The sequence below is a fragment of the Adiantum capillus-veneris genome, chromosome 6 (genome assembly GCF_014529385.1).
Source record: "Adiantum capillus-veneris isolate H3 chromosome 6, ASM1452938v2, whole genome shotgun sequence".
Lineage (NCBI taxonomy): Eukaryota > Viridiplantae > Streptophyta > Polypodiopsida > Polypodiales > Pteridaceae > Adiantum > Adiantum capillus-veneris.
Genome location: NC_140936.1, coordinates 77598976 through 77671064, shown reverse-complemented (window position 1 = coordinate 77671064; position 72089 = coordinate 77598976). Strand labels below are relative to the sequence as shown.

The window sequence follows — 72089 nt, the reverse complement described above, 5'->3', positions numbered from 1 at the left end:
CTGGCTCTGGAAACTGACTCTTACTGGTAAGGGAAGAAGCGTGGATGGCTCAAGTTAAACTAAGAATTACCTCCTAATCTTCAGGTTAACAAGATTTTTTTTCTGATACTTTGCTTAAGAAAAACCAGGTAGGTAGACGGCTTTTTCTTGCTCTGATGATTGTTCTTAAAAAATTCATAGGGAGAAAAGTATATGGAATGGGGTTTTGCTTCGACTAAAGATGTGTTTTTGCTATGTAAAGTACTAGGAGACTGTCTCCGAAACATGGCTCTTCTTGGCATGAAGAATGCGTTAAAATAAACCAGTATCTACTGAGTAATGTTTGATGGAAATGAAATTGTCTAACTGGTCTTTTTGTATGTCCTATATAATTTTTATTTTTATTTTGGAAAAAAGCAGATTGCTAGGTGTATGTCTTATCCTTTGACTGCATAAAAATGAGGATAAAGGACATGAAGGGTATATAATGTTGACTCGGGTAATATTGTTACTCAAATGGGTAATGTACTCATGAATGGTGTACTGCAGATCTGAAAATAACATGTCTTACACTAAAAGAATGAGATATTTGTAAATGGTTGGATAAGTTTGGTGACTTTGCTGAGGTAATTTTGGAAAAAGGACTTACCCGGAATTGAATCCGTTGCTAAAATTTGGTGCCTATTTTTTAAAAACTACTTGAGAGGATTCAGAGGTCATTCGAAACTGTTTTTTCTGGAAATAGTGGCCAGACATTTTACTTTACAGTAGGGTATGATAGGTTTCGCATACCCGATTATAAGATTAAATGAGGTTTTTTTTTTTAAACTCAACTTTTTTTACCGGTAGCCTAGTGTACTGAAGCGGCTAAAAAGGTTATTCTGTGTACTGGCTTCGGGTATGGTGCCCTTGATGCTGACTTCACACACCGGACTAAGGTTAAATAAGATGCAAGTTTTTTAACTGGTTTTTTTTCAGCATTGTCATATACTATGAAGAATAGAGGTAGGTTCTGATTAACCTATCACTTAGTTCAAAGAGGTGACAGATTTTTGATGGCAGAAGTTCGGTCGAACCTTGGCTTCTCAATTCCTTTTTAACTTCTTCTGCTGGCTTCTTTTTCTCATTTAAAGTATATAGGCACTTGGCCTTACCTAACATCTTACTAGTAAGTTTGATCTCGATATCACAAGGTAAAACTTATAGTGACCTTAAGTGGATCCTGGCTGGTTAAATCTGATGTTTTTTATAGCAAAAGTTTTTTTTGGATTTAACTAAAATGATACTCTGAATTTACAGATTACTTCAGTGTTACTACCCTAACTTCTGATAGTGGATAGGAAGGAATGCATGATATGGTGTTGAGCATGTCATACAGTTCCCTCTATCTGGGCATAACCTGAGATTGGTAAAAAAAAAAAAAATCCGGACCGAGTCTAAGTTGGCTCACTATGACTAAGTGGTCCAACATATTGCAGTATACATTTGTAGCAAACCGCACACATCTCGTGTGAGGCGATACAAACATCCTTATGAGCACACAAAGTCATCTGGCCCCGCACTTGAACCCATGACCCAGGTCACGGAGGTCGAGTACTCAACCAACCAGGCTAGCTTCTTTAAACGAACTTAGAGAAGTAATCTTAAGCACACCCACATAGAATCCATCTAGAAAAAAGATTTACTAAATAAGAAATGAAGAAATCAACATATAAGCACAGCAAAAGATATTGCAATTGTAGCCGTTCTCTTGTAAAACACACTAAGCTATACAAAAATTCTCCACAATAAGTATACTTTGTTGGGGATTATGTAGTGTTTTTCTTGAAAACTATCAAAATCCTTGATGATGCCCCTCTCCCCCCCATCCCCTATTTTCTCTCTCTCTCTCTCTCTCTCTCTCTCTCTCTCACACACACACACACACACACACACACACACACACACACACACACACACACACACACACACACACACACACACACACACACACACACACACACAAGAATGTATCACTACCGTCACTTTTATATAGCCCTCATTGACCACTTCTCGTTTTGTAGTACCTTCCAAATTCAAGCGTCATATGATACTCGATAGGGCCCTACTAGTTGCTAAGATTTCCCTTGAGTGCCTATCCCTTGATGATGCCCCTCTCCCCCCCATCCCCTATTTTCTCTCTCTCTCTCTCTCTCTCTCTCTCTCTCTCTCTCTCTCTCACACACACACACACACACACACACACACACACACACGCACACACACACAAGAATGTATCACTACCGTCACTTTTATATAGCCCTCATTGACCACTTCTCGTTTTGTAGTACCTTCCAAATTCAAGCGTCATATGATACTTGATAGGGCCCTACTAGTTGCTAAGATTTCCCTCGAGCGCCTATCCCTGTATCTCTTGATTCCCAAAGCTCCTTCCCCTTTTTGAGCTTCCCCTCTCCCCCTCCTCTCTACCTCCCCTGTCTGCCCTCCTCCCATCTTCTGTTGTAGCCTCCCCAATCCTTCCTCCTCTCTACTTCCCCAATCTTCCTCCTCAGTCCTTCCATTAACTCTCCCGTTTTGATACCTACAAGAGAGAGAGAGAGAGAGAGAGAGAGAGAGAGAGAGAGAGAGAGAGAGAGAGAGAGAGAGAGAGAGAGAGAGAGAGAGAGAGAGAGAGAGGTACCCTCTTCAAGGGCCTCCAACCCTTTACTCCTGCCTTGCTCCTTTTCCCTTGTTGCAACCAGAGCCACATATGATGGAGAAACCAAGTTCGTCCACTTTCTCATCAAATGAAGAAATAACTCACCATGTGCCAGACCAAAGTCAGGTTAAAAATCAAGAGGAGGAGTTTTTCGATGTTGATAAAAACTCAAAAAAATCTAACGACCCTGTTGCATCATCACAAATCAAGAGGAGGAGTTTTTCGATGTTGATAAAAACTCAAAAAAATCTAACGACCCTGTTGCATCATCACAAATCAAGAGGAGGAGTTTTTCGATGTTGATAAAAACTCAAAAAAATTTAACGACCCTGTTGCATCATCACACAAAAAGCCACTACCAAAGTGGGCTCAACAGTTTTTTGACGCTCGAAACCCTCAAGCTCACAATTCTCATGAAGAGGAGGGGGGTTTGCGATGGTCAAAGAGAATAGAGGAGCAAAGGAGAGCCTCCGAATACATCGTCAACAAGGCTCTCATGACAAAATTTGTGGGCTCTGTGAAGGAGCCAGCCTCTGTCGAGGAGGCCATGGTTGATCCAAAGTGGAAGGAAGTGATGCAGTTTGAGTACGACAACATCACAAAGAATGACACTTGGGAGGTAAAGCCAAAGAAGAAAGTCATCGGCACAAAATGGGTGTACAAGGTCAAGCATAAAGCTGATGGCTCTTTGCAAAAGTACAAAGCCAGGTTAGTAGCACAAGGATTCTCTCAAGTCGAAGGGTTTGATGTTAGTGACACCTTTGCTCCCACAACTTGAATGACAACTATTTGTCTTGTGCTTGATCTTGCTGCTATTTATTTATGTGTTGTTTACCAAATAGATGTTGTGTCTACATTTTTGAATTGGTTTCTCAAGGAGGAGGTGTATCTTGAGCAACCACCAAGGTTTGAGATGCTGTCGTGCTGTGACACATACATAGTGGGAACGCATGCTACAAGATCTATCTTGCATCTTTTTAGATACATGATTATATCTCCTATAATGTACATATGCATATCTAAGTATAATAATAAGATTTCTATCTCATCCTATTATTTACTTCAAGGGTAACATATTCTTACTTTACCGTCAAAAAGTACTATGGAAAAAGCGTCAATAGCTCCGCCTCTTTAACCTGAGGCAAAAAACATTGATTCTTTATTTCTACTATCTCATTATCATTGCACACCCTAGCTAGATCCTATATCTAGGGTAGCTTCCAATATATATATATATATTCTATGTATTTTTTATATATTTCATATATTTATTTTTAATATCTACTAGGAAGGAATCATATCCTAGTGGGACACTAGGTGTCATGATTTTCAAAGATACACCTATTTTAATGCATTATTGCAAGTATGATTACAAAAATTTATCAATTAGCAGTGTCATGCTTTCATATTGCATGAGGTGTCCATTGGAATCAAATGAAAGTCTAGGCTTAGGAATCCTTGTAAGCTATCCTTGGAAGATCAACTCTAATCAAAGAAGGTCTTGGACTTGGTGTATCAGTCAAAGTTGAATTCTTCCTTCTTCTTCTCTCTCTATCAAAAATGGTGCCCAAGGATTTGTCAAGTAAGACGTGTTCTACATTGATATTTTGTTGATTTCTTGTTGTTTTTGGTTCATCTCTAATCCAACATATATATATATATCTAATCTCATCTCCTTAACCAAACCTATCTCTCTTACTCTTAGAAATTCATTCTCTCTACAAATTCTAGGTTCTCCTTGCTACATGTACATCTCTTCCCGTAGTAACCTTATTGCCTACGGGAAAGAATAGGGCTTGGGAGGGAAATTTCTCATCTCTTCACTTCTCTCATATCTACATTTTGCACATACTAGAGTTATCTTAGATGAATAATCCACATGATGAGAATTTGCTTCCACTATGTGCAGTCTATTAGAATTAACGTATGGATTAGCTGTAAAATATACTTTCAACAACGTAGAGTGTTTCTCTTTGGCCCAAAAAGACTGTTTGCGGGTCGCCGTGACGGACGTCCATAGCATAGCTCTCAAGCATCAACATAAATTTATCGATACAGGGGAAGCGACTCGGATGAGGCATGGAAACTCACTAGGATGTCAACCCCAATGAAGTGAACTCGAAGAGATGCAACTACTAACTCTACAAGCAAATCAAACGCTCTAAAGCCAAGTAATCTGCCTATGTCCTTCTACACAGCTCTACAGTCATCACGCCCGTTCACCATGCAATTCATATCGGAATCGCACGAAACTTGAAGGGAAGCTACAAGGGACTATCAGGAACATAACCTATCACTGTCATAGCATTCTGAGAAGGTACAACGATCGCGATCGTTAGTCTCAAAGTACGTAAAAACAATAAATGATTGATCCTAAAGGGTCGTTTTTAGGTCTCTAAAGCCTCTCCTAGGGTCAAAACAACATAAAATACGCATATAAACACTCAAAACAGCGATTTAAGGCCTAAACGGATGCGTTTGACACCTTCACCAAATCTTGAATGCTTACACTTGAATGAAAGAGCAGAGTAAGAGGAACACAATGCAAGAAACAAAACTGAATTTGGATTACCGTAGCCACAATGGCGATGATTACAAGTTGGAGCAAAGAAGTAGTTCTTTGTACGTACGCAGTAGTCCCTTATCTTCACAAAAATAATCTCCCCTTTCCCACTAACCTTAGTGTATTATATACCTAGGGCTTTCTAAAGTGGCCGGCGGCCAACTTCTCATGGACCTTTACATACATCACTGGAAAAATTACATCTTTGACTCATACTTGACATAGACGATTGACATTAGGCTTTTACATGGTTTGATGTATTAAACATCGGAAAAATAATGTGACCACATCAAAACTTTGGCCGGATGACCCAACGGGCGCCTTGGCTAGGTGGGCACTTATATGTTGTTATCACCTCCAAACACTCCCCCCTTCCTAGCTCGTGTCGTCCCTTGACACGACCTTGTGGAGTCTTGTCATAGGGTTGTCTTCAGATTTGTCTTCAAGGTTGGTCTTCATCTTGGGAAGCCCATTGTCATTGATGACGCTCCCCCCTTCATTGAGTGATGCATAGCTGTCAAGTTGTTGATACATGATTTGAGCTTTGATTATCGAGGCAACGTTTCTTCTTGTTGTGCATTCGCCTCTTGGTTGTCAATCTTAGTCGCCGTAAAGATGGATGTTGAAGTGTTTGATCATGTAGAAATGATCCTCCTTGTGGTGTGGACTTTATGATGCATATTCTTTCAAGGTCCACTGCAATTTGAGTTGTCTGCAATAGGTCACCAATGTTGAAGCACTGTGTGAGCTACTTTTGATTGTTGTGGTTAACTCGCTTGCTAAATTTCTCATTGCTTGATGTTGTAGGCCATTCTTTGACGTGCCTTTGTTGGATGGAGCTTTGTTGTCACCCTTGAAGATAAAAGATTCTCTTGATAAGCATATGGAGACCTGTTGTTTTTGCTCCAAGTTGTTGTTGATTGATTTGTGTAGCCCTTTCCTTATTGTTGATGTAGAAGGAATATATACAAGAAGTTTATGATGAGGTCTAGATTAGGGTCTTAAAACCTGGATGACCAAAGGGAAAAAACCCGGTGGGAAAAAAGTGCCTTTGGTATACGCTCTTATTGGAGTTGAGCATTTTGATTCGAAGTACCTGTCATGCAAGGTGAGTGCTTGGGAGAAACAAAGGAAGAGTGGCTAATGTAAGTGCCAATTATGGGACACTCTATATGCTTATGAGAAGTTTTCAAACAAAAGCATGTAGTGTAAAAGATGGAGTTGATGGGTGCTTCAAGGAACAAATGTAGCATATGTGACATCAAAGGACGTCTCAATAGCTTGCCCGTTTCCAAGAAGGGTTTTCGATGTAGAAGCGTCTCCACTCATTCCTCACTATGCGTAGTGCGTGAGTGTCTTTTGGACTCTCTTCTTTACTTAACAAAACTTAAAATACATAGACTTTGACTCTTATGCTCACCTATACCCGCATGAGTGACACAACATAAATATGCTCAACTCCTCCACCTTGAGCAGTACCTAGAATAGCTAAGACTCTTAGACCACAGAGAATATTACTTGAAGCTTTGGGACTAATGCCTTGCTCATTTAGTGGCTCAGCTGCTCGACTCTTGACGACTTGGACTTACCTGTTCATGGCCTGAAACCCAATGCCATAAGTTCTTGAGATTAAGGCCTCTATCATTGCTTTGGTCTTTGGATGCCACCATTTTGTCGAGTAGGTTGGCATATTTAGGCTCCTCTTGACTTGCTCGTTGTATGTTGATACTTCTTTGTAAAACAAGTCCTTCAACTCTGATAGGGCTTGATGTAGCCTTTGCATTAATTTCCATGAGAAGCGATTGTCAAGATGTGTGGGTTCTCTGTGATTGAGTTTCCACTAGCAATTTTGGAACCCATCTTGTTTTTGGTCCTTGTGTGACCGTCTTTGACATTTTATCTTCTTCTATAATTTGATGGACACTAGGCTTTGGTATCCAAACCTGATGATTTCCGTTGTAAAAGCCTTGCTTTTGTAGCAGAGACGAGGGATTCATTTTGAGGTTGTTTCTCTCTTGGTTGTGCTTGATCTCCATTGGCTCTTTGTTGTTGTTGATTGTCTTTGTGTGGGGTCCTTTGCTACTTGGTTGGTCTGAGTGGCTCTAGGTTGAGCAGCTACTTTGGGTAACCATATTTGGGTGTTACCTTCATAGAATCCTTGTGCTTCAAGTAGCTTGACGGGAACCGTCCGCTGCTACATCTATTTGTGTTGGGTAGCTTTGTTGAAGTTTGACTTTGGTACCCATACTTGTTGTGTTGCTTTCGTGGAAGGTCTTTGCTTCTGTATTTTTTTGTTGTTCTTTCTCCTACTTGAGTTGTTTTTATTTCGTTGATAGCTTGGCTCGCTCATTGTAGAACTTCTTGGTTGAGGTGGGTAGGTCCAGGCTGTTACTTTAGGCTTTTTAGCCCAAACATTAGTGTTTCCTTGGAAGTAGCCTTGAGCAGTGATTGACTCATTTGATGCTATCCACCCTGTCACCTTTTGTTGTTGTGGTTGAACCCGTGTTTCATGTATCCAAACTGGGTCTTTGACTTGGATGTGCTCTTTGGATACCAACACTTGGTCAATATTCTTCGTCTTCTTCTGGATGCTTTTTTGTGATGGAAACTTTGGTTCATAGACTTTTTGCTTTGGTTTCCATTGCATTGTTGATGGTGTGGCTCTTGATGTAGAGGCTTTGTGGGAAATTTGATGGAAGCTCGTTGAAGGTAAAGTCGTCTGGCGAGGTTGATATACTTCAATGTTTACCTTTGCTTTACCTTTATCCGCGATGGTTGGCGATTTCTTCTCTACATGGATTTGAGAAGCTTCATGGAGTCTTACTGTTGTTGTTGTTGAAGCTTTTGATTGTTGTCGAAAGAAGATGTTCTTCCAGCTTTCTGTCAAGACCAGACTCTCTTTGATATGATGGGAGTTGATTATGTGGAAAGTATCCTTATACTCCCCGATACTCAATTTGAGTACAGCTTCTGCCACTCCAAAGCTAGGAATCGGCATTTTTGAACTTGTGTAAACTGTTTCTTCTAGCTCATTGATTGGTGGATTTCCCATCATGATCCACGTTCCATAAGTCATTAGATTCTTTGTTGCTTCTGGATCTATTGCGGCCGAACATGTAACCTTGAGCCCTGTTTGTCCGCATAAATTGAATTTGATCATCGTAGAAGATAGTCCATCTTCTTCCTTGTCCCTATTCCTCTTTTGATCTTGCGTTTGTTGAAGATTTTCCGTTGAACTTGGAAGCTTTTCTCCTTCACCTACTTTCATTTGCACTTTTTCTGGACTCGGCTTCTTTGAAACAGCTTTTGTTGTTTCTTCAGGTATGTCAATAATGACATATTCTTGTGGTTGCTCTGCTTCCTTTGTTTTCAATTTTGCCTCATGCTCCATGACGTAGCTATCTGTTTCACCTTTTCTACCTTCACACTCACAAATCATGTTAGCTTCCTTCAACACCTTTATCGTAAATACGGGAGTTATATCATACCCTTCCTCATCACAAAATTTAGTCGGGTCACCTCATTTACACACACATCCAAGGTTGCCAATATTTGAGTCCATCCAAATGGCTCAAATAATTGCTCTGGAAAGGGTTCCGGTATGTAAGCTTCATCGTCCATTGATCTTTCTAGGATGCAATCCTCCTAATTCACTGAGCTTCCACACTTCGAAGCACCACACATCCAAAGTTCTTGTTTGGTTTGTAGCCACGCAGGCATCTCTTTCCCATTGACTATAGTAGAGTCAATTTCTTCTGTAGGAGTTCTATTCACATCTCTATAGCTATGGTTTTTTATGCTTATTTTTGTGGTGATCTTTTTATGTCTCAAGTAGATATAGTCATAGCCCCAATCTTGAACCATCTTAAGTTGACGCATGAAAGGTCTTCCTAAAATGATATCAAAATTGTTCCGTTTTCCAAAATCTACTATTGCATATATATGTTTGTATTCAATTCCACAAGAAGTCACAATAATTTGCTCTAGGATACCCAGAGGTTTTTCCTTGTATCCATCTGCAAGTTGCAGCTTCATTCTAGTTTTCCTAAGCGCTGGTCTACCCTATTTTTCCCAAATATCTTTTGTGGCTATGGCTACTCCAGCCCCACTATCAAGTATAGCCAATGTTTTAACTCCTTTGTGTTCCACAGGTAAGGTGGTGTTTCCTTCTTCTCCTTCGCAATATTCCCCCACCTTGTTTATTGGCACAGGTTTAGCATTTGCACTTTCTTGTTGAGTTTTGTTTGATTGTTCATTTGAGGGTAGATCTTGGAGAGGTATCTTTAATCCCATCTTCCCCAAATTGTTGCCTACTTCATCCCATACATGTGGTCTAATCTTAAGCAGTTCAGATAGAGTAATGGTGCACTGTATTGGAGCTGACATCAACTCTTGCATACTCTTTGTATCCATCATCTTGGATATGGCTTTCCTCTGAGATGGCACCACTCTAGTCTCTGAGTCTGCCTCATGTTCTCCTATGTATGAGGGTAAGGTCTTCAAGGACTCTGGTTTGCTTTCAATTGAAACTTCCGTCCCTGCATCTCCATTTAGAGATTGAATGTCTCCCTGATAGACTTCATGCCCTGTATTGACCTCAGTTATGGGTGCAGATTGGAAAGTCGCACTTCCATCTTTTGCACTTCTAATTGCTTCCCACAATTCATTTGGCCATGGCTCATCTATCTTTGGGATAGGTGCCATAAATTGTGATCTTGACCTTGTATCATTAGTGGTGTTGGCAACTACTTGATCATCTAGTTGAATTTCTAGGTTGTTGGTTTCTTGTGCTACAGTCTTTGCTTGCACATCCTTTTGTGATTCTAGCTCAATGTTTCTTTGAGTTAATGTTTCAACAACCTTTGCCTTAGGCATTTCAAATCCAACACTTTTTGGTTTTGTTTCTGGAGGTGGAATTGGTGCTTCAGGCTCCATCATTGCCTGTGCAGTTTTTACCAATTCCTTACACATTTTCAACCTCTCAGTCTCTACCTTAGAATGAGGATATTTCATCCTTCGTTGCTCTAGGGTTTGGTTGGGTTTCAATCTAGCCTCATATGCTTCCAGTGCAACATCTAATGGCTCTAGGACTTTGTCTACCAACACAGATCCTCCGGAAGACGCCTTCCTTGGTTTCTTATCCCTCACCACCGTTTTATTTTCCCGTTCTTGTTTTAACTGCTCCTTTGTCTCTTGTAATTCTGTTTGTAGTGCAATTTGATTTGTAATGGTTTTGCCTTTAATTCTGTCTCTTTTGGCTTTCCAAGATTTTCTCCCAGTCCTCACGGACACACTAGCTGTTTCCCCTTGTTTGGGTTGTTGATCTTTCTCCTTATTAGCTTGGTCCTCAGCATTTTCTTTTGCTTGAGCTCTAGTCACTACCCTCACATGAATTTTGGGTTCTGCCTCTGATCCACTTGGAGAAGGTACCACTCCCACAACATTCATTGTTGTTTTCCCCTGTTTGTTTGGGTGTTTTGGACAATTAGGAACAACGTGTGTAATGGCACACTCCAAACAATATCCAATTATCTCTACACGAGAACAATTCTTGGCCCAATGATTACCTCCACACTTGTAGCATGGTCCCTCTTGTTGAGTCACTGATGGCACAATTGATGGTTGTTCTTGCTTAGCCAGAATGGTATCTGGTCTACGCTCTTGATTGGCTATGAACATCAGCGTATTCGTATCCATGAAGTATTGGTTTCTGATGGGTTGTGGCACATATGCTGGTTGAGTGTAGTTGACTATCCCTCTCCCATCATTCAAAAGATGCGGTTTTTGTTGCCCTACCACACATTGTGGATTTGGCTGAGTGTTACACCATGGAGTGGGGTGATCCCCTCCGCAAGCATTGCATATCCTCAATTGAGGATGTCGTACATTTATGTTTTTCTTGTAGCCTTGGTTTATTCTTCTAATCACCCCCTCGACCACTTGGTTTATGATTGGTTCCCAAGGATTTCTCTTTGTGGCGGGTTCTCTCTTTGGAGAAGAGGCACTACTAGTCGTGTTGTCTGTATCTTCAGTCACCTCTTCATAGGCCTTGCAATTTTCAACTAGATATAGAGCTTCTCTAGTGACTTTCTCAAACGTCGTGCATCCTTTCAAATGTAGGTCCTTTTTGAGAGTTTCATTCCTCAAGCCCTCTATGAAGAGAACTGATAGCCTCTCATCTTGCGGTAGCTCTCTCCTAGGACATCTCTCAATGTATTGTTTGAAGCGAAGCAAAGCTTCCTTCACTCTTTCGTACTTTTTTTGTTTGAAAGCATAGATTTGGGACACTGTGTTGTGTTTGATTCCTCTTTTTGAAAAATCCTCTACAAACTCTTGTAAGAGTTGTGCTATGTTTGGAAAATCGTCTCTATTTAATGGTTAGAACCAAGTCAAAGCTGTTCCTTCTAATGTTAATCCAAATCCCTCATATTGAGTATGGAAATCCGCAATTTTTTCAGCTCTCAAAACTTGTTTGAAGAGTGAGACATGAGAATATGGGTCCCCTATCCCATCGTACTTTGTTTTGACACATTGATCCACTTGATATGGTCTTAATCAATGTGGTTCAGTCACCAATCCAACCAATTTGTGGTCCCTTGCACGATCGGATCCCGCTCTTTCCTCTCTTCTCAGAGAAAATCCCGGTGGAATCCTCTCTGATGTGTACTTTGGCATCATTTTTGGTTGAAAGTAAGTGGAGATCGGTGTACCCTTGTATGTGTATCGTTCTAAGTCAATTGGATTGACAAGTTTGTACTCACGTCCATACTTATCTACCATCAAAACTTGAACTCCGTGGGCATCCGTATATGTGAATGCATAGAGGTTCTTATGGGTGGTCAACTCCCTGGCATTGGGCTCTACACACCTGTAGAAGATGTATGGATCCCCGTTTGTGAATCTATATAAGCCCTCATGAGTGTAATCTGTAAGCACTCTCTTGGATTCATTGGCTTTGATGAATCTCACGTTGGGTTTGTTGATTAGAGGATGCTTCTCCTCTAAGTCTCCCGCAATTTCCACTTTTGCTCTTCCAAACTCCCGCATTTTAGTTGATTGGTTTGGCTTCCAGTGAGCTACATGATCACTTGAGAAATATCCATGAGCCATGCCTTGAGGTTTGGCTTGATATGATTGATAAGCCTCATGGTCTTGTCTCAACTCTCTTGTTATAGGTGTTGCAGTATTTCTGGCTGTTTGTGTAGGTGGCATAGCTCTGAGTTGAGTGGGAAACCCTAATGATGGATGAGTTGTCATGTTTAAGCCTCACTCAATACTCTCAAGATGGTCCTTGATAAGAACACCTTGGCTTAGTACACACAATCCCTTTTTGCCCCTGGTCAAGTCTCTTGAAAGCCAGGAATTTGTGACTTTTTTAGTCTCTGGAAATTGGTTCTAGGTACCCTAAAGGTTTGGATTTAGGAAACCTAGTAAAATTCAGCTCTAAAACCAAGCTTTCTTCCTAGCTATACCTGACTCAATTTGGAGTTGTCTATCAAAAGTTAGAGCACTTTTAGTAAACTGCACTTGAAACAACACTCAAAACAGTCTCAGGATCAAGACACAAGAACTTTGGCTTGTATCTTGGCTTCCAGAGGGTATTTTTCACTCAAACTTGAGATTTGAGATGTACTCAAGTAGGTCTACAAACTTATGAAGTCAGATACCCCCATTGTGTAGAGGTGCACCGATCGCGATCGTTGACCCCATGTCACAGATTTGTAAGATTTTTGCACAGTAGCTAGACCTTGATGTCTTGATACCAAGTGTTTTTGTATTTTTGAATTTGGAGATGTTTTGAACAATGAAAATCCAAATCCCAGGTGGTTTTGTTGTTATTGGCTTGATTGTGTAACTGGGACTTTTGACCACTTTCTTTTGCTGTTTTGACCTTGCTCCTTTTGGAAAATATGTTGCACTAGATGTCAGCTACCTACTCATAAATTTTCAGTCCAAAATGTTATTGGGGAACACCGATCGCGATCGTAGTTTGGAGCCCAAATTGGATGAAATTTTAGGAGTTGATAGACATGGGTATGATTAGTCTATTCCCAAACCCACTTTGCATTTGGATCACAAAAACTTGAATTTCCTCAAAATTTTGGTCTGAAGGATCAGTGATCAGTGTTTTCCCTATTTGACAACTGTCTTTTGGTTTTTTGACCCTGGTTCTTTTGAGAAAGTTGTTTGTCTAGTCATCAACTACCTACTCACCAAGTCTCAACTCAAAATGTCACTATGGTACACCGATCGCGATCGTAGTTTTGAGCCCAAATTGGATGAAACTTGTGGATATGGTAGACAATGATGTGTGCAGTCTACTCCCCAAATCGTTTTGAATTTGGACAAGAAAAAGTCAAGTTTTTACCAGATCTTGGTCTACTGCAGTGGTTTCCTGACTGTCTACTGTTTTTGGCTATTTTGGAGATTTTTTTTGAATTTTGAAAACTCATGGTATCTTATATAACCTAGGTGTATGTGTGGGTAAAGTCTGGTCAAAATCTGGGACTGAGGTACACCGATCGCGATCGTAGTTTGGGGCCCAAATTGGATGAAACTTCACCAGCTTGTTCACTAGGCTATTTTAAGACTACCTGCCAAATCTTTTTGAATTTGGACAAGAAAAAGTCAAGTTTCTAACATTTCTTGGTTGGAAGTGTCTGTTTTCCCAAATTTATCAGTTTGACTTGATTTTGGTGTTTGTTTTGGGAAATGAAAGCTATTTGGGATTGTCCTGTGTACAGGGCTATCCCTCTGTATGGTTTCTTCTCAGTTTTGATGTGTTTTGGTCTACTGAAAGTCAATTTCTATGCCAGTTTAGCAGTTTTCTACTCGGATCTGTATTCAGTGGTTTTGATCAGTTTTTTATGGTTTTTGACCATAGGTCCTTTAGACTTTTATGTTTGTATACACTTGGGGAGTCCACATGTAAAGTCTGGTCAAAATCTGGGACTGAGGTACACCGATCGTGATCGTAGTTATGAGCCCAAATTCAACCAAATTTGGCATGCTTATAGACACAGATGTTTTAAGGCTATCCCCCAAGTCTTTTTGCATTTGGATCACCAAAAGTCAAGATTTTGTAGTTTCTGGGTCTGTCAGGCTAGTTTTACCCAAGTGGCCTGATTTCCTTGATTTTTGATGTTTTTGGGTGTGGTTGCTTTAGACAAACTTGTTTAGAATCTTATCAGGAAGGCACATGTCAAATTTTGTACAGTTCTGACACTGAGGTACACCGATCGCGATCGTAGTACCTAAGCCAAATCTGATGAAATTTTACAGGCTCTCTTTGACAAGTATTTCCTAGTGTTTGGTGGTATCACTTTGTGATTTGAATCAATTTCAGCTCTGTTTGGTTAGATTTTCTAATTTCAGAGTCTTATGGTCCTTTTGCCAAAGTTATGGTTTTTCTGGTTTTCTGACTCTGACTTTTGCCCCAAATCTGACTAGAATGTGATTTACTTATCCTACTCCTAAGTACATAAATGAAAGAACATAAAGAAATGAATCAAACAAAACAAACAGAATAAAAAACGGATGATGGATCAGTACTCAATCAATACAAAGAAATTTGAAGAGATAAAATGCTTAAAGCAACCTCACTCACAACTCCCTATATCTCTCAAGAGTAGATCTAGCCAGTCCACCGACCCTAGACTCCACTAAGCACTAAACCCCTGTCTAGATGCTTCACTGAAATGTAAATGGAATCGAAATTATCTTTTGGAACAATAAGAAAACTCTGAATACGCACTCGGTCACTCATCACCTAAGATTCATTCCCTGGCAACGGCGCCAATGTTTGCGGGTCGCCGCGACGGACGTCCATAGCATAGCTCTCAAGCATCAACATAAATTTATCGATACAGGGGAAGCGACTCGGATGAGGCATGGAAACTCACTAGGATGTCAACCCCAATGAAGTGAACTCGAAGAGATGCAACTACTAACTCTACAAGCAAATCAAACGCACTAAAGCCAAGTAATATGCCTATGTCCTTCTACACAGCTCTACAGTCATCACTCTCGTTCACCATGCAATTGTTGGAATTAGGGTTGCAGAGACACGCACATAGCTTGGAGAAGATGAAGGAAGCTCAAGGCACACAATAGAGAGTGTGTTTCTTAGTATGCAATGCAAAGATAGATAGCCCTATAGTGATGGGCGTATATACAATGCACGGGGGAAAAAACCTCCTAAAGAGGGAAAAAATGCCCCGACGGTCCTAATGTGTTCACACACATCACTACCACATGTATATGGTAACAAATCTCCCCTGGAGTGATGCGGTGAACGAGAGCTGGCACATGAGTAAAGGGAAGTGCCATGGCCTGAGGACAGGATCAGTCCACAAAGGGGAGTAAGCCCAAAGCTTTGCGGAAATCTTCAAGCTTCTCACGAGACAATGCCTTTGTGAAAAGATCTACAAGGTTCTCCTGTGTTGGCACATAAGCCAAGCTAATCTCTCCTGCTGAGAGCCTCTCCCTGACATAGTGGTAATGCACCTCAATGTTCTTTGTGCGAGCATGAAAAACTGGGTTCCTCGCAACTGCCAATGCGCTCTGACTGTCAGTGTAGATAGTGTTGGCAGTGTCCTGTCCAACACCCAAATCAGCCATAAGGCGTCTGAGCCATACACACTTAACCGTAGCTGTGAAGACTGCCCTGTACTCAACCTCACAACTCGAAGTGGCCACAGTAGGTTGCTTCTTGCTCAACCATGATATACATGAACTGCCAAGCATGAAACAAAAACCACTTGTGGACACTCTCGTGTCAAAACAACCAGCCCAATCTGAGTCCGAAGAATCATGTAAGTCTGGCGGCAATGATCCCCCTTGGGATAAAACAAGCCAAGATGTAAAGTGCCACTAAGGTAGCGGAAAATCCTCTTGACAGTCTGCCAATGCTTGGACCCTGGGCTATGCATAAATCTGCTGACCTGTGAGACTGCAAACTGAATATCCGGCCTCTTGTTGCATACATAAATGAGGCAGCCAACAGAAGTTTGGTAAAGAGTGACATCAGCAGGATCGCCAGCATCATGTAGACTCAACTTCAAACCTGTTTCCATGGGAGTGGCAATAGGTTTGCAATCCTCAAGTCCAAACTTACATAGCAATGTCTCTATGTAACTTTTCTGACACAAGGAAATACTACCATCACACTGCTTAAACTGTATGCCCAAATAATGATGCAACAGCCCCAAATCTTTCATCTTGAAAGTAGCATTCAAATCAGCCTTAAATTCAGCAATATGTCTCTCATTTGGTCCAGTGATCAGCAAATCATCAACATAAAGAACCACGATGAGAAATACATCACCCTCACGCTTTACATACAATGTGCTTTCTGTTGGACTCTTACGAAAGCCTTGTTTGACCAAATGAGTGTCAGCTTTCTCATACCAAGCACGAGGAGATTGCTTCAACCCATACAAAGCCTTGTTACATTTGCACACTTTGTCCTCTTGTCCTTTTATGACAAAACCGCGAGGATGCGTTACATAAACTTCCTCAAATATGTCACCATTCAAGAAAGCAGTAACAATGTCTGATTGATGTAAATCCCAACCAAAATGAGCTGCCAATGCACATAGAAAACGCACAGTAGTCATACGACAAGTGGGAGCAAAAGTCTCTTCATAATCTATGCCTTTTTGCTGTGCATAACCCTTTGCAACAAGTCGAGCCTTATGGCGATCAATCTCACCATCCGGCTTGCGTTTCAACTTGTAAACCCACTTCGTACCAATGGCCTTTTGTCAGGAGGAAAATCACATAAAGTCCATGTGTCATTTTCTATAAGTGCATCATATTCTGATTGCATGGCAGCTATCCAATTTTCTGAATTCTGTGCTTCATCAAAAGTCAGAGGCTCCTCAACATCATGTAAGCTAGACACAGCCAAAGCATAACAATCTGATGCATAAGATGCATGGCGAGAGCGTGAATGAGTACGACTAGACAAAGGTGCATCCAATTTGCTGTCACGCAAAGTGTGCACCAGCCATTTTGGCATACCTCTAGCCTGCTCATTTTCAGCCCTTTCCTCATCAAGTACATCATGTACATCTCCATCAGTAATAGGCTGATCTAAAACATTTTCAGAAAACCCCATAGGTTGTACATTTGCCTCATTGGAACTTACATTCGTATTTCCACCACTGAAAAGAGGCAACAAAGTGTCATAAATGTCCTGTGAGCTTACATTACTGTCTCTAGTACATGACAGCAAGGGCTGAACAGAATCTTCCACAAACACTACATCCCGAGAAACCAGAATACATTTTGGTTGCGGATGATACAACCTGTAACCTTTGCTTTCAGCACTATAAACAACAAAAATACATTTGACAGCCTTATCATCCAATTTTCTGCGCTGCACTTGTGGCACCAAAGCATATGCCAAACAGCCAAAAACACGCATGTGCTCAATAGAAGGTTTTCTATCATGCGATGCTTCATATGGAGTGATAGACTGCAAAGCTTTTGTAGGACACCTGTTTAGTACATAAGTGGCACACATGATGGCCTCAAGCCAAAAAGAATGCGGCAAAGCTTGACTTTTGACCATACATCGTGCCATTTCCGTAAGTGACCTGTTTTTCCTGTCAACAACACCATTTTGCTGAGGCATATAAGGCACTGTACATTGGTGTTTTATCCCACGACTAGCCAGAAATACATTAAATGCATGAGACATATACTCCCCCCCCTCGATCGGAACGGAGGGTGCCCATAGTACATTTCGATACATTTTCAGCCATAGCCAGAAATTGTTTGAAGCACATAAAAACTTCGGACTTCGCTTTAAGCGGAAATACCCATCCATGCCTGGAGTAGTCATCAATGAAAGTCACGAAGTACAGGTAATATCCTAAGGACGGAGTTTGCATGGGCCCACAAACATCACTATGCACAAGCTGCAACCTGCATGTGGCCCGAACTGAACCATCCTTTGGAAATTTAGAACGCTGCATCTTACCCAAAATACAGCCTTCACAAACATGTTTGACAGGTGCTTCAAGAGGCGGCAAAGAAGCAACCATATCAGATTTGTACAAACGCAGCAAACTGGCAAAATTCAGATGACCAAAACGTGCATGCCAAAGTTTTGCATTTGAAATAACCCTTGAATCTGCAACAGCATTTGCAAAATTTTGTCCACACTTGTCATACAAAGTGAGCTTATACAGCCCACGGCACAAAATCCCAGATGCAACAATTTCATCACCGAAACTGAGATCATGAAATGTACATCTGTCATCCACAAATTTGACTACAAGTCCAAGTCTAGCAAGTGCGGATACAGACAATAGATTCTTCTTGATCCCAGGTACATAAAGTGCATCAACAAGTGTGAAGGAACTGCCATTAGCAGCAGTGAGCACAATCTTTCCAACTCCCTGAACTGGATAAGAGGCGTTGTTGGCACAAGTGACTGAATTCCCATGAGGGACAGACTCGAGAGAGGTAAACAATTCACGATGTGAGGTAATGTGCTTTGTAGCACCACTGTCGAAATACCACACATGTGAATCTGTAGCAACTGACAAGCATGCATCATGGACAGCAGGATTGTAAGTGCACTCTGCGCTAAAAGCCCATTCTGCATCAACATCAGCAACACAGTCTCCTTTCACAGAAGACTCAACAATGGCTGCATTTGTAGTGGAACCAGCATTTGCAGTGGAACCACCCTCTTTCTTCTTAGCCTCTTTGGCATTCAACTTAGGACACGACTTGATCAAGTGATCATTGGCTTTACAATAATGACAACGCATCTTCTTTTTGCCCTTATCACCAGAATTGCCAGACGAAGTACTGCAAGCAGAAGCATTAGGAACAGAATTTTTGCCACTCGCAGCAGAACCATAAGAAGTGGCTGCATTACTGTTACCACCCTTTCTTTGAGAAGCAATAAAAGCATGTTCAACTGCACGCTGCCTAGTCCTGTTTTTTCTAGAAAGTGACTCTTGCAACAGCAATGTGCATAATTCATCAAACTTGACAACTTCAGGATTTCCTTGGGTCATCAGTCTCCAAGTACTAGCAAAAGTCTGGTAGGAATCTGGTAAGGCATCAAGAACAGTCTGCACAAGGGAACTGTCTGAAATGACTTCACCTGCAGAAATAAGCTGCTCATTGATATCCTTGACACTAGCAAGGAAAGTGTCCATATCATCTTCCTCATGCATAATCTTCGACTCCAGCTCTTTACGCAGCAAAGAAATTTTACCCTCATTGCGGCTTGCATAAAGACCTGCTAGAATATCCCAAGCTTGTTTTGCAGATTTTGCTGAACGGATGTGAGGAACAATGGTGCGCTTTACAGACAACGCAATCAATGCATGAGCCTGTGCATCCTTAACATCCCAACGAGCTTGTTCTGCCGTAGGCAAAACAACTCTAACAGCTGCAATCCTTGCAGCAAGACCTGCAACATCCTCAACATCGCCTACATCCTCAGAACCAGGACGTACATCAATGCCCTGCACAATGTTCCAGACACCCTTTGACACAAGAACATGTTGCATCATATAAGCCCACATAGGGTAGTTGTCCCCATCCAACCTATCCTCAGCAGCAAACATCTTGAACACATCTGTGTTGTTGTTGTCAGCCATGGTAAATGTTGCACCTGATGTGAAAACTGCTTGAAAATAGGAGAAACGGAGCGAGAACAACCTGTGCTATATAGCACAAACCGTAGAAGACTATAAGGCACCTGTTATGCAGAAAACGGCACTGACAGAAATTCTGCACAAAATGACGAAATAGCCTGTGCAGTACTGCCTGTAGTGGAAACAGAGGCCGAAATGAGCCCAAATCAAAATTCTGAGCAGACCTAGCTCTACGAGCTTTCCCAAAATTTTTGTCGACCTGCGAACGCTCGCCAAAGCTCACTGAAATTGGAGAAAGTGAGCAGGCATGTGCTGGAGCAGCTGGCGACTAAGCCCGGGAGGACGTGACCTGCTCTGATACCAATTGTTGGAATTAGGGTTGCAGAGACACGCACATAGCTTGGAGAAGACGAAGGAAGCTCAAGGCACACAATAGAGAGTGTGTTTCTTAGTATGCAATGGAAAGATAGATAGCCCTAGAGTGATGGGCGTACATACAATGCACGGGGGAAAAAACCTCCTAAAGTGGGAAAAAATGCCTCGGCGGTCCTAATGTGTGCACACACATCACTACCACATGTATATGGTAACAGAAATTCGTATCGGAATCGCACGAAACTTGAAGGGAAGCTACAGGGGACTATCAGGAACATAACCTATCACTGTCATAGCATTCTGAGAAGGTACAACGATCACGATCGTTCGTCCCAAAGTACGCAAAAATAGTAAACGATTGATCCTAAAGTGTCGTTTTTAGGTCCCTAAAGCCTCTCCTAGGGTCAAAACAACATAAAATACGCATATAAACACTCAAAACGGTGATTTAAGGCCTAAACAGATGCGTTTGAAACCTTCACCGAAGCTTGAATGCTTACACTTGAATGAAAGAGCAGAGTAAGAGGAACACAATGCAAGAAACAAAACTGAATTTGGATTACCGTAGCCACAATGGCAATGATTACAAGTTGGAGCAAAGAAGTAGCTCTCTGTACGTACATAGTAGTCCCTTATCTTCACAAAAATAATCTCCCCTTTCCCACTAACCTTAGTGTATTATATACCTAGGGCTTTCTAAAGTGGCCGGCGGCCAACTTCTCATGGACTTTTACATACATCACTGGAAAAATTAGATCTTTGACTCATACTTGACATAGACGATTGACATTAGGCTTTTACAGGGTTTGATGTATTAAACATCGGAAAAATAATGTGACCACATCAGAACTTTGGCCGGATGACCCAACGGGCGCCTTGGCTAGATGGGCACTTGTATGTTGTTATCACCTCCAAACAAAGACTCAATGAAATACTTCTTTCACCGGATCCCATCATACTACCTCTTATAGACTATAACTTTTCTTTTGATGTAAGTGTAGTTATCTTGCTATGAACCAAGAGGTTTTGTACACACAATTAATCCCAGTCACTAAACAAAACATATATATTATGGTGAGCACAAAACTACAATTCCAAAGAACAATTCGTAGCCTGTTTGGTCAGCAAAGATTGAACGCCATTATCTCATCTATTAACCCTTTCATATTACCCATGATACGATATGACCATAGCCTTGATGTTTTCATCTTTGTGTTGTTTTGATATTCTCTTTTGTGTTCTTTTTTTGCGTGTGCGAGTACAAGAGAGAAAGATTGAAGCTTCCTTGATTGCACTTCCTTCCAAACCCTATACTTCATGGCATCTATGGTTTAACTCCATATAGTTTTTGGAGTTCTCTCACAAACTCTCACAACCAAAAGCCCAGTGCTTTCCTGGCAAGACCGTAAATTTCTCGACAACACCTTATTCAAAACAAAAGGTTTTCAGATTGAAGAAGGCTTTATATGGCCTAAAACAGTCAGTTTTTGGATTTTGTTTCTTACTTGGTTCTGGAGTGTTTTCTTGGATCAGCAAGAAGCAGCCAACCGTCACTCTTTCTTCAACAAAGGCAGAGTATAAAGGTGCTTGTTTTGAAGCTTGTGAAGCAGTTTGCCTAAGGCGAGTCCTCATGGACTTAGGTGTTTCTCTTGATTCAACAACAACACTACAATGCGACAACCAGAGTTGCATGGCGATTGCCAAGAACCCCGTTTTCCATGCATGCACAAAGCATATTGAGGTTCAGGTATCATTATGTTCGAGAGCTAATTGAGGATGAAATTGTGGAGCTAGAGTATTGTCCTATTGAAGATAATTGTGCAGCTATCTTCACCAAAGCTATAGGAAAAGACTAGCTACTTTGACATCTTCATCAACTTGGAGTTGGCACACGGTCAACATAGAGTATCTTCAGGTGTTCATTGAGGGGGGGTGTTGGTATACTTAGAGTGCCCACCTTTCTCAGTTTTTCCACCACAATATATGTTGCACAATTTGCATAATTTTTAAGGGCCCCATATGAGGAGAAGCCAATGGTGCACATATATTTGGTGGATTCCAACTTTGCACGCTGATGAGATCTCTATTTGTGATCGTGGATGGTATGGAGAAAATTCAGGGCCAACTTTGAAAATATTCTTTTGGTCGGTATATTCCTTTTCATCGGAATATCTTGGCCGGACGACTGCTAGAAGACAATCGAAAAATGGTTGTCCGGTGGCCGATTGTCCATGGTCTTTGGCCAGTGGCCATGTTTCCTTGGCTGGTGGCCGAGTTCTAGGAGGACTTGTCTACTCAAAAGCGGCTGCACATGGGAGAGTCCTACTTGGACTTGGCTATCTAAGGGCGTGGGCATTTAGAGGCTCCCTTACATCTATATAAGGAGGCCTTCTCATGAGTAATTCAGTAGAATGATGTGCACACTTGACGCACACAACACATCCTTGTTGAAGGATCGTTGAGTCCCTTGTATTCCTACTTGCTCTAGTTGTCTAAATTGCCATCTAAGCTCTACCTTGAGAGCGCATGGGTGGATGACGCCATCACTTTGTAATAGTGTGTTAATCTAAAGTTTTTTGGATTTTCCACCGTATCTCTCTCTACTCTCCTTGCTACTAGATTCTTATTGTCTTCCACATTTCTTACACTAATCACCAAAATAGGTGCCAATCACCAATCAATATCCCATGCAAGAGAAAAGTACTCTGCCAAAAAGAGCTGCTCCCAATGTATGGAGGTACAAAAACAAACTCGAAATGAGCTGCTAATGTCAAATCCACCGCAAAATGAGCTTATAGATTTTATATATCATTGCAAAATACTACTTTGACCTACTAACACTTGCCATAAACAAATTAGATTCAATCACATACACCACTTTGAATTGCTTGTACTTGTTATAACCCAATCACACCCAATCACGTATAGCTTCCATAAAGAAAAGCTGACCTGCCAAATGCTCATTTTTGCAAAACACTGCATCAGCCATATCCACCGCTATCAAAAACCAAAAAGACTAGCCCTAGTATCCCATATGGAGTCTATTTGGACACTCCAGGTCCTCTGGCAAGTTTGACTCAATTGTTAGGCACTTTTAGCATTACTTGAGTCACAACAAGTTTTCAATCTTTTTTGGTGCCACAACTTGCTCAAGATCACAAATTCTGCACTTGACACTCAAACTTTGCTAATCTTGAAAATTGAAGCTCTTGGGATGAGAATACACTAGAAATTTGACACTTTTTGCAACTTAAGATCATTGCACGCAGTCTGCACTCATTTCTTGATTAATCTGCTTCAGGGGGTCATGGATTGTGTGATCCATGTTTGGAACCCAAATTCGACCAAACCTTGGAGATAGCTTTTGAACATAATTTCTACCCCTATGGTGCATTTTTTTTGTAAAGAAATCCACATTCCTCTAAATGATACGCTCGTTTTGAGCTATCACATGACCTATTCCACGTCATGCACATAAAAAAATAGTAAAATAAGGAGAAATCAAGTGAAAATAACCAAAATAGCTAGTGGCTAGGCCTCTTAGGGTACTCATCAATGCTTTTAGGGTACACGCGTCAAATGTATCTATGTTCTGGTTGAGTCGCTTAGTGATTCTGATAGATCCTTCATATGTTGTTTCACTGGGAATCTTGATATAGTCTGAGCCCACAAGCAATAGTCTTACCTTTCCAAATTTAGCTCATCTTTCTCTTGATGATACTACGGCTACCATGCTTACCCCGGTGATGAGCATGAAAAAATATAAACCGTAGACCTCATTCGTTAGTAAAGCACCGCTACCTAGTAGCATAGTGCCTATAACATTACCCACAAGTGTGTATGAATCATATGTACCTACTTCCCCTCATGCTCATGTAGCTCCTACACCGCAAATTGTCTTGAGTGTTTACACTACATGACCACCCTATCCAAAGTCCTTATTCTAGTGGAGCCATACGAGTAGCTAGCATTATGATGTCACATCCGATGTCTGGATGTCTGCTAGCACTAGGGTCACACATATGAACTTTGTTCCACCACATGTACCAATCTTGGGGCCTTATGATTTCCTGTATGCCAAGCCCAATGTCAACCCCTAATCCACATGCATGTTATGAGAGCACTTTTTCCCACTATACTTGCTCACTTGGGTGACTTGGTAACAATTTCTCAAGCTATTGGTCGATCTATAGCTGAAAATATGCGTAGCACACCTAATAGAGAGGAATCTCAAACTCCAAGCGAGTTTTCTCGAGCAATCCCTAAACTGAGCAAAATACAGTAAACAATATACATAAAAAATCACAGAGCATTGAGGGTGTTTTCATTACTTTTAAGCATCATAATAAGAGGGTGAAAGTATGTGTTTCTATCTAATTCAAACTTTTTTTGTTAGAGGTTAAGCCTTGCTCGCCAACACAATAAAGTTGATGGATGTTCTCAAACCATGGTGGACATTCGAAAAGAAAATGTATATTCACAACTTGAAGACCCTGTCCCTCCAATACCAAAAATCTCTCGTATATAAAATCTTTGTCTTTTTTAATATATTAGTCTCTAATGAGGGTGAAGGAATATGAGCTTGATATCATGCAAGTACGTTGGATAATTACATGGCCTCGTAGGCTCAATGCCAATATAGCCTTGCTGAAAAGATCATAGCCATATGCATGTGTGGCAAAGAATTCTTGCATCGTACTATTAAACAACTTCATTCTCATTTTGAGACAACCATTTAGGCATAGGCAAGGCAACATATTTGGTACTACCTTTTGTGAACAAGTTTAGAGCAGGGTCACACTATCAATTACTTTCTTCTAATAATTATGCCTTGGTGGTCATGTGAGAGAAGGCTTTGAGCATAGTCGAAATGTGCAACAACTTTTGGAACTATGCATTGCAATTAAATGGGTTTGAGTGGTGCAACTTTTATAAGATGTTGGATGTTGCGAGCATGATATGAATTCCTAGAATTGGCTACAACATCACTTCCTTGTTCCTCTATGTGTAGGCCAATCCTCTCTCTCTCTCTCTCTCTCTCTCTCTCTCTCTCTCTCTCTCTCTCTCTCTCTCTCTCTCTCTCTCTCTCTCTCTCTCTCTCTCTCTCTCTCTCTCCACGTTAGTGTGAAATGCTAGAGAGTTCATTTTTTGCAAGAACAAAAATTTGATCGACCTGCCTCTTGCATTAATCAATTATATCCCACTTGGCTCTCCTCTCTCTCTCTCTCTCTCTCTCTCTCTCTCTCTCTCTCTCTCTCTCCCTCTCATTTTCAGCCATAACTTAGACCTACACACTTTCCTCTCCCAGCCATAGTGTGGGCTCTCCATTGCGACTCTTATCACCACAATTTTGGAGCATCAAGAGTCACTCATTAGCCATACACATACTACATCACATGTAACTTTGGTCCCATAGGTCATAGTTGATCTCTGAGGATGATAACAAAATCTATCTATCTCTCTCTCTCTCTCTCTCTCTCTCTCTCTCTCTCTCTCTCTTACCACATTAGTGTGAAGTGCTAGAGAGGCTAATTTTTCTTAAGAACAACAACTTGATTGACCCGCCTCTTGCATTACTCAATTATTGGCTCCTCTCTCTCTCTCTCTCTAAGAAGTTAGAGTTTCTCTTTCTCTTCTTCGGAGTCTTCTTCTCTCTCAATTAGTTAATGATCTTGAACCATCAAAAGCTAAACTTCCTCTAGCGGCAGACACCAACATGGATTTCTAGACAGAATGTTATCACCTCTTCTCTCTCTCTTTCCCTCTACCCCTCAAGGCTAGAAAAATACATTCTTCCTAACTAGAGAAAATAAGGGAAAACTTGAAACTCTCCTGGTTTTTATGTCAAAATTTGAAGCTTTTAGCCATAATGACACTAAGGCTTGTGTAAATTTCTTGATTTTCCCAAATGCAACCTCAAAATCTAGCCAAGATTTTATCATTTCAAACGGTTAAAATACATGGGACCTGTTTTTTCCGTTTGGAGTTTTGCAGCAGTCTCCTTCTCCTCATTTCTCTCTCTAGAATGACATGCATGTGCACAAGAAGTAGGAAACAGAGGCTCCTCGCTGTTTGCTAGTCAACCTAGTGCATCTCTCTCTCTCTCTATTAATATAATAATCTCTCTATAAATAAATTAACCTTTGCTCAATCAGGATTACAACTACTACCCACATCATTAAGTTCGCATAAGTTTACGCTTCTCTCGAAGGACAAGAAGAGTGCCCACTACGCCTTAGCAATCTTAGATTTCATACATAAAAGACCATATTAGGTATTATGGTAGAAATCCCGCATTATGGGAGTCTCCAAATTGACCAAATTCGTGTAATTTGGGAATTTCCAACTTAAAGTGGGAAAAAGAGAGACAAACTTGTTGATAAGATAGAGTGAGAATCTTATTGGATTGTGGTGTTGATAAACACCAAAAGTCAAGAGGATGAACAAAGTATGAATTTGAAGAAACTCTCTTAATTAAATAAAAGAAAGAAGGTTGATACAGCTAGAGATCTTGTTCACAAAATTGACTCTTATAGTCACAATAGAAGCTCTGCATAATCTACTCCAAATTTGATGCCATATCAAAATTTTGATCCAAGCGTGGTTGATGTGCATGAGCAAGACTTGATTTAGCTTTTAGAGCATGCCTTCTGGAATCTTAATTCTAGAAAATGGTCCTTCTTTGTTGGGTCTCCATGACCAAACAATTGCATCTACCGTTTCCCACACTTGTGGGTCCTTGTAGTTGATAGCCCAATAACCCTTCCAGGAATTAGTGTAAGCTTGAGTATCCATCATCCCACTCTTTCTTGCACAAGGTGCCCAATATTGAATCAATTGTTTTTTGTAGTTTGGTGATGTGGGCTTGTTATCAATGTTTGATAAAGCCATAGCGAGCCAAACACGATAGATTTCCATGTCCCTTGGAGCTAGCATAACAAAGTCACCTTGGTGCACATCAAACATAGGGTCAAACTCTTCCCTTGGTCTATCTCATTGAGGACCACAAAAATGATCATTCAACTCTTCAAGGCCTAGGAATCTTTCTGCTCCTTGTTGTAAGCTCATTGTAGTGGATTATAGGTGACAAGAGTCCTGAGTTGTTGGCCAAAAAATTTAATACAAGCCTCCCTCTGATATGGTTGCTTTTCCAAGCCCATCAATCACCTTACTCCAGTAATCTATCACAAGTCTATAATACCGTGGCACATTTGAACCATTCCCTAGATTTTGCCAAAACTTAATATAATTCTTCAACCCTAAAATCACTTCTTTGTGAGCCTTGACATATTCTGCGATTGGCACCAAAGGTGGATCTCCATGTGGCAAGATTGGATTGCCTTCTATGTCTGTTTTCCAAAGGTGAATGCTTCCAATCCAACTTGATACACCTACATGTGCCTTGTACTGCATCATTGGTGTCTCATCTTGCATAAAAAACCTGATTGAAGTGGTTTGGAATGTCCAACAAGTATGTCTTGTCCATCACAAAGATAACCATCACAATATTGCTTGAAATCGGGGACCTTTTCAAGAAAAAATGGGGCCTAAGATGAAGATGAGCTATTTCATAATGTATCCATCAAGTGTGGCAAAGTATATGTTTGTGTAACTCTCAATTTCTCTAAAAACTCACTGAACATGGCATCTATGTCCTCATGTGTATGCCCAACCATAAAAAATCCTAGTTGGTGGTTTTGAAAACACCCCTTGCAACAAGCATTGAAAAATAGGCAAATAAGTATCGATTTTTGTTTTCCCTTGCAGAATTATCCAACTGTAGTAACAAGTTCTCTGGAAACTTGCAAAATGTGACCCCTATTCCACTTTTGAAGCTTCCGATGGTTGCATGAAGGGCTCTTTTCCATCACTTAAGTTGTGGTGGTCTAAAGCATCCCTTGAGTTCAAAGCATGTAGTAGAGAGATACTACTCCTTGGTAGTCCATTTGTTGCCAGATCACCAAGAGAATGCTTATCTATCCTCTGTAAGTTATGCAAACAATTAGCAATTGAGCTAATTGTAAGATATGGATCAGCTGGCCACAAACCATTCAAAACGAAGTGACCATAATGACCTTCTCCATGGCCATGAGTGGTCATACCTATCAAAGACACGTGCAAATTGCATCCTAAATCCACACCCTTAGGAACAATGCGTAATCTAAGAATGGCAGTCTTCTTTTGATCCATCTTATCATGGATTATACAGACATACTTTTGTGGTCGAGTTTCTGAATATGTGCGCCATGCATAATATAAGTGCCTACAACTCTTTTGTTGTGCCATGTGAACTTCTCTTTCTCTCAAGAGAAGAGCTCTCTCTTCAAGAGAAGGTTTAACTTCTAGCCTTGCCTTGATTGAACGAGAGAAATTGCACTTAGAGAACTCACTTGTCTTTGTTAAAGCCACATGTGGATACACTTTGTTCCAAATTCTACCAAAAGAAGATTGAGATAACTTCTTCTCATAGCCCATTTGGTCCAGTGTTGTATTGATTTTTCTTAAAATGTCAACTTGTTTGTACATTGATGGAATCACTAATTGAGTCTCTCTTGAGCCATCTAGTAGTGTTCTGATTCTATGTAGCATCTTCTCAAAGTTGTTATCCACAAATTCATTTAATAGTGCTCTTGCTAAACTAGTATGTTGAAGTCCTCTTCTCAATGTACATGTGTTACCATGCACATATTGGCGCACACCGTTTTCAAAAATTTCCTTGTAGCGGTAAAATGATGTCTTTGGTATTCCATGTAGCTCATACCATGCTCTGCAGCAAACAATAGAGGCATTTATCTTAAATTGGTATCGCATCTTCTCATCTTTCTGATAGCATATAGATAGAACATCATATACATAATTTGTGCGTGCTTTTTGAGGCTCTCCCCAAAATTCTTGCCGTAATCTTGTCACCAAATCACGATCTGCAAACTGAGAGCATTTTTTTCCACAACAATCAATGCATGAAAACCTTTTAATTGACTCAGCTGAAAGATAAAAAGTAGAAGTTGGTGCTGCTTGCACTTTTTGAGTCCTGTTGATGAAACTGTATTGTCTCTTCCTTAGCAAAGGGGCATCAACACTACCATCAAGTTTTTTCTCAGCATTTTCATTATTGGATACATCCTCATGTCTAGTATGCATCCCATCAACAGGAACAAAGCATTGTAGTGGGCTCCCTTCCAACATGGTTGTCTGTTGGATGGGCCACTTTAGCAAAGTAATGCTTCCCACTTCATGCATATTCTCAATGATTGCATTCTCCCTTTCAATACCTACGCCCACAAAGTCATTACCAAGTACTTGAAAATTGACATAATCATATGGAGATACATACAAGATGGTCCCTTCATTCACAACGTGCATCATTGTGTCTTTTTTTAAAAGGACCCTTTGATTTCTCCAAGATTTGCGTATTGACATTTCAAACTCTGGGCTTGTAATAGGTATTGCATTTGTAACTAGAGGATCAAGATGATCCCCTTGTTCATCAACACTGTAGCTTTCATTTATGTCAATTACGTTGTCATTCATTATGGATTTCTACAAAAAAGATTAGGCCATCGAACAACACTCCATAATGAGCTTTGGAGAGATGTAGTATCCATTGTAGAAAAAGGGAGGACCACATCCTTCAAAAATTCCTCCACTAGTATAGATACATTTCCTTGCCCTATCTTTGTACCGCCACAAGTGGAATCAGGGTCTATTCTACACACACAACCAATATCAACAATTTCATTATCAAGTACCATATGCACTTTCTCCCCAGATTCAAATTCCATCCTGTAAGTTGAAAAGAAACACCTTGTTATTCATATTTATATATAAATTCTCTTTGGGAAAAAATGCGTAAGTTATATTATAGATTACATGAGAGTTGTGAATACTATAACTCTATAGACATTTTTGTATTAGACCATAGCTTGGAGAAATGGTGGACCTAGTTGTAATGGCCAGTGTCCAAGGTGCTATTTTATGAACTTTCTTGTCAATGTCCAAGTATCTCTTGCTTCTTCAAATGGAAGTAAGGTTGGACAAGGGGGGATCTTGAAACCAACATCCCCTTTCTATATGAGGTAAATCTTGGAGAAATGGTGGACCTAGTTCTAATGGCTATTGTTCAAGGTGCTATTGTAGGAACTTGCTTCCCAATGTCCAAATATCCCTTGCTTCTTTCAATGGAAGTAAGGTTGGACAAGTGGTGGAGCTTGAAACCAAAAGTCCCTTTTCCTATATGAGAGTAAATCTTGGACAAGTGATGGACCTAGTTTTAATGTCCAGTGTCCAAGGTAATATTGTCAGAACTTCGTTCCCAATGTGCAAGTATCTCTTGCTTATTTCAATGGAAGTATGGTTGGACAAGTGATGGATCTCAAAACCAGAAGTCCCTTTCTATATGATAGTAGATGTTGGACAAGTGGTGGACCTAGTTAATGTCCAAGGTGAACTATTGTAGGGGCTTGGTTCTCAATCTCCAAGTAGCCCTTTCTTCTTTCAATGGAAGTATGGTTGGACAAGTGATGGATCTCAAAACCAAAAGTCCCTTTCTATATGAGAGTAAACAAGTGGTGGATCTAGTTAATGTACAAGGTGAACTATTGTAGGGACTTGGTTCTCAATGTCCAAGTAGCCCTTGCTTCTTTTAATGGAAGTAAGGTTGGACAAGTGGTGGAGCTTAAAACCAAAAGTCCCTTTTATAAATGAGAGTAAAGGTTGGACAAGTGGTGGACCTAATTTTAATTTTTAGAGTCCAAGGTGGTATTGTAGGATCTTGGTTCCCAATGTACAAGTATCTCTTGCTTCTTTCAATGGAAGTATGGTTGGACAAGTGATGGATCTCAAAACCAAAAGTCCTTTTCTATATGAGAGTAAATGTTGGACAAGTGGTGGACCTAGTTAATGTCCAAGGTGTACTATTGTAGGGCCTTGGTTCTCAATGTCAAAATATCCCTTGCTTCTTTTAATGGAAGTAAGGCTAGACAAGTGGTGGAGCTTGAAACCAGAAGTCTCTTTTATATATGAGAGTAAAGGTTGGACAAGTGGTGGACATAGTTTTAATGTCCAGTGTCTAAGGTGGTATTGTAGGATCTTGGTTCTCAATGTACAAGTATCTCTTGCTTCTTTCAATGGAAGTATGGTTGGACAAGTGATGCATCTCAAAACCAAAAGTCCCTTTCTATACGAGAGTAAAGGTTCGACAAGCTGATGATATGTGGTCCACCACTTGTCCAAGCTAGCTTCTTTGAAATAAGCTATCTCTATTGTTTTAAGGTCAATGTGTGAATGGAGTGTAGCTACTTTTTTTCCTACCATGGATGGTTTGGGATAGAGGTCCAGCACTTGTCCAACCTAGTATCTATTGTGTTATGGACGTTTTAGCCCAAGGTTGTTTGAAGGTCCACCACCTATCCAAGCTAGTTCTATTGAATAGTCCTATCTCTAGTCTGATCATGTGGATGGTTTGGGGTAGAGGTCCACCACTTGTCCAACCTACTAACCATTGTGTTATGGAGGTTTTAGCCCATGGTGTTTTGAAGGACCATTGTGTTATGGAGGTTTTAGCCCATGGTGGTTTGAAGGTTCATCATCTGTCCAAGCTAGCTCTATTGAAAAGTCCTATCTCTATTGTTTGAAGGTTAAACTGTGAATGGAGTGTACCTACTATGTTTAGTACCATGGAAGGTTTGGGGTAGGAGATCCACCACTTGTCCGGCCTGCTATCCATTGTGTTATGGAGGTTTTAGCCCTAGGTGGTTTGAAGGTCCACCACCTGTCAAAGTTAGCTCTATTGAAAATTCCTACCTCTATTGTTTGAAGGTCAATGTGTGAATGGAGTGTAGCTACTAGGGTTACTACCATGAATGGTTTGGGGAAAAGGTCCACTATCTTTCCAACCTACTATCCATTGTGTTCTGGAGGTTTTAGCCTAGGTTGGTTTGAAGGTCCACAACCTGTCCAAGCTAGATCTATTGAACAAAGCTATCTCTATTGTTTCAAAGTCAATGTGCCTTGGATGGTTTGGGGCAAAGTTCCCACCCTTTCCCCCTACTATCCATAGTTTTATGGAGGTTTTAGCCCATTATTTTTTGAAGGTCCACCACATGTTCAAGCTAGCTCCATTGAAAGAAGTTATCTCTATTATTTCAAAGTCAATGTGTTAATGGAGTGTCGCTACTTTGTTAGAGAGCTAGAAGATTCACCACTTATCCCACCCAAATCTCCATTGTAGCATAGAGAGTTACAAGGTCCACAATGTAAGCTATGCATAGAGAATTGATGCAAAGTCCACCACTTGTCCAAACATAAGCTCTATTGAAGCATAGAGATCCACAAGGTCCACCACTTGTCCAACCCTAAGCTCTATCAAAGGATAGAGATCCACAAGGTCCACCACTTGTCCAAGATAATCTTCATTACATCATATAGAGCCACAATGTCCAACCAAAGCACACGGAGCCAGAATGTCCACAATCTAAGGTATGCATAGAAAATTGATGCAAGGTCCATCACTTCTTCAAGCCAAGCTCCATTGAAGCATTGAGCGTCATTTCATTGAAGAATAGAGAGCCATAATGTCAAGCACCTATTCAAGATAATCTCTATTGAAGCATTGAGTGACAGGAGGTCCAAAATTTAAGCTAAGCATGGAGAAATGATGGAACATCCATCACTTGTTCAAGCTTAAGCTATATTCAAGCATAGAGAGTCACAAGGTACACCACTTGTCCAACCTAATCTCCATTGTTTCATAAATACTTACAAGGTCCATAATTTAATATATGCATGGAAAACTGATGCAAGGTCCACTATTTATCCAAGCCTAAGCTCTATTGAATCATAGAGATTCACAAGGTTCACCACTTATTTAAGCTAATATTTATTCTAGCATAGAGACCCACTCTATTGTAGAATAGAGAGCCAGAAGGTCAACCACTTATCCAAGCTAAGGTCCATTGAAGCATAGAGAGACACAAGGTCCACAATCTAATTTAGGCATGAAGAATGGATGCAATGTTCCACCACTTGTCTAAGAAAAGTAGCGACAAGGTCTATGAACTATGAAAGCTAAGGTCCAGTCAAGAATAGAGAGATGCAAGTTCCACAGTCTAAGTTAGGCATGGAAGAAAAATGCATGGGTCCACCGCTTATTTAATCTAAGCCCCATTAAAGCATAGAGAGCCACAAGGTCCACCTTGAAGCAAAAAGAGTGACAATCTCTGAAACTTCTCCAAGCTAAACTCTATTATTGACACATAAACAACCATAAGGTCCACCACTTGTCCAATCTAAGATTCATTAAATTATAGACAACCACAAGGTCTAGAATCTAAGCTAGGCATGGGAAATTGATGCAAGGTCCACCACTTGTCCAATCTAAACTACATTGGAGCATAGCAACAAGGACCATATAGTCTAATCTAAGCATGGAGAATCGATGCAAGGTCCACCACATGTACAATCTTGGGCTAAAACCTCCATAACACAGTGGATAGTAGGCTGGACAAGTGGTGGACCTTTGCGCCAAACCGTCCATGGTAGTAAACAAAGTAGCTACACTCCATTCACACACTGACTTTGAAACAAAAGAGATAGCTTTGTTCAATAGATCTAGCTTGGATAGGTGGTGGACCTTCAAACCAACCTGAACTAAAACCTCCAGAACACAATGTAAAGGAGGTTGGACGAGTGGTGGACCTCTACCCCAAACCATCCATGATAGTAAGCCTAGTAGATACACTCCATTCACACATTTACCGTAGGAACTTTCAATAGAGATAGCTTGGCAAGGTGGTGGACCTTCAAACCACCTTGGGCTAAAAGCCCCATACCACAATGGTTAGTAGGTTGGAAAAGTGGTGGATCTCTACCCCAAACCATCCATGGTAGTAAACATAAGAGCTACGCTCCATTCACCCATTGAACTTCAAACAATAGACATAGCTTCTTTCACTAGATCTAGCTTGGATAGGTGGTGGAACTTCAAACTGCCTTGGGCTAAAACCTCCATAACACAATGGATAGTAGGTTGGACAAGAGTTGGACCTCTAGCCGAAACCATCCATGCTATCAAAGTAGAGATATGACTATTCAATAGAGAGAGCTTGGACAGGTTGTGGACCTTCAAACCATATAGGGCTAAACCTGCATAAAAAAATGGCTAGTAGGTTGGACAAGTGATGGTCCTCTGCCCAAACCATCCATGGTAGTAAATAAGGTAGTTACACTCCATTCACACATTGACCTTCAAACAATATAGATAGATTCTTTCAATAGAGTTAGCTTGGATAGGTGGTGGACCTTCAAACCTCCTTGGGCTAGAACCTCAATAACACAATGGATAGTAGGTTGGACAAGTGTTAGACCTCTACCCCAAACCATCCATGCTATTAGAGTAGAGATAGGACTATTCAATAGTGCTAGCTTGGATAGGCGGTGGACCTTCAAACCACCTTGGGCTAAAACCTCCATAACACAATGGTTAGTAGGTTGGACAAGTGATGGACCTCTGTCCCAAACCCTTGATGGAAGTAAACATAGTAGCTAGACTCCATTCACACTTTAACCTTCAAACAATAGTGATAGATTCTTTGAATAGAGCTAGCTTGGATAGGTGGTGGATCTTCAAACAACCTTGGGCTAAAACCTCCATAACATAATGGTTAATAGGTTGGATAAGTGGTGGACCTCTGTCCCAAACATCAATGGTAGTCCCGGGGGATTCACCATGGAAAACTTTCCGCACCACGTAAGTGTAGGGGAGGGGGTTTTTTTTACAAGTGAAGTAAGTGTATAAGTTAGGGGCACGCCCCCAATAATTTATCTCCCAAGCTTAAAAATAAGGGAGGGGGTATCATATTTATGGGGGGGGGGGGGGGGGGGAGAAGTGAGAAAAGGGAAAAATGAGAGGACTTTTTTGTGTTTCAAAATTATGTCTTCCTAAAAGAGTCTTCCCTTGAACATGTGAGTCAAAAGCTACAAAGATACATGCAAAGTCTAACATTGCTTTATATCAACTGCTTGTTTTGTGATTATAGTTCATTTGCTGAGGGATGAAAGCTATAAAGAGTTTGCATAGATACAAATTTACATAGAGACCTAACACAATTTTATAACCATGTTTTTTGAGTAATTGAGATGGTTCAGAATTGGACGAGTAGCCAGAGAGTGCAGGCTGATCGGACACATAGTTCAAAACTCAAACTAAGACACATTGAGGGTACATCTAGTTATCATAAGAAGTGGTTTCTTAGTACGTTGCCATTCACTATGCTACACACTCTTTGACTAGTTTTACTTAGTTAGATCATGTGAGACCTAAATTTTATATGTAAGATAGGGGTATGATAGTTTTCTTCATTGTTTGTCGTATAAGCGTAGAAAGGGGGTCATATTTCCTATTATGAGTCGTATATAGGGGTTTTATCAAGGTTGTTCGCTCGCAGGTGGCGTCTTGTTTTATATATAGAGTGAATCCCCCGAGATGGTAGTAAACATAGTAGCTCTACTCCGTTCACACATTGACCTTCAAACAATAGAGATAGCTTCTTTCAATAGATCTAGCTTGGACATGCGATGGACCTTCAAACCACCTTGGGCCAAAACCTCAATAACACAATGGATAGTAGGTTGGAAAAGTGTTGGACCTCTATCCCAAACCATCCACATCATCAAATTAGAGATAGGACTATTCAATAGAGCTAGCTTGGACAGGTGATGGACCTTCAAACCACCATCGACTAAAAACCTCCATAACACAATGGTTAGTAGGTTGGACAAGTGGTGGATCTCTACCCCAAACCATCAAAGTAATGAGACTAAAGATATGACTATTCAATAGAGCTAGCTTGGACAGATGATGGACCTTCAAACAACCTTGGGCTAAAACCTCAATAACACAATAGATAGTAGGTTGGATAAGTGGTGGACCTCTGTCCCAAACCATCCATTGTAGGAAAAAAATACCTACGCTCCATTCACACATTGACCTTGAAACAATAGAGATAGCTTCTTTCAAAGGAGCTAGCTTGGACAGGTGGACCTTCAAACAATCGTGGGCTAAAACCTCCATAACACAATGGATAGTAGGCTGGACAAGTGGTGGAGCTTTCCCCCAAACTATCCATGGTAGTAAACAAAGTAGCTACTCTCCATTTACACACTGATTTTGAAACAATAGAGAAAGCTTTGTTCAATAGATCTAACTTGGATAGGTGGTGGATCTTCAAACCAACATGGGCTAAAACCTTTAGAACACAATGGAAAGTAGGTTGGACAAGTGGTGGACCTCTACCCCAAACCATCCATGGTAGTAAACATAGTAGCTACACTTCATTCACAAATTAACCTTCAAACAATAGAGATAGATTTTTTCAATACAGCTAGCTTGGATAGGTGGTAGACCTTCAAACCACCTTGAACTTAAACCTCCATAACACAATGGATAGTAGGTTGGACAAGTGGTGGATCTCTACCCCAAACCATCCATGGTAGTAAACATAGTAGCTACACCAATCACACATTGACCTTCAAACAATAGAGATATCTTTTCTAATTAGCTCTATCTTGGATAGGTAGTGGACCTTCAAACCGCCTTGGGCTAAAATCTTCATAACACAATGGATAGTAGGTTGGACAAGTGTTGAATCTCTAGCAGAAACCATCCACTCTATCAGAGTAGAGATAGGACTATTCAATAGAGCAAGTTTGGACAGGTGGTGGACCTTCAAACCACATAGGGCTGAAACCTGCATAACACAATGGCTGGTAGGCTGGACAAGTGATGGTCCTCTACCCAAACATCCATGGTAGTAAACATAGTAGCTGCACTCCATTCATGCACATTGAATTTCAAACAATAGAGATAGCTTCTTTCAATAGAGCTAGCTTGGACATGTGGTGGACCTTCAAACCAGCCTAGGCTAAAACCTCCAGAACACAATGGAAAGTAGGTTGGACAAGTGGTGGACCTCTACCACAAACCATCCATGGTAGTAAGCCTAGTAGCTACACTCCATTCACACATTTACCTTCAAGCAATAGAGATAGGAATTTTCAATAGAGCTAGCTTGGACATGTGGTGGACCTTCAAACCACCTTGGGCTAAAACCTCTATAACACAATGGTTAGTAGGTTGGACAAGTGATGGATCTCTACCCCAAACCATCCATGGTAGTAAACATATAAATAGCTAAACTCCATTCACACATTGAACTTCCAACAATAGAGATAGCTTCTTTCAATAGATGAAGCTTAGATAGGTGGTGGACCTTCAAACCACCTTGGGCTAAAACCTCCATAACACAATGGATAACAGATTGTACAAGAGTTGGACCTCTAGCCAAAACCATCCACAGTATCAGAGTATATATAGATTTTTTCAATAGAGTGAGCTTGGACAGGTTGTGGACCTTCAAACCACAAAGGGCTAAAACTTGCATAACGCAATGGCTAGTAGGTTGGACAAGTGACGGTCCTCTGCCCAAACCATCCATGGTAGTAAACAAGGTAGTTACACTCTATTCACACATTGAACTTCAAACAATAGAGATAGATTCTTTGAATAGAGCTAGCTTGGACAGGTGGTGGACCTTCAAACCTCCTTGGGCTAGAACCTCAATAACACAATGGATAGTAGGTTGGACAAGTGTTAGACCTCTACCTTAAATCATCCATGCTATTAGAGTAGAGATAGGACTATTCAATAGAGCTAGCTTGGATAGGTGGTGGACCTTCAAACCACCTTGGGCTAAAGCCTCCATAACACAATGGTTAGTAGGTTGGACAAGTGATGGACCTGTGTCCCAAACCCTTGATGGCAGTAAACATAGTAGCTAGACTCCATTCACACTTTAACCTTCAAAAAATAGTGATAGGTTCTTTCAATAGAGCTAGCTTGGATAGGTGGTGGATCTTCAAACAACCTTGGGCTAAAACCTCCATAACACAATGGTTAGTAGGTTGGACAAGTGGTAGACCTCTGTCCCAAAACATTAATGGTAGTAAACATAGTAGATCTACTCCATTCACACATTTACCTTCAAACAATAGAAATAGCTTCTTTCAATAGATCTAACTTAGACAGGTGGTGGACCTTCAAACCACCTTGGGCTAAAACCTCACTAACGCAATGGATAGTAGGTTAGAAAAGTGCTGGACCTCTATCCCAAACCATCCACGTCATCAGACTAGAGATAGGACTATTCAATAGAGCCATCTTGGACAGGTGATGGACCTTAAAACCACCATGGGCTAAAACCTCCATAACACAATGGTTAGTAGGTTGGACAAGTGGTGGATCTCTACCCTAAACCATCCACGTGATCAGACTAGAGATAGGACTATTCAATAGAGGTAGCTTGGATAGATAGGACTATTCAATAGAGATAGCTTGGATAGGTGGTGGACCTTCAAACAACCTTGGGATAAAACCTCAATAACACAATATATGGTAGGTTGGACAAGTGGTGGACCTCTGCCCAAACCATCCATGGTAGGAGAAAAAGTAGCTACACTTCATTCACACATTGACTTTGAAACAATAGAGATAGCTTCTTTCAAAGGAGCTAGCTTGGACCTCATGGGATTCACCATGGAAAACTTACCGCACCATGTAAATGCAAGGGAGGGGGGTTTTTTTACAAGTTACATAAGTGTATAAGTAAGGGGCACGCCCCCAATAATTTATCTCCCAAGATTAAAAATAAGGGAGGGGGGTATCATACGTAAAAGGGGGGGGGGGGGGGGGGGGGGGGGGGGGGGGGGGGGGGGGGAGGGGAGGGGGGGACTGACCTGGGTTGATTACTTATAGCGATTGGTCCCGGTGTACACTAGAACTTGGATGAATTATGGGAAAGTTTTTTATCAGGTCACACATTAAATTTTGCATCAAGCCGGTCATAGATAAGGGCTCATTTGGAGCAAGTCAAGGGTTGATTTATACCAGCTTTGGATGGGTCAAAATTGGACAAGTAGCCAGAGTGCAGGTTGATCGGGCACATAATTTGAAAGTCAAACTAAGACACATTGAGGGTACATCTAGTTATCAACATAAGCGTATAAGTAAGGGGCATGCCCCCAATAATTTATCCCCCAAGCTTAAAAATAAGGGAGGGGGGTATCATACGTAAAAGGGGCGGGGGGGGGGGGGAGGGGAGGGGGGAGCTGACCCGGGTTGATTACTTATAGAGATTGGTCCCGGTGTACACTAGAACTTGGATGAATTATGGGAAAGTTTTTTATCAGGTCACACATTAAATTTTGCATCAAGCCGGTCATAGATAAGGGCTCATTTGGAGCAGGTCAAGGGTTGATTTATACCAGCTTTGGATGGGTTAAAATTGGACAAGTAGCCAGAGTGCAGGTTGATCGGGCACATAATTTGAAAGTCAAACTAAGACACATTGAGGGTACATCTAGTTATCAACAAAAGTGGTTCCTTAGTATGTTGCCAGTCACTATGCTACACACTCTTTTACTAGCTTTACTCAGTTAGATCATGTGAGACCTAAATTTTATATGTAAGATAGGGGTATGATAGTTTTATTCATTGATTCTTGTATAAGCGTAGAAAGGGGGGTCATATTCCCTAATATGAGTCGTATATAGGGGTTTTATTAAAGTTGTTGCTCGCAGGTGGCGTGCCGTTTTGTCTATAGAGTGAATCCCCCAGGGCTTGGACATGTGGTGGCCCTTCAAACAATCTTGGGCTAAAACCTCCAGAACACAATGGATAGTAGGTTGGACAAGTGGTGGAGCTTTCCCTCAAACCATCCATGGTAGTAAACAAAGTAGTTACTATTAACTGGATATTATATGTTGAGTCTGAATATTGGTTGGGCTGAAATTTAGATGCTGCTCTGAATATTGTTAACTCTGAATATTACTGACTCTGAATATTATGAGTATGATATTTGGTAAGTCATATATTTGCTTCCTTTGATTATTATTGAGTCTGATACTTGGTCATGCTAGTCGGATTATGTCATGCTAGTTGGAATTAGCCTCAGTCTGACTATGAAGTGAGGATCTATTCTCTGACTATGAAGTTTTGTGTCTAATATTCTGTTGAGTCTGATTATGGAGTGAGGATCTATTCTCTGTTTGAGAGCATGTGTGTGTGAGAGAGATTCTTGTGTTGTTGAACCCCAACACATTTGGCGATCCTGCTGTATTTACAACTTTGTTAGAGTTTGGTTGGAATTCTCTCAGTGTCAGCATTGCTGTGGGTATCTCTATTTCATTAACTGATGATGTATGTCAGAGTGACCAACTCTGATTTTTCTAATTTTCTTGCTGGGCCATTGAAGATTTTGCCAACACATTTGGTGAACTTACTGCAAATTTTTTTGTGCTATGTCTGACATTCTTGTCTTGTTGATTACCTACTGTGATGGTATGTCTGCTGGGTCTGATTACCTTCTGTGTTAGCATTTGAGGTCGGTGTTTGTGTTTCATGAGAGTAATGATGCTATGAAAGAACCTATCCCGAAGGAGGAGTTGTTAGACTGTGGAGGGGAAATTTAGGAGGAGCAGATCATGTTTGATTAGAATTGTTTATGCAGATTCAAAATTCAGATTTTGCTGCTATAAGTGCTGCAGATTCAGGTTGCACAGATTCAGTAAGGTGCTGCAGATTCAAGTTGCACAAATTCAGCAAGGTGCTACAAATTCAGACTATGCAAAATGACAGAAGTTTGGATGATTTTGTAGAGACAAAAGAACAATTTCTTGAAATCAGACAGAGAAATTTGATGCTGAATCTAATGTTGATAATCAGATCTGTCAAAGCAAACAAACTCAAGAATGGTATTTTTTACTGAATTTTCCAAACATATAAATACATCACTAAACTAAAATATCCCAATCATTTAAGCAACCAATTAAATGGACAATGCGGATCCCGATACAACACCCGTGGCTCTTCGTTTAGCGAATTTAATGGGTCTTAGATTGGTGTGGTGCACCGATCTTGAGGGCTAAACATGATTGTTGTATTTTAATGAAGTGAATGTTATGGGGGGTAAAAGGAAGAAAGAGAAATGTGAGGTTTGCATGAGTAAGAAACATGAGGTGAATAATTGTCCGTGTGTAGTTGATGAGTTCTCAAAGAGAGATGCTTGTAGGAAGTGCTGCATGGTGGATTTGTGCACAAAACTTCATAACATTAGCCGCAAATTTCATAAAGCAACTTCCTGTAATAACAAAATGGAAAGAGCCTTAGAGAAGTTAGATGATTTTGAAGATGACTTGGAGAATGCATATAAATGGCTAGATGATCATAAAGGGGATAGACAAAAATCATGTTCTACTAGAAAGAAGATCTTCAAGTTGCAAAAAGCATGTGAGAAGCTAAGGGATGCATATGAGAATGAGTTTGAAGGGGATTCGAGTGATGATGATGATGGATGGATGGAGCATGGAGCCCGTAATCCAACAAGTAGGGATACCAAAGATAGAGGAGAAGGAGGTGCAAAAGGAGGTTGGCCAAAAGAGCCTAGAAGAGCCCCTAGATACCCCTAACCTACCACTAGAGTATACCCATGGAGTGGAAGAGGAAGATCCATTGCTTAAACTTATGTTGTTTACATATGGAAAATGTTGCTACCCTATTTGTGAGGAGAAGCATGTCATACATAACCATGATGTTGTTCATGTTATTCAAAGCCCACTTGAAGAGGTGGATAGTGAGATGAATGCAGAAGAGGAATTTCTTGAAATCAGATTTGCTAAGGACGAATTTTTGGAAAACATATCAGTTCAAGAGGAGTCTCCACCAAAAAGATCCCTACATCTGAAAATGTTTCCAAAAGGTGTTGAAGGAACATTGAAGGAGTTTACAGATGCTGATTTTGATGATCGGCAAATTCAGACAAAACATCAGACCATTGTGCCAAATGTTGTGGATAATCAAGCGAATCAGAATTTTGGTTTTGAATGTTTTGAAGGACAAATTTTGATGCCAAGGGTCGATATCAAGCAAGTATATGCTTCAGTTGTTGCAGAGACTTGGAAGAAGCAGATTCATTGTTGTTCCAATCTAAACAAGGATGAATCAGAAAAAGGTCTCACAGATCAGATTGAGCATGAGGAATGGCAAGAGCAAGTCTTTAAGGAGTATAAAATAGGTTCAATAGGTTTTGTGGAGCATGCAATGATGTTTGAAAAGCAGAATGATGAAATTTCAATGGATGTGAATTTTGAAATTGATGTGGGACAAGCTGTTCTCAATTCAAATATACTTTTATTTGAGGATATTTGTTTTAAAGTTGATGATGTAGTAGAAGTTGATTCTTACAAAGTGGATTGTCAGATTTGGATGGTGGAATATCAGAATTCAGATTTTCATGTGTTCTAGTTGCTAATTTTTGGAAGAGGAACGTGCTACAAAGTGCATAATGATCAGAATGTATTGTTTGTGGATCCGATTTCAATTCAACAGAAATTGCAGGCAGAATTGACAAATGTATTCAGTGGAATGTGCTTTACTAAGGAGGATAATCAGATTTTGAAAATACAGGATTGAATAAATTTCATTGGAAGTGTGGATAATTCGCAGTGTGGAATATCAACAGTGCAACGGATTTGTCAAATATCTGTAGAGTAGTATTTTCCATAGGGAATGTCAATTGATGTGCATAAACGGATGGTGGATGTGAAAAAACAGATTGCGGATATGGGAAAATTGATGGCGGATACTCAGAATATGGAATTTCAAGAGTTGTTTTCCAGATTTGATATCGGAGGACTGGTTTTTACAGTTAAAGTGTCCATGTTAATGTTAATTCTGATGGTTTTGCAAGTGTTCAGCAAGGAAGATGATCTGATGGAGTTTATGAGGAGTTTTTTCAACAAGGAGGATGATCCGATGGAGTATATAAGGTCTTTTTCCATCAAACTGGAATTATTTTTGCCTACAATTCATCTTTGGAGTAGAGGACTTCTTATTGAATTCTGGTTCCATAAGTTCATTTTGTATGGCCTGATTTTGAAAAATATGGAGGATGCTTTGATTTTGAAAGTTTCGAGTTGGAAATTTTTGAAAAGTTCAAAATGCAAAAAGGCAACAATACATCAGATCCATCAACAATGGAAAGTCAATCCGTTGCAGCAGTGGGTATCTCAGAAATCTACAGTGGAGCATTTAGTAAATGGAAAAGGCAGTGGATACTCAAAATTTTATAGAGGATATTCAAGGTTTGGTGCAGGGATTGCAAAACCCTGATTTTCAGAGTCAGATTCTCATGTTTCAGAGGTTGGAGAGGGTGATTTTGCTAATGTTTACTTCATGCTCTTTGGGAATGGACATACTTATTCAGTTTTGGTTTCATAAATTCAATTTCTATGAGCTCTCATGTGATATAATCCTTTGGGGAATGTTTGGGTGATGTTTAGTTTCTATCTATGATGTATTTTGTGTACCTTGGTTTACGTACAAGGCACAACACTTTGCTTCATATGAAGATCCTAGCATTGAGTTTGTCATAGTGCTGTATGGTGTATTTGTGTATCTTGGATTAGGTTCCAGGCACTAAAATTTATGCTGTATAGTGTTAAGTATGGAGCCTGATTTACCCTTGTAATTTTCTGTGGTAAAAGCGCACATTTGTAAGGTCCCCATTATGAGGAGAAGCCATCGTGCGTGAAGGAAAATCACTCATCAGAAACCAAAATTTTCACGGACAAGAATCAGGGGCAACTTTAGAGGCCTCGGGGCGGAGGCCCCCGAGACTTTTTTTTTTCCGCCGGAATATTATGGCCGGACGACGGTCGGAAAGTGGTCGGAAAACAACCGGTCAGTTGGCCGGTGGCCGGTAGTCAATGGCCGATGGCTAGTGGTCGGAAGTCAATGGCCGGTGGTCGGTGGTCGGAAGTCAATGGCCGGTGGCCGGTGGCCGAATTCAAAAGCGAACTTGTCTTCTCAAGGGCGGCCACACATGGACGGATTGGAGGGTCCGATTTGGACTTATTCGCACAAGGGTGGCTACACATGGCTGTCTCTCATAAGAGAGGGCAGCCCTTTTGGCCTATAAAAGGAGGCCATTTCTACACACATTTTATAGTGTGAAGTTGATGCAACAAGGTGAGTGTGAGGTGGTGAGAGTGAAGCAAGGCGGGAGCTCTATCAAGGGTTTAATCCCTTTGTAAACTACTTCTTCTTTTGAAGTGCTAAAGCCATTGAGTGGCTGCTTTCCCGTGGACGTAGCCCACATTGGGTGAACCATGTATATAATGTGTACTCTCTCTCTCTCTCTACTCTATAATCTCTTGTGTGTGAAATCTATCTCTCTCCATTAAGTAATCTACTCAAAAATCTATTTAGCTACGTATTATTTCCTAACAACTGGTATCAGAGCAAGGTTTGCTCATAGCTAAATTATCTCAAGGAAAGGATTCCTTGAATTGAGTGGGAGTTATGGCGGAGGAAGGGAAGCTCAAGATTGAGAAGTTCAACGGCAAAAACTACCAACATGGGAAGATGCAGATTGAAGACTATCTCTACCACAAGGACCTCTATTTGCCACTAGGCGGTCTTGCAAAGAAGCCCGCAACAATGGCAGATGAAGCATGGATTGTCCTTGATCGAAAGGCACTGGGAACAATCCGGTTAAGCTTGGCATCAACGGTGGCCTTCAATGTTTTGGAGATGAAGACCACGGAGGACTTGATGAAGTCACTTGACGACTTCTACGAGAAACCATCGGCATCCAATAAGGTATTTCTTATGAAGCGCTTGTTCAATCTAAAGATGGCAGAGAATGGTTTAGTTGCAGAACACCTAAATGACTTTAACACAAACATAAGTCAACTTCGATCAGTGAAAATCAATTTCAATGACGAAGTGCGAGCTCTCCTTATACTATCATCTCTACCGGATAGTTGGGACAGCCTTGTGATGGCTGTAAGTAATTCTATCTCTGGCACAAATACTCTTAAGTTTGATGATGTTGTGGGTGTTCTCCTAAGTGAGGAAATGCGAAGGATAAGCACAAGAGAATCATCAAGTGCTGCACTATCAGTGGAAACAAGAGGAAGGCCTAAGGAGAGGTTCAAAAACCAAAAGGGTCGTGATCGCTCAAGGCGGAGCAAGTCACGCACAAAGTCAGTTCTTGAATGTTGGAACTGCGGCAAGAAGGGCCACGTCAAGAAGGATTGCTGGTCCAAGACGAAGAAGGAGACAGAGTCTCAAGACAACAAGCCAGCATCGGAGGCCAATGTGGCAGGTAAAGTAGAGCAAGATGCTCTAATTCTCTCATTAGACAATGTGTCTAATTCCTGGATAGTAGATTCCGGGGCTTCATTCCATGCGACACCACACAAGCAACATTTCCAAGACTACACCAAAGGTAATTTTGGGTATGTATACTTGGGAGATGATGAAGGTTGTGAGATTGTCAGCAAAGGTACAGTTTTTGTCAAAACTGCTAACGGAAATGAATGGAAGCTTAAAGATGTTAGGCATGTTCCTTCTCTTCGCAAAAATTTGATCTCTACAGGACAATTGGACGATGAAGGTCACAACATTGCATTCGGAAACAAACGGTGGAAGATCTCAAAGGGATCTTTGGTGGTTTCCAAGGGTGAAAAAGTCGGTACACTTTACTTGTGTACTGTTAGCACGCAACCTTCAGCTTGTGCAGCAACTACAGAAGTTGACAGTGCGGTGTGGCACTACCGACTTGGGCATATGAGTACCAAAGGAATGCAAATCCTTCAAACAAAGAAACTTCTACCAGGTTTGAAAGAAGTGGACTTAGAGTTCTGTGAAGATTGTGTTTATGGTAAACAAAAGAGGGTAAAATTTCAAAAAACAGGAAATGAAAGAAAAAATAAAAAACTTGAGTTGGTTCATTCTGATGTTTGGGGTCCTGCAAGTACACCATCACTTGGTGGCTCATTGTACTATGTAACATTCATAGACGATGAGACTAGAAAAACATGGGTTTATGTCATGAAGAATAAATCCGATGTATTTTCCATATTTCAAAGCTGGAAAGCCTTTGTGGAGAATGAAACAGGTACCAAGGTTATATGCCTCAGATCCGACAATGGAGGCAAATATTGCAGCCAAGCTTTTGAAAGCTTTTGTGCTAGCAATGGCATTCGGAGGCAAAGGACAACCCCAAGGACACCTCAACAAAATGGGATTTCGGAAAGGATGAACAGGACAATCATGGAACGAGCACGAAGCATGTGGCTACATGCAGGCCTACCGCTTGAGCTTTGGGCGGAAGCTGTAAGTACGTCTCTGTACTTAATCAATCGGTCACCCTCAACGGCATTGGATGGGGGAGTTCCAGAGGAGGCATGGACAGGTAAACCGGTGAATTATGCATTTCTCAAAGTAATTGGGTGTGAGGCTCGGAGTTGTTAGAATTTCATTTTGAGGTCATCTCGGCCACCGTTCGGCTTCGACAAAGGTCTGCGCAGGCCATTTTCGACTACGTGGTCTCGACGGGTGCAGATCCGACTCTGCAAATTTGGGGTTTTCGGCCTACGACTGTAGATGCTGAGGATATCGACACTCCCAGAGTGTTGATTTGTGGCTGTCTACACATCGAAGGACGGCTCACAGTTCTTGGAGGCGTGTCACAGACGACACGGGCGCATCTACACACAGACTGTAGGCGACATCCACTAGTTCATCAGGTAGCTTGTTTTTGCTGCTTGATATTCCATATTTCATCCTGACATTGCAGGTACTTCCACATGGGATGTATTGTCAGAGATGATGTATGTTTGTTGAGGGTTTGCTGGCTGTGAGTCACGCAGCAAACAACCGCCGCAGCGGTTACATCATATAGTGGGAAATTTATGGATGTATGACTTTGTGGGAAGTCTATGTACTGTCAGATTTACTGCAGCCTTTGTTGAGGGTCGAGTGAGGTTTTATTTAGCTGGGGGATTCTCGAATGTTGAGATCCTTTCGGTGATACAGGTCTTGGAGCGATCCCTCGAGCACCCTTAGATAGGCAGCTAGGATGTATTGACTGTGAGTTAGACAGTTGGGATTGCATCTTTGCTTTACTGCCGTCGAGGCATTGTCGCAGTCTATGCTTACAGGAAAGTGACAAGACAGTCAGAGATAGTACAGGTGCAGGACAGGTATACCCGCAGCTTACAGTGTCAGAGAGACAGTGTTTTTTGAGCTGTTTTAGTACACCAGAGCCATTTTACAAAGGAGACTCTGCCAAAATTTCTGCAGAATCTGAAGCTTTCTTGGTTCATTTGATAGATTGATATTGGTTCAGAGGTCAGTTTACAGGGGAAACTCTGCCGAATTTTTCCCAGAAAAGTAAACTACTGTGAAGCGTAGCTATGGCTGGATCACAGGACACTGCTCTTTACAATATCAAGAAGCTGGATGGAACCAATTTCCCATTGTGGAAGAAGCAGATTTGGAACGTGTTGGTACAAAAGAAGCAGATAAAACCTATAAAGCTCAAGGGGATAAAACCAGAAGATATGGACGAAGATGAATGGAGCGAAATGGATGAATTGGCACTTTCTACCATTATGCTGACTTTGGCAGAAAGCGTTTACTTCAATGTAGCAGACGAGATGTCGGCTTATCAAGCATGGTTAAAGCTGAGTGATCTTTATGAGAAGCAGAGTGCAGCTTCATAGGTATACTGGCTTAAGAAGCTTGTTGACTTGAAGATGAAAGAAGGGACACCTATGTCCAATCATCTGAATGAATTCAACACAATCTATACTCAGTTGTTAGCTCAAGGTGTCAAGTTTGATGAACCTGTTAGAGCTATGTTCCTGTTGATCACATTGTCGAAAAGTTGGGACACTTTTCGCACAGCTTTGAGTAATTCTGCACCTCCAGATGGTTTGAACATAGCAGGTGTAGAAGGAAGTCTGCTTACTGAAGAAACCAATAGAAAGACAATGGACAAAGGCAAAGGAGCAGCCTTAGTTGTCAGGGGAAGGACCAAAGAAAAGTACAAAGGTGGAAAGAGGAATCAGTCTCGTAGCAAGTCCCGCGGTGCTAAAGGCAAGAGTGACATAGAATGCTACCATTGTGGCAAGAAGGGTCACATGAAAAGAGACTGCAGAGAATGGAAAGCAGAAAAAGGCAAAGAGAAAGCTGAAGACCATGGTGAGAAGAACAAGTCCTCAGTGAAGATACAAGAAATAAATGTGACAAACACTATTGCAGAGGATGACAGTCTAGTGTCAAGAGACATCTACTTCTTGAAGAATACAATGGACTCAGCTCTTCTTACAACATCTGATGGAAATGCACTGAGTGACTGGATTTTAGACTCAGGGGCATCACTTCATGTGTCTCCAAACAAGGAGTGGTTTACCTCTTATGTGACCACTAAAGATCATGTTCGGCTAGGCAATGGGCAGACATGTGAGATCTTAGGTGTTGGAGATGTAGAATTGAAGTTTCAGAATGGCTCTTCTTTCACGCTGAAGAATGTGAGACATGTTCCCGCAATTACAAAGAGCTTGATCAGCACAGGTTTACTTGATGATGTTGGCTATGTCACCACTTTTGGACAGAACATGTGGAAGATATCCAAGGGTTCTATGATAGTAGCACATGGAGTAAAGTCTGGAGGACATTACATGATTTATGTATCAAATGTCTCTAAAAATGTAATCAATGTAACCGAGCAGCCGAACGTTTCTTTGTGGCATAGCCGGTTAGGACATATGTCCAAGAAGGGAATGGAAATCTTGTCTCGTTCTGGTTATTTGCCTGGCTTTTCATTTAATGATTTTGAATTCTGTGAACATTGTCTGTATGGTAAGCAAACACAACAGCCACATAAGCCTAGAAGCAGTAGAAGAGATACACAGTTGGCACTTGTTCATAGTGATTTTTGTGGACCTATGCCTAACCTATCTCTAGGGGGAGCTTCTTACTTTATGACATTTATATATGATTACTCGAGAAAAGTATGGGTTTACTTTCTCAAGCACAAGGATGAAACGTTTAGTGTTGTCAAAACGTTTGTGACACTTGTGGAGAATCAGAGTGGCAAGAAGCTTAAATTCTTACGCACTGACAATGGTGGAGAGTATGTTTCAAAGGCCTTTCAGGACTTTTGTGAGTCAAAAGGTATAAAACATGAACTTACTGCTCCTTACAATCCTCCTCAAAATGGTGTTGCTGAGAGGATGAATAGGACCATACAAGAGAAGGTCAGAAGTATGTTGTCTAATGCACAGCTGCCAAATGGGTTTTGGGCTGAAGCTGTATCAACAACTGATCATCTTGTAAATAGATCTCCTAGCAAGGTTTTGCAGAAGGATTCAATGCCAGAGATGGTATGGTCAGGCAAAATGCCCTCATACAAGCATCTCAGAGTCTTTGGCTGTGAGGCATATACTCACGTCCCAAAGGAATTTAGGAACAAACTTGAGCCAAAGAGTAGAAAGTGCATCTTTCTAGGCTATGGTAATTCTGGTGAGATGGGGTACAGACTTTGGGATCCCGAATCCAGAAAGGTTGTCCGCAGCAATGATGTTCACTTTAATGAATCCAAATATCATTATAAACCAGAGAGGGTTGAGGAGATTAGAAGAGTTGTCTTCCAAGAAGATGGAACTGCACGTGCAAGACAAAATGTCAGGGCTCAAGAGGAGCAAGGGCAGGATAGAGTGGAACCACAGGTTGTGGCTGAGCCTGAGCCACCTATTGTGCATAGATCTGGACGTGTCACGCGACCTCCTGATAGGTTTGTTCCATCTATGAACTATGTCATGTTGATTGATTGCAATGAGACTTCATGTTACAAGGAAGCAGTGCAAATGAAGGACTCCGGGAATTGGCATAAGGCCATGCAGTCAGAGATGACAGCTCTGCATAAAAACAAGACATGGAAGCTAGTTAAATTACCACAGGGCAAAAAGGCTCTACCTTGTAAATGGGTTTACAGGTATAAGATCACCGCTCATGATAGTCAGCCAAAGTACAAAGCAAGGCTTGTTGCCAAGGGCTTTAAGCAAGAACAAGGCATTGACTTTGATGAAGTCTTCTCTCCGGTGGTCAAGATGACTACATTGAGATGCTTTCTTGCATTGGTTGCCATATTAGATTTGGTGTTGCACCAAATGGATGTCAAGACAGCGTTCTTGCATGGTGATTTAGATGTGGAAATTTACATGCAGCAGCCAGAAGGGTTTGTTGAGAAAGGCAAGGAAGATTGGGTATGCCAGTTGTTAAAGAGTCTTTATGGCTTAAAACAATCACCGAGGGCATGGTACCATAAATTCCACAAGTTTATGCTTTCTCAAGGCTACAAACGTAGTGAGTTCGATCACTGTCTATATACAAAGAAGGCTAAGGATGGTAGTTGGCTGATCCTTATTTTGTATGTGGATGACATGTTGATTGCTGGCAAGCACTTGGAAGAAATTTCAGCTTTGAAGTCAAAGATGGAAAAATCATTTGACATGAAAGACATGGGTGAGGCAAGTCATATACTTGGTATGCGCATTCAGAGAGACAAATCAAAGAAGTTGATTTGGTTATCTCAAACAGAGTATATTGACAAGGTTTTGCAACGTTTCAATATGGAGAAGGGAAAGGCACTGAGTGTTCCATTGCCACCATATGTGAAACTTAGCAAACAAGATTGTCCTGTGTCTGAGGAAGAACAAGCTGAAATGGATAAGATTCCATATGCGTCTATAGTGGGTAGTTTGATGTATGCAATGATTGCTACTCGCCCAGACATTGCATTTGCAGTGGGAGTAGTAAGTCGATACATGTCAAACCCAGGCAAGAAACATTGGGAGGGAGTGAAAGGAATATTGAGATACCTGAAAGCTATAAAGAGTATGCGTATATTCTATGGGAGTCAGGAGCTAAGTGTAAAGGGTTTTACAGACTCAGATTATGCAGGTGACTTAGACAACCGAAGGTCTACGTCAGGGTATGTCTTTACATTGGCTGGTGGAGCAGTATCATGGCGTTCTAGATTACAAGATTGTGTTAATTAGTCTACTACAGAGGCTGAATATGTTGCAGCATCAGAGGAATGCAAAGAATCAATTTGGCTTAATCGACTAGTAACAGATTTGGGAATCAAAGAAGAGATGCCTGTGTTATATTGTGATAGTCAAAGTGCTATATAATTGGCTCGCAATCCAGTTTATCACTCAAAGACAAAGCATGTGGATGTGAAGTATCATTTCATCAGGGAAATGCTCGAGGATAAGCAACTTCAGCTTGTCAAAGTTCACACCACAGAAAATCCTGCTGATCTACTTACAAAAGGACTTCCCTCAGAGAGCTTTGCGCATTTTCGCAAGCAGTTAGGTGTAGGGTAGTACATCACTTCTCTACATCTCTTGTATATTAGCTTGTATAGTAGCTTCTCACACTTAAAGTACCACATTGGACTTTAAGTGGGAGGTTGTTGGGGTATAAAGCCCAATGTGGTCCCCTAGGTAAGTGGGCGGGCCACCAGGTATGTACACATATTCTTTTGTAAAAACGTAATAAGAACTCACTATGCTCTACACATTCCAGTAGAGCGAGTTCACCATATCGTCGTGCTCTTCTTCTCGCACTCTCTCTTGCGTCGCACTTCCGCTCGTACTCCTTCAGTTTCTTCATTGTTTATGGAGAAGGAGACTTTGGGTATCGCCTATGGAATCCTGAAGATGGTAAAATCTTAAGGAGTAGGGATGTAATTTTTAACGAACAAAATATGTACAAAGATTACTCGGAAAGAAAACAAACAAAAGAAACAGGTGATGAGTACATGGAGCTTGAGGACGGTGAAGACTCAAGGACTGCAAACGGTGACAATGTGCAACAACGTCAACCAAATGAGGAGCCTCAACCTATTCCCCAAAGATCTACAAGAGCAAGTAGAACTCCAGAAAGGTTTGTTCCTTCCTTCAACCATCTCTTGATCTCAGATTCTAGAGAGCCAGAATCATACGAAGAAGCTATGCAACATGAATCCAAAGAATAATGGACGAAGAGCATGCAAGTGGAGATGGACTCACTACATCGCAACCAAACATGGGATTTGGTTGAGTTGCCTAAAGGTAAGCGGGCACTTCAAAAAAAATGGGTGTACAAGCTAAAGGAAGAAGAAGGTGGGAAGAAAAGGTACAAGTTTAGGCTTGTGGTAAAAGGTTTTTCTCAAAAGAAAGGTATTGACTTCAATGAAATATTTTCTCCTGTTGTAAAAATGAAATCAATTAGGCTTGTCTTAAGCCTTGTGGCTGCTCAGGATCTAAATCTTGAGCAAATGGATGTAAATACAGCATTCCCTCACGGTGACTTAAAGGAGGAAATATACATGCTTCAACCAAAGGGGTATGAAGTAAAAGGTAAGGAGAAAATGGTTTGCAGATTAAAGAAGAGCTTGTATGGTTTAAAGCAAGCATCAAGACAATGGTACTTGAAGTTTGATCGATGGATGTTGGATCATGGATTCACAAGATGCAACTCGGATCACTGCGTCTACACGAAGAATTTGGGAGATGGGAAATTCATCATCCTAATGTTGTATGTTGATGACCTGTTGATTGCAAGTGCTAACATGCAGGACATCAAAGACCTAAAAGAGGAGCTGTCCGAATCTTTTTCAATGAAGGATTTAGGTGCTGCAAAGAGGATACTTGGTATGAAAATATCAAGGGACGGGACAAAGAAGACAATAAAACTATCTCAAGAAGATTACATCAAGAAGGTACTAGAAAGGTTTGCAATGCAAAATGCAAAACCAGTTTCTACACCTTTGGTTGGTCATTTTAAACTAACGAAGGATATGTGTCCAAAGACACAAGAGGAGATAGCCTATATGTCTAAAGTTCCATATGCTGCAGCGGTAGGTTCTCTAATGTATGCTATGGTCTGGACAAGGCCAGACATTGCACATGCAGTGGGAGTTGTGAGTAGGTTCATGGACAACCCAGGTAAAGAGCATTGGCAAGCTGTGAAGTGGATACTTAGGTATCTAAAAGGGACAACAACAAATGCTTTGTATTTTGGAGGAACTGATATTTTTCTAGAAAGGTATGCTGATGTAGATATGGCAGGTGACAAAGATACTCAAAGGAGCACTACTGGCTATGTGTTCATGGTTGGAGGCACAGCAGTAAGCTGGGCTTTAAAGCTGCAGAAAGTGGTTTCACTTTCTACCACGGAAGCAGAGTATGTAGCAATGATGGAGGCAAGCAAAGAAATTCTATGGCTTCACAGATTCTTAGAAGAGCTTGGATTCAAACAAGACAATTGTGTCTTGTACAGTGATAGCCAAAGCGCTATCCATCTTGCAAAGAACTCAGCCTTTCATTTAAGGAAAAAGCACATTTAGGTGAGATATCACTTCATACGTACTCTTTTGGAAGAGGGACCGCTAAAGCTAGGAAAGGTGCATACAAGTGAAAATCCTGCAGACATGTTTACAAAGGTGGTCAACAAGGAGAAGTTGAGCTTTTGCTCATCTTCAATCGGCATTCAAGGATAAGAAGCCAGAATGGAAAGCAGTCACAGGTTTGGTTTGGAGATCAGTCTCCAAGTGGGAGATTGCTAAGTATGGAGCCTGATTTACCCTTGTAATTTTCTGTGGTAAAAGCGCACATTTGTAAAGCCCCCATTATGAGGAGAAGCCATCGTGCGTGAAGGAAAATCACTCACCGGAAACCAAAATTTTCACGGACAAGAATCAGGGGCAACATTAGAGGCCTCAGGGGCGGAGGCCCTTGAGACTTTTTTTTTTCGCCGGAATATTATGGCCGGACGGCGGTCGGAAAGTGGTCGGAAAACAACCGGTCAGTTGGCCGGTGGCCGGTAGTCAATGGCCGATGGCTGGTGGTCAGAAGTCAATGGCCGGTGGCCGGTGGTCGGAAGTCAATGGCCGGTGGCCGGTGGCCGAATTCAAAAGCGGACTTGTCTTCTCAAGGGCGGCCACACATGGACGGATTGGAGGGTCCGATTTGGACTTATTCGCACAAGGGCGGCTACACATGACTGTCTCTCATAAGAGAGGGCAGCCCTTTTGTCCTATAAAAGGAGTCCATTTCTACACACATTTTATAGTGTGAAGGTGATGCAACAAGGTCAGTGTGAGGTGGTGAGAGTGAAGCAAGGCGGGAGCTCTACCAAGGGTTTAATCCCTTTGTAAACTACTTCTTCTTTTGAAGTGCTAAAGCCATTGAGTGGCTGCTTTCCTGTGGACGTAGCCCACATTGGGTGAACCACGTATATCGTGTATACTCTCTCTCTCTCTCTACTCTATAATCTCTTGTGTGTGAAATCTATCTCTCTCCATTAAGTAATCTACTCAAAAATCTATTTAGCTACGTATTATTTCCTAACATATAGTAACTAGGGATTTTTGGAAAAATAGGATAAGGAATTTGACTTTGATCAAGGGATGTGTGGGTCTGATATTCTGTTGAGTCTGATCATGGAGTGAGGATCTATTATCTGCTTGAGAGCATGTGTGTGTGAGAGAGAATCTTGTGTTGTTGAACCCCAACAGCTACACTTCACACATTGACTTTGAAACAATAGAGATAGATTTTTTCAATAGATCTAGCTTCGATAGGTGGTGGATCTTGAAACCAACCCGGGCTAAAACCTTTAGAACATAATGGAAAGTAGGTTGGACAAGTGGTGGACCTCTACCCCAAACCATCCATGGTAGTAAACATAGTAGCTACACTCCATTCACAAATTGACCTTCAAACAATAGAGATAGCTTTTTTCAATAGAGCTAGCTTGGATAGGTGGTGGACCTTTAAACCACCTTGGACTTAAACCTCCATAACACAATGGATAGTAGGTTGGACAAGTGGTGAAGCTCTACCCCAAACCATCAATGGTAGTAAACATAGTAGCTACACTCCATTCACACATTGATCTTCAAACAATAGTGATATCTTTTTTCAATAGATCTATCTTGGATAGGTGGTGGATCTCAAACCACCTTGGGCTAAAACCTCCATAACACAATGGATAGTAGGGTGGACAAGTGTTGGACATCTAGGCAAAACCATCCACTCACTAAAACCTGCATAACACAATGGTTAGTAGGTTGGACAAGTGATGGTCCTCTACCCAAACCATCCATGATAGTAAACATAGTAGCTACACTCCATTCACAAATTGAACTTCAAACAATAGAGATAGCTTCTTTCAATAGAGCTAGCTTGGACAGGTGGTGGACCTTCAAACCACCTTGGGCTAAAACCTCAAATAACACAATGGATAGTAGGTTGAACAAGTGCTAGACCTCTATCCAAAACCATCCACGCAATCAAAGTAGAGATAGGACTATTCAATAGAGCTCGCTTGGACAGGTGGTGGACCTGCAAACCACCTTGGGCTAAAACTTCCATAACACAATGGTTAGTAGGTTGGACAAGTGAAAGTACATTTGTAAGTACAAATTCCAATGTTCTGAATGGGCTTAAGTACATTGCTTGCAGGTATGGGACCAAAATGTCCTCTAGGTAAAAATTGTGAAGATGCCCTTCAAATGAAGGTGAGGAAATAGTAGTGCCATGTGGATTAAGTAAACCCTTATGTGGTGTGTCATCAATCAACAAAGTATTGAGAGCATCATAAGGCACATTTATCTGTTCAAAGGGTTTATAGAAAATTGGTACATTAACTTTAGTTGGGGGAAAATGTTCCGCAATGGTATTACAATTTCCTTGACTATACACAAAATAAAAATCCGATCTCTAAATTTTAGCCAAATTGCAAACTATGGTAACAAGGGGATTCAGGTTTTATGCCTGCATTAAAGACCAGATAGCAACCCTAAATCGTGGAATCAAAAAATTCAAAAATTCCTTTGTGCCTGGTCGAATTACTACTATGAGATTTCCCAAGCAGAAACTTTGTAAATTGGAGAACTCTGTATGTACACTATACGGCTGTCGTAGCAGCAACAATCCATTGAGATCCAAGATAATCAGTCTCTGCAATCATTGTGTGGATACATATAAGTAGTTAGAAAAAAAAAGAGTATATTATTTAAGTACAATGGATATTACCGGAACAACCATATCTACTTGCAGCAAGAGTCCATACTGGTCATTTCTAATGTTGACATTCTGTTGTTGAGTGTCGATGTTCCCTTTTGTATTGCCAAGGGTATCCACCTCTTGTGGTTGTGCAGTATAGGACTCTTGTGTTTCCATGGCCGAATGGTTAACCTATTCTGTTGTCTGCTCCTGGCTTTGATTTGCAATGTTGGCTCCTCCTCTACATGGTCAAGACACTCTATGTATTCTCTCGGCTCTGAAGAGCTCTTCACATCAGCAATTACAGGAGATTGGACTCCCTCATATTGATCATGTGCCACAATAATAGGCACTCCCTTATCCTCCTCTACTTGGCCTAGAACCTCTGTTGCATTCCTCGGCTCTGAGGAGCATTTTACATCTGCATTTTCAAGGGCTTGGTCTACTTCACATTGATCTACCCCAACTTTGGATTCAGCCATTCCAACTGCAGGGTATACCGGTGTCTGTTCCTCTAATATGGGGTCAGTTTTAGGGATTTGGTTTCCAGTGGTGGAAATTGGCATGACTTCCTCATCACTGGTCATTGTTAAAGTTATTGTATGGTCATCGTCAAAATTGTCTTCTGCATTTAAAACTCTTGGGGTTGAAAGAGATAGTAGATGTTGAATCATTGAAGCGCGGTACCTTTGTAAATATTCCAAGGTATAATTTTCCACAGCATTCTGCAAAATTAGATTAACTTGTGGTCAATACTTTAATTAATAATAGCACCAAGTTGGTCCAAACCATAGCAAGGAAATACCTAAGTTGACATAAATGGATTCAAAGCAAAAAAAACTCTGTAGTATGTACTCTGCATGGAGAAGACATCTCCAACGACACGAATCTGGATCTGTCTGATTAGGCACTTTGACAGCTTTAAAGGTTGACTTGTAGAGTTCATGATTTCCACAAAGCCTTCCATAGACATGAAGTAATATTTTTACACATCTATGAACAATGAAGGTTATTTGTTATTAACAAGAAGCAGGTCATCAACCATAGCCCAAATAAACACTTAAGGTTTTATCAACAATCACACTCTTATCTCTGAATGTGTTGCTTGTATGGAGTTGATAGTCCATACCACTTGTTTGTCCAGTTAAATTCATACAAGACTCCAATAATTATTTGGCAACACCAGAGTTGTGACTGAAGCATTGGACAGTGGAAAAACCATCTCTCTAATGTGCCATGGGGGGTGTTTTTTATTTGCAGTAGCACATACAACTGTGGATCTAAAACATATATTTCAGTATGGGTTTCTTGAGGGAGCTGGCTCTTTATTAAGCTACAATAAAAAACAAGGATTTAATTAGAGACCAAGTACCCAAAAAAAAGGATCTTAAAGTTAGAGAAGAGCACTTACTTTAGGCATAAATAAACAATAGAGTCTGTCATTTGTGCATTGGGATCTTTCAAAATCCCAATATCAACAGAGTCCAGTGCTAATTGCCTAGTACCATCAGCAAGGGGAATGGTTGCTAACAGTCCTTCTTTCATGGAATATAAAATATCATTGTTTCTTTCATTTAGATAGGTGGTAACTTGCCCATAATTTCTCCTCTGGGCCTCTTCATCAGCAATAGCAGTCTGTATCCTCTTTAATTTATCTCCTTCCAGGTGACGTCTTTCTTCTTGCTCAGCTCTAGCTCTGATGTTCACATCATGAGTAACCTCATGCATCTTAACCCCATGATCCTTGTGGCCTGGTGGTATTAGCAATATATCCTTCATTTTGGGGTCAATAAACTCATTAGGGATAAGGAGCATATCATATCTCCAACGTACTCTCTTTAGCGTCTCACTGTCCTTGTCCATTATTGTCACTCGGTGAGTATGAGGAGCAACAATGGTGATATCATTAAAATACTCCAGTAAAAAATCTTATGTTGCTTCTTGAAGACAAACTAGGGCAACGACCTTCCATCTCATTGTACCAGCACATGCTTCCTCGCAAATTTGCCTTACTGCTCTTTGCAAAGAAAGTTTAGGTACACAAAGCTCAATACATTTTTGAGCTTTTCTGATCTCCTTAAATAAACCCATGTTTCTTTGAATATTCTTCATTGGTTTACCTGAAGTTTTCTTCTTACTAGCAGACCTTCCACAAGTTTTCTTTGCAAGCCCTGGTCCTTTCCCTGCCTTCCTTGCTATTGCCTTGGTTCTTGCCATTCCACTGTAAGAGAAAAATGCAAAGTATCTCTCTCTCTCTCTCTCTCTCTCTCTCTCTCTCTCTCTCTCTCTCTCTCTCTCTCTCTCCCCTCTCTCTCTCTCTCTCTCTCTCTCTCTCTCTCTCTCTCTCTCTCTCTCTCTCTCTCTCTCTCTCTCTCTCTCTTTGTGGATCATGGTGCCACGCGAGCTCAACTTTGAGACGGGATAATAGCCTCTTGCGAGATGGAGAAAGATTTAAAATCTAGATCATGCCTTTTAAGCATTAAGTCTCAATTTTATTGATGATGAAATAGTGTGTAAAATAGTAATCTTGAGATGTAGTACTCTCTCTCTCTCTCTCTCTCTCTCATCTCACTCTTATGCAACAAAATGTACGTTGCAAAGCATATGAGGAAAGAACCAAGAAGTTCAAGGTGTCATCTCAAGAATAAAAGTCACTTGAGGAGGATGCAAGTCCAACAAACAAATAGGGACACATGATCTATGAGACCAACTCACGCTTGCGAATAAGCTTTTGAGATTGTAATGGCTATCCATGGAATGCGGGAATGGGCATTGATGAGCTTACCAATGACTCCGATGTGATACTTCTTGTCCAAAAATGGGAGCATGATGCGCAACAAATTCTTGGATTTGACAAATATGATGTGCATTCTTTGATGTGGACCAAAAATGCAAAACAACATAGAGGCCAAGGAGGCGTAGCATGTATGATCAAAAAGGGTTTGAAAGATGTTTCCATTGTCAAAGAAGATAAGTATAAACACTACTTATGGCTAAAAATTAGTCCACCCAATGGTCAAGTCGTGTTTGTGGTTGGTTGCTACATTCCTCACTATGACTCCAACTTTTATGCTCGCTTGGATATGGATAGAGATCAGCCCTTTGTTGAACTAGATGAATACATTGCTCATTACAAGGACCAAGGTGAAGTCATTGTCTTTGGAGACATGAATGCTCGCACAAATACGCTAAAAGGCAAGCGTGTTGAGAGCTTTGGTGACTTGACTCTTGAGGATATGTATATGAATTGCAAGAACTTCTATGAGCAACTCAATGTTGATAAGATGGAGTGTTGTAGCTCCCTTCCGTTTATGCCTCCCTTCTTTACCATTGCAGATGTATGTTGTGCGCTTGAGAAACTTGCTACTCGCAAAGCAGGGGACCTTCAAGGTGTCAAGGCTGAAATGATTAAATGGACAAGCAAGAAAACACGATATGGATATGCGATATGTTTAACCTTGCACTTAAGCATGGCATGCCTCATGGCTGGAGTGAAAATTGGATCAAACCTTTGCACAAAGGAGGAGATGTAAACAATGTGAACAACTATTGCACAATAATGGTTGGTTCTTTGATGGCAAGGTTATTTGGATGTATCATGGAGATGAACATAAGTGAATGGGTTGAAAATAACGGAAAAAATGTGCACTAGACCAAGCGGGTTTTTGAAAGCATCATAGCACTATTGATCACCTTGTCACTCTTCGAGTTCTTATGGAAGTGTCTTGATTCAAAGGAAAAAAGTTGTATTGTTGCTTTGTGGATTTCAAGAAAGCTTTTGACATGGTACCGTGTGGAAATCTTTGGAGACGTATGCAAAGCCTTCAAGTGCCGAGAGAATTTATGCATGCAGTCTTTTGCATCTATCAAAAAGTGATATGTTGACTACATATGGGAGATGGAATTTCAGAGTTTTTTGCAAGCACCATTGGTTTCAAACAAGGATGCCCACTTTCCCCTGCCCTCTTTGGGCTACTCATTGATGAATTGGAATGCATGGTTCTTGATTTTATGCAACAAGAAGGCATAGAAGAGGTTAAGATCGAAAATGTGGTGATCATGCTTTTGCTTTATGCCGATGATGTAGTGCTCTTGGCACATACTTTAGAAGATGCACAAAAGCTTATGAGTGTCTTGGAACGCTTTTGCCTACATAGCGGGCTGATCGTGAATGGATCCAAAACCAAGGTTATGCTTGTAAAGACCCTCAATGATGAAAATCCATGCATTAATGAGCAACTTGAAGTGGTAGATAGCTTCAAGTACCTTGGACTTGAGGTTCCATCCAATCATAGATGGAAGGATTGCGGAATGCGTCAATTGGAAGCCTGAAAGAGGACTTATTATGCATTTGAGAACATGTGCAATGTTGGAGAGATCAAGTGTTGGGCTCTCAAAAAGTACCTCTTTGACACATTGATGACACCGGTGCTTCTTTATGGAGTGGAGGTGTGGGGTGGTAGCATCGAGAAGTCTACTTAAAAAGAGTTTGAGAATGTCCAAAATCGTTTTTTCACCAACTTTCTCCAAGTCAAGACACAAACACCCTACATGCTCTTACTACTTGAGTCTGGATCGCTTCCCATTGAGGTCTTGGGCATGCAAAGGGTTGTGGAGTACATGCTTAAGACACAACGTAGCCCTTCGTATCGACTTCCTAGAATTGCATATGAAGCAAGTCAAAAGGTCCAAAAGACATGCAAGAGAAAAATACTAAGTTCAGGGTGGATGCTTGACATCAAGGAATGGTTTGGAAGATGGGATGCATGTTACTTGGTCAAGGATGTGTCGATTGACTCCCAAGTTAATGAGGCCTTCTTACAATGCCAATGTATCACGGCTTGGGAGAAATCCGGAGGTTCTCGCTTTAGCCATTACACCACACACTTTGCCCCAAACTACAAATTTCTCTTCTTCTCCGAACCCATCCCTACGTCCTTGAGCCCATCCCATTCACTGCGATCCACACCATTGCCTCCATTCGTCTTAGCTCCCATTCTCTACGCTGCAAGACAGGACGTTGGGGAAATGGCGAGGAGTCTCGTCGACTTTGCACCTTATGCCCTCATCAAGTGCGAGAGAATGAGTACCACACACTACTTGAGTGCTCAGCTTTTGACCACATTAGGTCCTCTTTTTCCCATATATTCAGCCATGAGCTCTCCCTACATACCTTCCTCTCCCAACCACGATGTGGACTCTCTATTGGGACGCTCATTTGAGCCATTTTTGAGCATCGAGAGTCACTTCTGACCTCCACTCACACCACGTGACATGTTCATTTGGTCCCATAGGTCATATTTGACCTCCAAGGACGATAATAGAAATCTCTCTCTCTCTCTCTCTCTCTCTCTCTCTCTCTCTCTCTCTCTCTCTCTCTCTCTCTCTCTCTCTCTCTCTCTGTATAGAACACGGTGCGCGAGCACAAAACCAAGCAGAGAAAACAAGCCATCGCGCGTCGTGCTCCATTTTGTGACATCCCCCCCTCTCTCTCTCTATGTATCTTCATCTTTCAAACACACACTATCTGTGTGTGTGTGTGTGTGTGTGTGTGTGTCTTCCTCTTTCATACCCAACAAACACTCAGAAACACACTCTCTCTCTCTCTCTCTCTCTCTCTCTCTCTCTCTCTCTCTCTCTCTCTCTCTCTCTTCAACTTCAACAACCACTTTCGAAATACCTCTCTTGGTGGAATTCAATTGGAAGAAAATGCTTGAAGGAGCATTGCGCCTTGGTTGCAGAGGTTGTCTCGGTGGTAGGTCTCTCTCTCTCTCTCTCTCTCTCTCTCTCTCTCTCTTATCATGAATTAAGTGTGCATTTGTTACTATAAATGTACACGTATTTTTGGGTTGTTAAAAAGTACTTATTGTGGTCGTACCACCCATTTAATGCATGCCCTTGTAACACGTGTACAATAATATTCCTCTTTATTTGTTAAAAACACCAACGATAATGTCTATTATTGCATGAAAAGAGAGAGAGAGAGAGAGAGAGAGAGAGAGAGAGAGAGAGAGAGAGAGAGAGAGAGAGAGAGAGAGAGAGAGAGAGAGAGAGAGAGAGAGAGAGAGAGAAAATAACCTGTGTGGTGACAGGACAGATCAAGGGGAGAATAGAAATCATATTGGTGAAGCTAAATACAGATCGAGAGAGAGAGATAGATGCTAGAGAGAGAGAGAGAAAGAGGGAGAGACTTACGAAGGCTTCTGCCTCCTTCAAGGTGCAGGAATCAGAAGCTTGAAGACCCAAAACAACATTCCCAGTCCTCAATCTCTACTCCAACAACAATGTCTAGTCCTGGCAAAGGTAAAGTCAATCTCTTCACTTTCATTTGGTTCATAGTCTAGTTATGTCTAGGAATTGTGCTTCATAATGTAAAAGACCATTTCACAATTCACCAACCAATATTGGATCATGGCGCACCAGTAATGTTGTGGACATTTGTTTACATACTCCAGGTGCCGTGATCCTCTTTGGAAATTGTACAAACGTTTATTTTAAAGAATAATATTCCTGGTTTTTTTGGTAGGTATTCCATTGTATGAAACGCCATTAAGTGGATCACGGCGTGCCAATAGTGTTCTGGACGTTCGTTTACATACTCCGCATGCCATGACCCCTTTTGAATTTGTACAAACGTTTTTTTTTTTTAATAATATTCTTTGATGTTTTGGTAGCTACTCTATAAGTGGATCACGGCACTTGTATGGTATTTGCTCTTCACAACTATCAAGAAATTTTGCATCCTATCCATACTAATCATCTTATGCTATTGTCTATATGATTAGTTGGGAATAACTGTGAGATACTTATATGATCATTTGGTGCTCATCTTTTTATTTATGTTTGATGAAACTTATTTTTGTGAGTATGAAATAAATGGTAGGATTAAGATCACATAGGAGAAAGAGGCAGAAAATAGATCCCGAGCGCATTGTTGGCCAAGAAAATGTTCATTGAAGACTGCTGGAGCTATTAAAAACATCAATGAAGAGGAATGTAAACTTCACAGAACCCATTGGTATATCTGCTGCAGAGCCTGCCATGATTTTGGAGGAGCCTGCCCTGAGTTTGGAGGAGCCTGATCTAGGTTTGGAGGAGCTTGGCACTGATCCATCTGTCGAAATGGAGTCCCCTCCAAAATTTATTTTACCAAACTCACTTAAGAGAGAAGTGGATTTTTCAACACCTACTTTGCAAAGTGCCCGATGTGTTGCAACATCCAAAAGAAAAAGAGGCACTTATTTATGAAGACCCTACAGTGATTGATGAAAGTCTTTTATATTTTACATTTTAGTATGGGGCTGGTGATAAGTTTGATTTGGTCTCCTGCATTTTTTATGCTAGATTTAATATTGATGTATTTATAGCTGAACAGAGTGAACACTTGAAGCTAGAACGAGAGAAGTTTGAGCTTCACACTCAAGAGGGCAAGGTTAATGTTGGTGAAATGGTGGTAGTCCATTTAAAAGATTGTGATCCTAAAAGACAGTCTTACAAGAAGTATAATCAACTGCCTCTTATGTACAAGCCCCATTGGTGCAGCTTACATGAACGGGAGTGCAAGCTGATTCAAGAATCCTTTGGATTTCTAATATTTTCAAATGGATTATTTACAAGTCTTATGAAAGATCCTAAGGAGGTCATGCAGGAACACAATTTACCAGCAGATGAAAAAGAGAGAAAGAATGAGGAATATATTGAAGTGACAGAGATAGAGGAGCCCATTGATCTTGAAGAAGAAGCAAAAGAGGTGAAACGAAGCAATCTTCTCTCAGTGAAAACCTCATATATCAATCTACCTCTAGATGTGTCAGATTTCAATGAGCGGCAAGCCACCTTAATGCTACCAGGAGTGCCAGAGTTTAAATTTGGAAATAGTTCATACATTTTTTTTCATGATATACTATCAAAGCACATTGCATCCTCCTGGGCTTAGTCGCCCAGCAGCTCCAGCACATGCCTGCTCAGTTTCTCTGAATTTTGTGAGCTTTGGCGAGCCTCAGCAGGTCAACAAATACTTTGACAAGCTCATATAGCTTGATCTACTCAACTTTTTGATTGGGGCTCATTTCGACGTTTGTTTCCACTACAGGCAGTACTACGCGGACAATTCTATCATTTTGTGCAAATTTTTTGTCAGTGTCATTTTCTGTATAATAGGTTCCTTACAGTCTTCTATGGTTTTATCTATAAACAAGTGTTGTTCTTGCTTTGTTTATCCTCTTTTTTGGGGCAATTTTCTCATCAAATGCAGCATTCTCCATGGTTGACAAACAACACAGATGTGTTCAAGATGTTTGATGATGAGGAAAACTTAGATGGGGAAAATTACCCTAGGTGGGCTTACATGATGCAACATGTCCTTGTGTCAAAAGGCATGTGGAACATTGTGCAAGACATTGATGTACATCCTAGTTCTGCAGATGTAGGCGATGTTGGGGACATTGCAGGTTTTCATGGCATAATTGTTGCTGCCAGAGTTGTTTTGCCTACGACTGAGCAAGCTTGTTAAGATGTAAGAGATGCACAGGCTCATGCATTAATTGTGTTTTCTATGAAGCACACTATTACTCCTCACATTTGTTCAGCAAAATCTGCAAAATAGGCTTGGGATATTCTGGTTGGTCTTTATGCAAGGTCTTTATGCAAGTCGCAATGAGGCAAAAATTGCATTGTTGTGTAAAGAGCTAGAGTCAAAGATTATGCATGAGGAAGATGAAATAAACACTTTCCTTGATGGTTTCAAGGATATAGATGAGCAAATTACTTCTTTAGGCAAAGTCATTTTGACAGTTCCCTGCAGATTGTTCTTGATGCCTTGCCATATTTTAACCAGACTTTTGCTAGTACTTGGAGACTCATGACCAAATGAAATCCAAAAGTTATTAAGTTTGATGCATTATGTACATTGTTGTTGCAAGAGTCACGTTCCAAAAAAAACAAGACTAGATAGCATGGAGTTTATTTGGCCTTTAGTGCTGCTCAAAGAAAAGGTGGTAACAACAATGTATCCACTTCTCATGGTTCTTGTATGAGTGGTAAAACACTTGTTCCTAATGCTTCTGATAGCATCAATTTTTTTGGGAATTTTAGTGATAAGGAAAAAAAGTAGATATGTTGCCATTATTATGAAGCTAATGATCACTTGATCAAGAAGTGTCCTAAGTTGAAGGCCACAGAGGCTAAAGGGAAAGAGGATGATTCCACTACTAATGCTAGTTCCAGTACAAATGCAGCTATTGTTGAGTCCTCTATGAAAGGAGACTGTGATGTTGATGTTGATGCAAAATGGGCTTTTAGTGCAGAGTGCACTTATGATCCTTTTGTCCATGATGCATGCTTGTCAGTTGTTGCAGATGCTCATGTGTAATACTTTGACAGTGGTGCCCCAAATCACATTACCTCTCATCGTGACTTGTTTGCCTCTCTTGAGGATGCCCCTCCTAGGAATTCAGGTACTTTTGCCAACAATGCCTCTTATCCGGTCAAGGGAGTTGGAAAGATTGTGCTGACTGATGTGAATGGCAGTTCTTTCACACTTGTTGATGCACTTTATGTACCTGGGATCAAGAAAAATAGTTTGTCTATATATACACTTGCCAAACTTGGTCTTGTTGTGAAATTTGTGGATGACAGATGTAGAGTGTTTTTGTGCTTCAAGCAATATCTGACTGTGGTGGTTGAAGATGTCTTGAATGTTCTATGGGCACCCTCCGTTCCCATCAAGGAAGGGAGCATATGTGTCATAAATTTAATGCATTTTTGGCTAGTCGTGGGATAAAACAATCAATGTACAGTGTCGTATACACCTCAAAAAAATGTTGATAAGAGGAAAAACAGTCACTTACAAAAATGGCATGATGTATGGTCAAAGGTCAAGCTTTAACACATTTGTTTCGGCTTCAGGCTATCATGTGTGCCACTTATGTACTTAACAGGTGTCCTACAAAAGCTTTGCAGTCTATTCCTCCATATGAAGCATGGCATGATAGAAATCCTTCTATTGAGCACATGTGTGTTTTTGGATGTTTGGCATATTCTTTGGTGCCACAAACGCAGCGCAGAAAATTGGATGATAAGGCTGTCAAATTTATTTTTTTGTTGGTTATAGTGCTTAAATCAAAGGTTACAAAGTTGTATCATCCACAAACAAAGAGTATCTTGGTCTCACGGGATATTGTGTTTGTGGAAGGTTCTGTTCAGCCCTTATTGTCATGTACTAGAGACATTAATGTAAGCTCACAGGACATTTATGACACTTTGTTGCCTCTTTTCAGTGGTGGAAGTTCTAATGTAATCTCCAATGAGACAAATGTACAACCTATGGGGGTTTCTAAAAGTGTTACAGATTAGACTATTAGTGATGCAGATGTACATGATGTACTTGATAAGGAAAGGGATGAGAATGAGCAAGCTAGAGGTATGCCAAAATGGATGATGCATACTTTGTGTGACAGTAAGTTGGATGCACCTTTGTCTAGTTGTACTCGTTCAGGTTTGCATCATGCATCTTATGCATCAGATTGTTATGCGTCTAGCTTATGTGATGTTGAGGAACCTTTGTTTTCTGATGAAGCACAAAATTTTGAAAATTAGATAGCTACCATGCAATCAAAATATGATGCACTTATAGAAAATATGATGCACTTATAGAAAATGATACATGGACTTTATGTGATTTGCCTCCTGGCAAGAAGTCCATTAGTACAAAGTGAGTTTACAAGTTGAAATGCAAGCCAAATGGTGAGATTGATCGCAATAAGGCTCAACTTCTTGCAAAGGGTTATGCACATCAAAAAGGCATAGATTATGACGAGGCTTTTCTCCCACTTATCGTATGACTATTGTGTGGTTTCTATGTGCATTGGTAGCTCATTTTGGTTGGGATGTACGTCAGTCAGACATTGTTATTTCTTCCTTGAATGGTGAAATATTTGAGGAAATTTATGTAATGCAACCTTGTGGTTTTGTCATTAAAGAACAAGAAGATAAAGTGTGCAAATGTAAAAAAGCTTTGTATGGGTTGAAGCAATCTCCTTGTGCTTGGTATCATGAGAAGGTTGAAACCTATTTGGTCAAATGACGCTTTCGTAATAGTCCAACAGAAATCCCATTGTATGTAAAGCATGAGGGTGATGTACTTCTCATTTTCGTTCTCTATGTGGATGATTTCCTGAACACTGGTCCAAATGAGACACATATTGTTGAATTTAAGGCTGATTTGAATGCAACTTTCTAGATGAAATATTTCAGGTTGTTGCATCATTACAGCTTTGGAATTCAGTATTGCAAACATATTGCCACTCCCATGGAAAAAAGTTTGAATTTGAGTCTTTATGATGCAGGTGATCCTACTGATATCAGTCTTTGCCAAACTGATGTTGTCTGTCTTATTTATGTATGCAACACAAGGCCGAATATTTTGTTTTCATTCTCACAGGTCAGAAGATTTATGCAGTTGGACCCCTAGGGAGGCCAACCAATAGGCTTTGGACACTCCTTGAGGGTAACCTAGCTAGGTGTTTGACATGTGTCCCACTTGACTCTTGACCAAGGGGTGCCCTTTGGGAGAGAGAGTAGTCAAGCAACCGCCCCCCCTGCTTGCATGGCTCGCCTCCTCTTTGTATGGATATGATTTGACTTTTGTGACACCTCAAGCCCCTCAACCTTGGGCCCAGTTCTCACCACAAGCTTGTCCCTTAAGCCCCTCAAGCTTGGGCTGGGTTCCCACCTCAAGTACAACCCTAACATCTCAAGCATGACAAGCACCTCAAGAATCTCAATCATTAGGCACGACAAGCACCTCAAGATTGGGCTGGGTTCCGACTTCAAGCACAACCCTAGCTTACCTAAGGTCAAAGGACTTTTAACACTAACTATTGGAGGTCTTCAATGAAGTTAACCCTAAGGTCTTTAAGCTCCATTGGTTAGCCTTTCTCTTTGACAAACCATCTCTCATTTGGGTCCCTTTACCATTGGCCCCATGTTGAGATAGATCTGTAAGCACATGTCTATATCCTAACCCTTAAACCCCGTTCATTGTCCCACATTAACTGATCAGTTTAATATGAGAAAATAATTTGGGTTGGCTAGATTTTATGACATGTAGTGTTTAGATGTCAACAAAAAAAATCAAGGAAATTGGACCTAAGATAAGCCTTGAGAACTATAGAATCAACAATGGATACATGGGGCAAGATCCATAGGTCGATTCGACAAAAGGAAAATTTGGTATCTGGTTGTAGAAAACCCATGAAGAAGGTGGTCCTCAAAAGTTGGAGTTGAGATTTGAATAGCTGTCTAAATGAGATTTGGGGTTGAGATATATCCATAGCTGTCCAAATATCATCTTCTTCTAGTTGTTGTATTTGTTAAAGATATTAACCATCAATAATCTATAAGTTCTTTGGCCAAGCTCATAATGGATCCAAAATACAAGTGATAGGGAGATCTCCATTGCAAGAGCATTGGATCTCATAGGTGATGAGATAAATAGGCCATCCAAATCTGTAATGTACCCAATATTTTGCAATAAAACTATTTCATTTACTTTGTAAATATTTAAGGTTCGCATTTTGCTACGTCGTAAAGCATTCTAACGGAACGAGATCAAAAATCAAACTTTGAAAATATTAATTTTGGCCTTTATTCACTTGGAAACAATAGATTTATATGGAAACTTAAGCTTCAAATCTATTATTAAAGATAAGAGTTGACCGTCAATAAAGAATGAGTATTTTTAGGAAAGGAGAAGTATTTTCAAAAGAGAAAGAGTAGGAGTAGTTTTAGGAAAGATGAGTATTTTTAGAGAGGATTTTGGCCTTAAGAGCCTTTCTATTTGGCCTTAAAATCAAACTTTGAAACTATTAATTTTGGCCTTTATTCACTTGAAAACAATAGATTTATATGGAAACTTAATCTTCAACTCTATTTTTAAAGATAAGAGTTGACCGTCAAGAAAGAATGAGTATTTTTAGGAAAGGAGAAGTATTTTTAAAAGAGAAAGAGTAGAAGGAGTAGTTTTAGGAAAGAGGAGTATTTTTAGAGAGGATTTTGGCCTTAAGGAAATTGGACCTAAGATAGGCTTATCTTTCTGTTTTTTGCTATTTTTAGCTTGTGATTTTGGCCTTAAGAGCCTATATAAAGACGCCTCTCCCTTCACTTTCAACACACACACACACACACAAGTTCTCATAAGTGGAAGCTCTCTTGCCTTGACGTCGGAGTTACCTTCTCTCCCTCAGGATCTTACCCTCAATCCATCTCCATCTCCAACTCTTTCTCTACCATCATCATGCTGTCCCTCAAATTCTTGGGTTCTCCCCCCCCCCCCCCCCCCCCCTTCTCTTTCGTGATACGGTGGCCCTGAAGCGAGTGATTTGAAGCTAGAAGGATGCTCATGCCACTCCACCTCCAAGAAAAGTGCAAAGGAAGGCATCAACTACTCCAAACGCAGCTCAAGCGGAGGTATCGGTTGTGGAAGAAGTCGAAGCCCTTTGATGCTCCATGCTTCAAACTTTTCTAACAGGCCTTTAATTCTAAAGCACATTTCCTTCAATGAGGTGTTCTTGCTCTTCCACACACCCAGCACTTGCTTCACCACTAACAAGGCATCACCTTTTATGCTCAACCTTCGAACCCCATGCTTCAAACAAATGTGTAATCCGGCTTCCAATGTAGCATATTCAGCCTCATTGTTACTATGCGCATCCAATTTGAACCCTCTCTTGCATACTAGCTTCCCCTCTGGATCATAAAGTGCTATACCCCCTGAAGCTGCATCGTGGCTCTTTCTGTATGAACCATCAAAGAACAACACATGTGCATTGTTGATCTGTGGCACTTCTTCAACTACCTTTCTCACCACCTCTTCCTTAACAATAAGGGGATTCTCCTTGTAGGTCAACAAATCAGCTAGGGTAGCCCTTGTACTATCTTCCACTAGAAAAGAGAACTCAAACTCTTGCAGCTCAATTACCCATTTCTTCACCACATTTGACATGTTTGTACCATTAATTAACTGTGGCAAAAAGGCATAACTCGTCAAGAAAACAAAAGGCCGTGGTAGCAAGTAATGACGAAATCGTCGACAAGCAAATATTACACTGGCCATCACTAGCTCTACTTCCGATAACTTTCTCTCCGCTACCAACTTCACTCGGCTTGCACAATACACTGGCCTCATATAATGGCTGCCCTTCCCCTTTTGCAATAGCATGGCTCCAATGGCATCATCCCCTACTGAGGGATTTACATAAAAAACTTTCTCCCAATCAGGAGCCTGCATGGCTGACAAACCCCCTAACACCTCTTTCACCTCTTGAAACACTTCTTCACACTTGTCATCCCATTGGAATGGATCATGCTTTGCCACTTGTTGTAATGGATAAAGAATCTGAGAAGACAATGGAATAAACCTTGCCATGTACTTCACTTTGTGTATAAAGGTTGCCAATTGCTTCGTACTCGTAGGTGATGGAAGAAGAATAATAGACTTAACCTTATCTGGATCAGCCTCAATGCCATTTTCTGACACCATGTGGCCCAATAACTTCACCCTTGGCTGTGCTAGATGACATTTCTTTGGATTTAGTTGTCCTCCACATTCATCATATCGAGCCAATACAATCTGCAGCTTCTCATGGTGTTCAACCCTACTGCTATAGACACAGAAGTCATCCATAAAAGCTTTAACACAACTACCAATGAATGGTTCCAACACCCAATTTGCTCTCTCTTGATAGAAGGAAGGTCCATTTGACAACCCAAATGGCAATACTGTGTAGCAATAGCAGCCCCATGGCGTAATAAAAATTGTCTTTGTGCGGTCTTTAAGAGCAATCTTCAATTGAAAATAGCCTGAAAAACTATCACACACACTGTACCTCTCATAACCTGCCACTGAATCCAAGATCTGATCAATGAATGGAGGAGGATAGGGTTCTTTTTAGTGGCTGCATTTAAGGGTTTAAAATCTACACAAATCCTCCACTTCCCATCCTTCTTTGGACTGACTACTACTGGACTCACCCATTCTGTGGTCTCCATAGGGACTATGAACCCTGCCTTCAACAACTTGTCCACCTCTTCTCGCAAGGCTTCCATTTGCTCTTGACCCATCCTTCTTATCCTTTGCCGCACTGGCTTAGCACCTTCTTTCAGCTCTATATGCATCTCTTCACCCTTGAACCCTCTGATCTCTTCATATGAAGTAATGAACAAATCAGGAAAACTAGCCAGCATATGCAAATATATATCCTTCTCCATAGCTGAGAGGTCTCCACTAATCATTTGCGTCATTAATTCCTGCTTCTTTGACAACTCAACCTTGGTTTGCATCAGCCCTTCAATCACTTCATAAGGCCCTTCACTTTCATCTTCAACTTCATTCGCAAATGCGACTAAACCACACTCCTGGATTTCTTTATCCATCAAAAGAAATGCAACATCAGCATCCTCATCATTGCTGGTAGTGCTATCACTGTCCTCATCTATCACCGTGGAAGAGTCTTCATCACTAGACTCATCCTCATCTTCATAAAGCTCCTCTAATCGTTTCCTTGTGTCCATATTATAAAGCTTCTTGGTACCTGTCTTTCCATAGAGGCTAATCGTACCATGTCGCCAATCTTGAACAGCTCCCACTGCACGTAACCATGGTCTGCCCAGTATAATAGGATATTCTCCCAACCCTGCTGGCATCACATGAAAATCAACCACTGCCTTTGCATCATATGCCTCCACTTCTAAGCTCTTTACAACACCCAAGCATTTTACTTTTTGATGGTTTGCGAATCTGATCCGAAAACCTGACACCCCAGCCACTGTGAGACCCATCTTCTCAACGCATGAGTGTGTTATGACGCATATTTGGGCTCCGCCA

The 72089-nt window shown here is 40.9% G+C and overlaps 1 pseudogene; it reads left to right on the top strand.

Annotated features, from left to right (window-relative positions):
• Positions 1-41609: 41609 nt before the first annotated feature.
• On the top strand, positions 41610-42897 carry LOC147455736 (uncharacterized; annotated as a pseudogene).
• The last annotated feature ends 29192 nt before the right edge of the window (positions 42898-72089 follow it).